The sequence below is a fragment of the Manis javanica genome, chromosome 3 (assembly GCF_040802235.1).
Source record: "Manis javanica isolate MJ-LG chromosome 3, MJ_LKY, whole genome shotgun sequence".
NCBI classification, from domain to species: domain Eukaryota; kingdom Metazoa; phylum Chordata; class Mammalia; order Pholidota; family Manidae; genus Manis; species Manis javanica.
The window spans coordinates 142,596,706-142,658,217 of record NC_133158.1 but is presented as its reverse complement, the minus strand read 5'-3'; the positions used below and the strand labels follow the sequence as shown (position 1 = coordinate 142,658,217).

The 61,512-nt window shown below is 39.8% G+C and overlaps 1 protein-coding gene across 1 annotated transcript; it reads left to right on the top strand.

Moving 5' to 3' along the window:
- Positions 1–7,529: 7,529 nt before the first annotated feature.
- On the top strand, positions 7,530–60,141 carry OTOL1 (otolin 1). The gene is made up of 5 exons (XM_017656957.3): positions 7,530–7,929; positions 50,358–50,726; positions 55,113–55,202; positions 58,264–58,335; positions 58,986–60,141. Exons 2-5 carry the CDS (start codon positions 50,366–50,368, stop codon positions 59,882–59,884), a joined length of 1,422 nt encoding a protein of 473 aa, XP_017512446.3. The 5' UTR covers positions 7,530–7,929; positions 50,358–50,365; the 3' UTR covers positions 59,885–60,141.
- The last annotated feature ends 1,371 nt before the right edge of the window (positions 60,142–61,512 follow it).

Below are 61,512 nucleotides of genomic sequence, written 5' to 3'. Positions count from 1 at the left end.
AAGGCTTGGAATGAAGAGGCTTGAAGAAGCATCTGCACCAGCCAGCTAGTAGCATCTCCCATGTTGTGATCCCATCTGAAAAGTGTCTGCACCTGCCTGCACTGCCAGTGAGTGAGTCTGGGTCACTGAATAGTGGTAAAGGGAAGGGAGGCCTGTCCGTCCCACCCCTCCCAGCCTCCAGAGGAGAGAGGAATGCAGCCTTTCTTGGGGATCATGTCAGAGTTCTGTGGGGGTGGGTGAGGGAACTGCAAGCACAGGAGAGGTCACCCCAAAGCCACAGCAAGCAGTGACAGACCTTCCCTTGGTGCAGGAGAAGTCTGGAGAGGACCATGGGAGATGTCACAGACAACAAGCTCTGGCGACCCTTGTGACGTCTAGAGGGGCAGAGGGGCAGCGCAAACTCCTGTAGGGCTTTAGTGAGGGAGGAAGAGGGGCCAGGCAATGCCAAAGAGAAACTATGGGTGTGTATAGCCATAAGCATCCTAAAATTTTCAGAAAGATGAAAATTTCATCTGCTACTAATGATCAAGATATGTTAGTATTTTATAAATGGAAACAAAGGATTCTTAAAGGAAATGATAGTGAGTGTTTTTAAATTTAAATTTCACATTAATCTTTTCTCACAAACCTAGGCTGTAGTCATAGGCCTTCTGTCAGTTCCTGGAACATTCCTGTCTTTTTTGGGCAGTTTGCTCTGCTTGGAAAACTCTTAATTTGGCTTTTTGCAGAACTGACTCCTTTTCATCCATTAGGATGATTTTAAATGGATTTTATACCTTCAGAGAGTATCTCCTTGACCATCTTATCTGATTAAGCCTTTGCCTTTTTATAGTTCCCTGTTTATCTGCTTTCCAGCATTTCTCAAAATCTGTAATTATTGTATCTATGTATTTCTTTCTTTGCTTCTGATTTGTCTGTCTCATTGGAATACAATCTCCATGAGAACAAGGATCTTGTCAGTCTTTACTACTCAGCACAGTGTTTGACATTTGGAAGTTACAGAAAGAAAAATTGTTAATTGATGAAATGTAAATCTGGTATGTTTACATGCTTATTTGTGTTCTAAATGTTGGCAGGAAATTCTTGAAAAGTTATTAACTCAGTGGTTTCAAGAAACCCACTTTTCAATACAAATTGTTTACAGAGATTCCAAAGTCATCCTTCTGGTGTACTTTCTTCCAAATGAATTAATCACCAAAAGAAATCCTATTTATGTCCAGACATTTTTATTGCCCTTCTTCTTCCTTGACTATTTGCTGAGGATTTTAAAAAAGATACTGCATAGAGTAGTAATTCAACTGAAAAGATGGTAGTCTAACATCTGCACCCCAGTAATTATTAGTGTTGATTTCTTAATTTGTCTGGGTGGGAGAATAGCTGCTCACTTGGTAAAGGAGCAACTTTCACAGCTAAAGGAAAGCCTTTCTTTGAATATAGGTAGCGATTCCCCAGAGTTGTTTCAAAAATCTAGTGGCTGAGTTTGCAGGGGGCATTTCTTCATGGGTTTCTTGTATTCTGCATGATTTGTATGAGCTCCTATTCCCAACTATTTTTTCCAAGGATGTTTGTATGGCAGATAGTCTTGGAAAATAGCAATAGTGTCTACCTTGGGGTAGAGGGCAGATTGGTTTGCTGTTCAGGATAATAAGGATAGTCTCTCCCTCTGGAACAAAGGTTGGGCAGGTTTCCTAGCAGTCTCCTTTAAAGTTTGGGATTTCCTAAGTTTGTGGCTCCCAAGCTGGGATACAAACCCATTGTGTGCATAGCACCCTCCCCTGGCCACTGGGTTTTTCCCTATAGAACTGGATGGGAGGAGTAAGGAGAGCTGAAGATGGCCACGCGGCCTGCAGTGCTGTGAGTGACAAAGTCCTTTATCTTTGATTCACAAGACTTATGTCTTATTGTCTGGAAGAATAATAAACCCCATACTCAGTCCTTCCCCCTGGGGAGAAGGCCTGTAGCTACATTTCCCAGACTCCCTTACCGCTGCGTTCCAGGTAGGCTATTCTAATAAAGACTCCTGTGTAATGAGAAGGTACAAGTAAACAGAAGCCCTTTGACTTCCGGCTCCAGCGGCCGTGGTGACATCAACTATGAGGGTGTGTAGGGCGTTAGGGGGAGCAGTGGTGGCAGTGAATGTGGTCCCACAGATCAGGGCAGCCAGCACGGACCCCTGCAGGTCTCTGAGTACCTCCTTTGCTGCTGGTGCTCTCCAGGCCTCCCAACAATGTGGTAGCCTGATTTTCTGCATTCATCTCTTTTCTGTTTTAAGTAACTAGAGTGCTTTCTACTTTTCTGACTAAACCCTTGACTGATAGCCCCCATTTAAGGCTCTCCTGGCAAGTTAGAGGACAGGAGACCCACCAAGGCCAGAAGGTTTCAACAAGCTTCTTTGGAACTACGATAGTGGTCTGAGCAGATTTTGACCAGACTTATCTCCCCAGTCTCAGAAGGAGCTTCAAGAACACAGAGAATGTTATGAACTTGTTCCAAAGAAACAGGGCCATGTAAATGTACTAAGTAAAGAAACAAAATGGAAGAGGCACTGGAACATGGCTGCAAACCTTTTAAGAAAAAGCAGCCTCATCTACTAATAAAATGTGGGCCAATGACCAGTACTTAGTTATCTTCCCCTTCTTGTAGGAGGAAGGAGTGGAGGGGATGGATGGGAGCACCCCAAGTGTGTGGGTGCCGGACGCGTCTGTGGCTCCGCGAGCTGTGGTAGAAACCTGAGGAGTCGGGAGAAGGAGTTCCTGCTCCTCAGCAGAAAATTCAATTCACTCTGTCCGCCAAGCAGGATGAGCAGGGGAGGCCCATATTTTATAATTGAGACAAGCACATGGGTAGGATGACGAAATATATATTTCATTTGCCTTACTTTTTATCACCAACATAAGAGGTGGTGTGCTTTTTTTGTGCCTGAGTTCTTGCCAGTGAGGTCCCAAATCCAGCAAAACCAGGGAACACTTTGTGTCTCTCCACTGTAAAATTCACTGGGAATTCTTAGAAAGAGTCTTGACTTGAAAAGATAAGGATTTTATGAACAGTTGGATTTGACCCCCGTAAAAAATCCTCAAATCCAACTAGAAAGCTAATAGCACTGGAAAAGGAAAGAAGGTACGTGCATCCAGAGGGGTCTGCATGAGGTCACATGCCCTGGGAATGGTCCAGTAGGGAGCAGCTTGGAGCAGGGGAAGATAACCGAAGCAGTGTGGCATTCAGATTATGTGATTACATAACTGTTGACATTTCTCCTGATATTTCATAGCCGTTCGCAGAGCTGCCACACTAGTTTCTTCAACAAAGCTAATAATGTTTCTCAGTACAGCCAGCTGCCGTGTTTTGTCTGTTACATGCCTGTTGATGCCATCAAAGAAAAAGTCCCATTTCTCTTTTGGAAACTGGAAAGGTTGTCAACAGTTTCATAATGGTGCAGTATTTCTTAGCCAAGCAAAACTTTCCCTGAAGGAAAAATTGTGATAGTGTGTGTACAGATGGGGTCTCTGGATGCTTGGCACTGTATTTGACTTCACTGCCTGGTGACGTGTCAGAATGACTCACTGCTTTTGACATAGGCATGTGTTGGCATCAAAACCTTGTCAAAAATCCTGAAAGAAGTTCTTACTGCTGCAAAAAATGTTAAATCATAAATAGCATCTTTTCAAAAGGTTTTGTCAAGAACATGAGAGCCAGATACAGAGTTCTTCTCTTAACACAACTTACTGGTTTCATAAGAGCAAATCTGAAAAAAAGTGGTTGGATGTCAGATGGAAGTTTCCCTTTCTTGAGAGAAAAAGAAAGTAAGAATAGTTTTGGCATGGGACTAGCTCATTCATGGCCTGATTACCTGGCAGACAGTTTTTGATCACATATTTGAATAAGAATCTTTTGATTCAAGGTTCTGCAATGACAGTATGGGTGCCATTGAAAAATTACAAGCTCTTCAACCAAGTTACTGCTAGAAGTGGTCAATTATGTGAATTTTTTGATGCTAGATGAAGATATACTTTAGTGGTACAGGAATGGAGATGCTAAAGAGGTAGCATTGTATATATATTCTTGACAGTATGGTAGAGTTTGTTTGAAAGTTATTTTGCTCAGATAACCTTAAAATAGAAGTTTGGATTTGGAATTCCTTCCTTGCTGACAAAGAAAGAACCAATATTCAGACTTTGCTAAAGGTATTGTAATCGTCAGTTTATGTGTCCACTTGATTGGACCATGATGTACCCAGATATTTAGTCAAATATCATTCTAGGTGTTTCTGTGAGGGTGTTTTTGGATGCAGTTAACATTTAAATTGATAGATTGAGTAAAGCAGATTGCCCTCCCTAGCATGGGCCTCATCCAATCAGCTGAAGGCCTGAAGAGAACAAAAAAGACTAACTTTCTCTCCAGTTAGACAGAATTTTTCCTACCTAACAGCCTTTGAACTGGAATACTGGTTTTTCCTGCCTTTGAGCCTGAAACATTGTTGCTTCCTGGGGCTCAAGCCTGCCAGCCTTCGGACTGGGACTGCACCACTGGGCCTCCTGGGACTTGCCAGCCTCCATGATCATGTGAATCTATTTCTTAACTATCTTCATCTATATCCTTTTGGTTCCATTTCTCTGGAGAGCCCTAAATAATACAGATACCATCATTGATGTGAGGACTAAAGTGAGGACTTGACTTATGGTCAATTCAGACTCCTGGAGAATCCCAGTGTTGCTCAACACAAGATTACATTGATTCCATTTACATTAGAGAAAATGCTGTAACATTTAGGACTGGGGCCAAAATCCTCTTAGAAATAACTGTGTTTGTTGCGAATCACACTCTGGTAAGTTTGTAATTATGATGGATTTTGTCACAGCTCAGTTTTGCCCAAATGCTGGAAATGATATCTTGCCCCTGGAATCTCCAGCTTCCTCTCTGGGAGATTTTTGCAAATCCTGGCATCTGAAAAATGAAGCTTCTATATGATACATTTTGGATGTGGGAGAGTCCTACTGGTGGATGACCCATGGTGACAAGCCCTCCCCCATCAGCAATGGGAAGAAAGCTGACGCTTAGGGTGGTTACTAAGCTGTCTGTAACTCTTATCAGAACAGCCATGGCTGGTGGGTGGGCATTAGCTCGGCTCCCATCAGGCTTCCTGCCAAAGATGCTTCAGAGATCTGATAGCCCTCCATGATCACTTTGCTCTTTCATTTGTTGCCTCCCCCGCCCCACTTTGTGATTCAGCCCTCTTACCTTCCCTCAGGTGGTTCTCTAGTACACACTCTCTTCCCTGTCACCTTCTTATCCAGGTAACCCTCATTTAGTTCCCATGGAGATTTGATGATAGAATTGTCTGCCTTTCTTTCAATTTTCTTTCTAATAAGTTATTATGATTAAATTGTATGCCCTGTTTCCCTCAAGGCTTTCCTGTTTCTCACTTAACAGCCCAGTGTAGACGTAAAACATACATCAAAAGGCTAACAAACACCAGACACCCAGCAGAAGCCAAAAGCGCTACATGATGTTTTTTGCTTTTTGTAAGCCAGCCTTTATAATTCTAATTATTTTCAAGGCAATATGACTGCCTCTTGGAGACTGAGAAGGGTCAATGCAAAGAAGTGGTACAAAAATAAGGTACAAAAATGATCACTGGGTAAGAGGGGAGCCCCCTCAGTGCCTGGACATCACTGGGTCCCAGAGCTTCAGAGAATGGCCATAAATGATTTGACTGATAGGAGAAAAATTTAGAGTCAGCAAAATGGTACAACATTACTTAATGTAACTCATGTGTCCCTTCATCCCCAGAGTCAATCAAATCTAATGTCACAAAAGCGTGTGTGTGGGAGAAGGCAGTATGATGGAATTAGTGTTGGGTGGGATAAGGCAGAATATAAGGGCATCAGAACTTGGAGGTGAGGCCAAGGCAGATGCTGGTTGGTGCAGGATTTAGCAGAAACCTTGAGGATAGAGCTTTGGATTTCATGAGCCATGAAGTTATTGAGTACAGGGAAATTTTACCTAAAGATCAAGGGGGCAGCAAGGCCTCCAGCTATACTAATTCACATCTTTGTAATTAATCACTTATTAGAAACCAGAAATGGAAATTAGTTAGATACTGCAGCTGACAAGTATGTTATGTCAAAGAGCACTGTAACTTTAACTTCTCATTCTTACCATATAACTTCAGAATTCTCATTTCTGTGCAGCCATCAAGTTAATTTTCATTTCATTTGAACAATTGTGATTTATTTCACATTTTCAGGATGTTGCCATTAATTTTTGCAAGAAAAAAAAACAATAAAGCATACCAGTCAGGGCTAATAAAGCAGAAAAGGATTTTTATTGAGAGACTATGGAATTGCTCCCAGAGTTTCCAGGAGGGCTAGAGAACAGGCCTTGTGAAGTCAGCTGGGACAGTGGCAGACCAGGAAGTGAGAGCCACGGCCAAGACTGTACCACGGAACCGAACTCAGGGAGACACACTGCTGCCTTCGCAGGGCCAGGTCCCTCGTTTTCACCACACTGCCAAAAGCACTGAATGTTGCCCCCAGCTGCCACTGCCCCTGCTGCCGTAACAGGTTCCTGCTTCTCTGTCCAAACTGAGAATGCCAGGCTTCTGCATTTAATTGGCCAAATTTGTGTCAGTAATCCATGCAGTGACTGTTGGGGGAACCAGAGAACAAGCATCTGGGTTTTGTGGCTCCCATGGTGGGAGTAAGTGTGAGCAGTGAATAGGGTTAATATGGGGATAATATGCCAGGAAATCAAAAGAAAAATAGAGATTACAGTCATATACAATACTGGAGAAATTATCTTTTATAAAAAGTATTTCTTTTTCTGTGTTGCCTATGTGAAAGCAATAAACATTCAAAGCAATAATAAATTTTTATATAAAAATGAATGCAGGTATTTTTAGGTAAAATTTGGGGGCAGATTCATAGGTTTCATCAACTTTTCAAAAAATCAAGTTCTCTTCATACTTTCCCCAATGTCAAATTTTCCTTCTCATGTCCATCATCTAAAGAATGAATTCATCACACTTGAAGCTCAAAATGTCACTTCAATATCTGAAAAAATACTTAAATTCTCTCATAATAAGAGAAATGCAGTGTAAATTACAGTAAAATACCATTTATTTCCAACTGCATTGGCAAAACCTAACTTACTCTGTTATTGAGGCTGTTGGCGCTTTCTTAACATTGCTAATGGGAATTCAAGATTGACCCCTGTGGAGGAAACTTTGGCAATATATAGCAAAATTACAAATGCATAGTCCTACTTCTAGGAATCTGTCTCAAGAATACACTGACAGAAGTGCAAAATAACATATGCACAGAGCTCTCATTGTGACATTATTTTTTATGCTAGATGTGTGGGCAGAATTTTAAGATAGACCCAAGATTCTCACTCCCTGCCACAATATATGCCTTGTATAACCCCTTTCTCTTGAGTGAAGCAGAGTCTGTGAATAGGATAGACTGCCACTCTCAAGTTTAGGCTACATTATATGGCAAAATAAAAGGAATTTTTTTCAGATGTAATTAAGGTCCATAATCAGTTAGGGACTTTGAGTTTATCAAAAGGAACATTATGTTGAGTGGGTCTAACCTAATCAAATGACTCCTTAAAAAAGAAATTCTTTGGATGGCTTTAGAGAACTAAGCTACTAAATGTGAGAAGATCTCTGGAGGAGATCCTATGGTAAGGACCCCAGGGAAGCTTCTAGGTTTTGACAGTAGCCCTGTCTTATAGCAAGCAAGAAAACAGGACTTCACTTTACAACCACAAGGAGCTGAATTCTGCCCTCAACCAGTGAATTTGGAAAAGGATTCCAAACTACACTTGAGATCACAGCCTTTGTCAGCACTTTGATTTCAGCTTTATGGGATGCTAAGCAGAGAAACCAGGTAACCTGTGTCCAGACTCCTGACCCACGGAAACCATGAGGTAATAAATTTTTGTTGTTTTATGTTAATAAATTTGTGGTATAATTTGTTATGTAGCAATAGAAAACTATGTGCTGAAAAATGACAAAACAAAATGTCTATCAATAGGGGACATTTTGAATAGACAATGGTACATTCTTACAATGGAATACTGTGTAGTTGTAAAAAAGAATAAAGAAGATGTAGCTGAGGAATGGTGTTTTCATGTGCAATTTTTTGTATTTTTAAAAAAAGTAACTATGAGTACTTATACACTGCAACATAATGATATAAGACATAAATATTTGGTCACTCAGATGACCAATATATATTTTTCAGATGTATTTGCCTTCATCCACAGTTTCTGTGAACACCTCAGAGCCATAAAGGTGAAACAGGTATATTTATTAATGAAGGTCACTTTTGGGCTCCACCCAAAAGTGGGGTCTGGTTGCCAGGAGGACCAGCCATGTGATTAGAGGACTGGGGCTTTCAGTCCTACCCCATGACCTCCAGGGAGGGGAGAGAGACTGTAGAATTAATGAATCAGCCAATGGCCAATAACTTAATCAATCATGACTATGTAATGAAGCCTCCATAAAAACCTGGTTGAAAGCTTTTCAGTTCCTTTTTTCCTTTTGGGGAGCTTCTATGGTTGGGGAACCAAAATACTTCCTTATAACACCAAGCCAGGCTCTGAGCTCCACGAGGACGGACGTTAGCCTGTGTATTTCTTCATCTGACTGTTTATTCATATCGTTTGTCACATCCTTTAATAAACTGATGAATGTAAGTTTCCTGAGTTCTGTGAGCTATTCTAGCAAGTTAATCAAATCTAACGGTGGTCAATGGAACTTCCAATCTGTAGCCAATCAGTAAGAAGCACAGGTAGGAGCCTGAGGCTTACAGCTGGCATCTGAAGTGAGTGGGGGTGTGGTATAAATGCATACCACTATAATTTAAAAGCAGTTCTATGAAACTATATATATAGTTGAATTATTGATCCTATAATACAGAGAAATGCAACATATTTAACAAAAACAGCACAAAGGAGGTAGGTAGGAGCAAAGCTATATTAGAATAAAAAAATGATACCAGAAGGTAATGATTCTGTGGGAACCAAGGGAGAAAATGAGAAATGGTAAATAAAGAGATTCATTTAATAAACTCTAGATATATACTTGCTCTCTCTTATTCTCTCAACTTCTTAAAAAGACAAAACTATATATAGTAATAGAACAGTGTATTGTTGGGTTTGTCACATATATAGATGTGATATGTGTAACAATTATGGCACCAAGAGGGGAAAGAGAAAATAGAGCTATATACAAGAGAATTGAAAACATAGGTCCACACAATAACTTGTACACAAATGTTCATAACAGCATTATTTCATGATATCAAAAAATTTGAATCACCTCAAATGTCCAACTGGTAAATGGACAAGCTAAATGTGGTATATCCATACAATGAAATATTTATTCAGCTATTAAAAGGAACAAAGTACTGACAAATGCTATAATAGGGATAAACCTTGAAAACATGCCAAGTGAAAGAAGGCAGACAGAAAAGATTGCATTTTGTATGATTCTGATTATATAAAATATCCTTTATAGGCAAATCTATAGAGACAGAAACTATATTAGTAGTTACCTAGTGTGGGGATGGGGGAGCGGATGGGGTGGGAAAAATAAGGAGTTAGTACTGATGAGTATGGGATTTCTTTTTAGGGGAATGAAAATGGTGTAAAATTCATTGTGGGTGATGGTTGTACACTTCTGTGAACATAATAAAAACAATTGAATTGCTTACCTTAAATGAATGAATTGTATAGTATGTGAATTATATCTTAATAAAAATGTTTAGAAAAAGCCTAATGAAATCATGTCAGCGGGACATAGGAGCCAGCTGGAAAGGAGCTCCCCAGTGCATGGGACAATTTGAGTATCAAAAATGCTGCATTAAAGTGAAACACAGCACATATGTAAAGACCACTGAGTTTGTAATGGCAACAAAACGAAGAACAAAATATCTCACCAATCACCACTGGAGGTTGCCAGAGTACCAATGATTTCTCTGAAAACCGAAAAAGTAAAAGAATCAAGCTCATCTTTCCTTGCCTGCATGAATTGTACATTTATGTAACCGAATGGTTGATGAAGGAAAATCCTTCTGTAATGAAGAAGTACAGCTAGTAGATGTAGAAAGAATCATAGAATTAGAAAAATCACTGTTTTGCAACTTCTAATGAAATAATGCTCAACAATCATATATTATAATACATACAGTATAAGTAATAAAACATGAGTAAAAGGTTAATGGGAGAATTTTATAATGGAGGGATCAGGCTGATATCTGAATCCTATGATTTCATCCTTTCAGCTTTATTGAGAAGTAACTCATATATAATACAACTTACACTTTAAAGCTTACAATTCAGTGTTTTTTTATGATAGTCACAGAGTAGTGCAACCATCATCATTATCTAATTCTAGAACATTTATTATCACTTCATAAAGAAACTCCATACCTATTAGCAGTAATTCCCCATTTTCCCTGGCACCAGTTATTAGCAACCACTAATCTATTTTCTCTCTATAGATTTGCTTATTCTGGACATTTCATTTAAACAGAATCATATAATATGGCTTCTTCACTTACAATGTTTTCATGGTTATCCATGTTGTAACTTGCATCAGTACTTTGTTCCTTTTAATTGTTGAATAATATTCCGTTATATGAGTATACCCCATTTTGTTCATTCATTAGTTGATGGACATTGGCTTGTTTCTATTTTTGGCTATTGTGAATTATTCTGCTAAAAGCATTTGTGTAAAAATCTTTGTGTGGACATATGTTTTCAGTTCTTTTGGTTATCTATGCAGGAATGAAATTGCTGGGTCATGTGGTAAATTATATTTAACTTTGTGAGGTGATTCCATCTTATCACTAAAAGTAAGACAATCGAATATTATGTACTTCATAATGTGATATAAATAATAACATAGCATACCTATAAAGTATTCTGGGCTAATCAGCTGAATCTGAATATAATCAAGTGTCTAGATGAGGAGTCGAAACTTTTTTTATGTAAAGGACCAGATAGAAATTTTTTAGAAGAGATTTGAGACTTTCTTTAGTGAAGTAGAGTAGATATACAGTATTATATTGGTTTCAAGTACATAGCACAGTGGTTAACCAGGTACCCACATTATTAAATCCTGACCCCAATCAGTACAGTTACTATCTGTCAACACAGATATTACAGAATCATTGCCTATATTCTACATGCTGTACTACCATACTTGTGACTGACGTATTATGCAGATAGTAAATATTTTAGGCTTTGTGATCCATACAGTGTCTGCTACAACTTCTAGTTATTTGCAACTAGAGTTCATGCTATTATAGCATGAAAGGAAATATAGACAATATGTAAATAAATATCATGGCTTTGTCCCAGTAAAACTTTATTTATGGAGCAGGTATCAGGTCACATTTGACCCTCAAGCCACACTATGCCAATCCTTATTTGAGATTTTTCAGAAAGCCTAGAAGATAGAGAAACACGTTAAATTAGCTGAACCCAGAAGTGACACAAATGACCTGTTTTTTTTTTTTTTAGTTAATGTCATGAAAAAGTCTCACATTCTACTTTTTCCATACATGCTTTCTTTTTGATCTCATCGTGAGTGAGTAATGAAAAGGAAGCCTGGGTGTACTGGAAAGAGTACACTGGCTTACAACATATTCTCCAGTGACTTTATTGTGCTTGCCTTTTTTCTAGTGGTGAAAGAACCCTCTGTTTGCAACAATTATAGTTCTTCATCCCTATAGCAACAGTAATCCCTCCAAGACATGAACATGTCAGACCAATCAGAAGTTCTCCCTCAGATTTTCTCTTTTTCAAAGTGAAGCTAGGAGAAAAAACCTCTCTTTTCTCCCTGGTTGTAAGAGTTTAAGGTTGCAAGCCCAAAATGACTCTGGTCTCAAGAGTTTTAGGTCTGGGCAGCCATGGATCTTTAGAGAATGAAGCCAACCTGAAATGAGAGAAGGAAAAAGGAAAAGTGTGTGTGTGTGTGTGTGTGTGAGAGAGAGAGAGAGAGAGAGACAGAGAGAGAGAGAGAGAGAGAGAGAGAGAGAGAGAGAGAGAGAGACATACGCATACAGAGAATGGGAAGAGAGGGGAAGGAGGAGAAGGAAAGGGAGAGATGTTATTTGCAACTAGAATTCTGTTTACTATGCTCATCTTAAAGAATTTTTGAGAGGGTTAGACATAATATGTGTAAGATTGCTGACATAATAGACTTTTAATAAATGGATCAATTTTTACCAAACCACAAATTGCTTATTATATCTCTTGCATTATTATTTAATTTGCTGTATTTCTATGCCTTATCTTACAACCAGACTGTCAATTCTATGAAGGCAGGAAATGTGTATATTATGCTTCCTTGGCTTCCAGAGAGTCTAGCATGAGCTAACTTAATTTCTGTGAAAAATATATGCTTCATTGATAAATAAGAATATGAATTTAAATAGATCATATCACTAGAATGACCTTAGTATTTTTTAATGAATGTAGACTTGTCTTCTATGAATGTATCCCAAGTTAGAAGTGGTATTTTAATGGAAGAACCTTCTCGGGAGTAGTAGTATTTTTTCAGTTAGTGGCAGAAATATGGTTAGTCAGTTAAATTCTAAGAAATGTTTTTCTTGGAAATTCATGGGTGAGATGTTAAAGCTCATGTAATTTAGGTTAGTTGAATATTTAAGGCACATTTTTAGCTTAATTGCTAGAAAGCAATATCACTACAAGTTGAAATAGTTTTAAAATAGAGGAAGACTTATAGTGGAAGAATAGAGGAAGAATTACAGTGAACATGTCTTTTAGAATAAGTGGCATTCTAAACAAATTCTGAAAAAAGTCATTAGAGGTATTCAGAGCAATTAGTTAGTGATTCTTAAAAGACCCATATAAGTTGAATTTATTTACTTACATAGGCTTTAAATATATATATATAATATATAATACTAAAAATTTCTGTCCAAGTTTTTAAATAAGTAAGTTAAACTCTTTAATTTTTTTCTAAAAACAAAATTGTTTAGGACCCTAAAAATATCTATTGCTGTTCTGAATACAAAATTTTACCTACCAAATATGATGTCAGGCCCTTCAAAAATTTTAAACAAATATGAATATACCCCAGTTGTAACATCACTGTAAGACATATTCTGTAGCTTCCTCTTATTAGCTAATGATAATTTTTGACAACTTCCTCATTCTCAGGAAATATTACAATTAAATAAAATTTTTGTCATCTCAATAATAATAAATACTTCCTTATTTATACTTACATGGGAAATTTCTCTTTTAAAAATGCTGCCCTAAGAAAATATTTTCTTCTTGTGGTTCAGCTAATACATGAGCAGAATTTGATTTATACAAGTTATTGGACAAAAATAAACTATGATGCTTTTGCTTGAGCTTAAATATTTAGTTTTATATACATAAATATTTAAAAATTATATTCTTAGCTACCATTCTGCCCATGATGGATTCACAGAGGCAAGATTTATCTTACAGCTAAATTACCAGGCAAACTATATGAAACGATGGCTTTCAGGTATTGGTATAGGATCATCATCCTTGAGAGAAGGAAGCAAACAAAGGGAGCCCTATGGCTGCTCAAGCTACAGGCTGAAGAGAGTTTCCCGGTGCAGGGAAGGTTTTGTTTGTTCAGCAAACAAAACCTGGCAATCTCCCTAATGGAGGAGACAGAGTGCCGAATTCATGGAGGCCAAGACACTTAAAATGGAAAGGACAGAGCACTGGAGAGGAGAGAGCTGCACAGTGAGAGAGTCTGGAGACCTGACTTTCAAATGTTTATCCAGAAAGAATCAGGCAGAATAGTCCATGGAGCTCACATAATGCCAGGAATAGTTTGTGTTCCTACTAGCCAAGGTAGAAAGGCCTCTTAGGTTCTATCTCCTTATCAAGAGGCAAAAAACTCCATGATATGCTCAGGTGTCAGGGAGGCAAAGGGGAACCCCTGGTAGGTGGTGTGAATGGTGGGACACAATAGTTATGCGTGAAGTCCTCTTTCACTTCCCCACCTCAGTGAGTATACCCAAGAGTAGCACCTGCCCTGTCCCCACCTGTGTGAGTGAAATTGGCAAAGATTAAAGAGGAAAAGTGGCCTGAGAACTCTCTCTGTGTGATTTGTTATGGAGGGAAGAAACCCATCTCTTTCTTGCAGTATTGCTAAAATCCCTTCAGCTTTTAGAGGCAACTCTGAGAGGTTTAAATAAATGGCACAGACCAGCCAGTCCAGGGACTACAGGTGATAAGGGCAACCTTCTTCTATGGAAAATATTCCACGTGTACTTGAAAAGAATGTGTATTCTGCTGTTTTTGGTTGGAATGTTGTATATATATCTGTTAAGTCCATCTGACCAGATGTGTTATTCAAAGCCACTATTTCTTCATTTATTTTCTGTCTGATACTCTCTTCAACAATGTACATGGGGTGTTAAAGGCCCCTCCTATTTCTCCTTTTATGTCTGTTAATGTTTGCTTTATGTATTTACATTTTGAGTACATAGATATTTACAATTGTTATATCCTTTTGTTGGATTGAAACTTTTATCTTTATGTAATGCCCTTCTTTGTTTCTTACTAGAGTCTTTGTTTTTAAGTCTATTTTGTCTAATGTAAGCATGGCTATCCCTGCTTTTTTTTCCCTCTTTTATTTGCATGGAATATCTTTGTCCATCCCTTCAGTTTCAGTCTGTGTGTGTCATTAGGTCTGAAGCAAGTCTCTGGTAGGCAGCATATAGATGGGTCTTGTTTTCTTATCCATGCAGTCACCCTATGTCTTTTGATTGGAACATTTATTCCATTTACATTTAATTATTGTAGGTATGTACTTCTTGCCATTTTATTAATTGTTTTCTGGTTGTTTTTGTTTATCAATAATTATTGATAGGTATGTACTTCTTCCCATTTTGTTGTTTTCTGTTTTTTTTTGCTGTTCCCCATTCCTTTCTTCTTTTTTGCTCTCTTCCTTTTTGGTTTGATGACTTCTCTAGTGTTATGCTTAGATTCTTCTTCATTCATTGTTTTGTATCTATTATAGGTTTTTGATTTGTCATTACCAGGAGGTTCATATATTACATTCTAAGCATATAGCAGTCTAAATTGGTTGATGGTCACTTAAGTTTGAACACAGTCTAAAAACAGTACATTTTTATTCTCCCTTCTATGTTTTATGTGTATGATGTCATATTTTTCATCTTTTTCTTTTTGTGTATACCTTAACTAATTTTTGTAGATATAATTGATTTTACTACTTCTGTCTTTTAACCTTCATCAGTTAGCTTTATAAGTGATTAATCTATTACCTTTGCAATATGTTTGCTCTTTTTTACCAGTGAAAATTTTGCTTCCATCATATTCTTACTTCTAGATATGGCCTTTTCTCTTCCACTTAAATAAGTCCTTTTACCATTTCTCATAAAGCCAGTTTAGTGGCGATGAACTTGATTAACTTGCACTTGTCTGGGAAATTCTTTACCTCTCCTTCAATTTTGAATGATAACCTTTCTGGATAGAATATTCTTGGTTGTAGGTTTTTTTTTTCCTTTAAGCACTTTGAATATATCATGCTACTCCCTCTATCTGTGAAGTTTTTTTCTGAAAAGTGAACTGATAGCCCTATAGGATTTCCTTTTTAAGGAAATATATGTTTTTCATTTGCTGCTTTTCAGATGTGCTCTTTATCTTTAATTTTTTCCAGTTTAATAAACCCATGGACCTCCTTGGGTTTATCTTGTTTGGGGCTCTCTATACTTCCTGGACATGGATGTCTGTTTTCTTCTTCAATTAGGGAAATTTTCCCCAAATATTTCTTCAAAGAATAAAATTTCTGCCCCCTCCTCTTCTCTTTTGGGGATCTCTATTAATGGGAATATTATTACACTTAAAGTTGTCAGAGATCCCTTAACCTTGACTCATTAAAAAAATTTTTTTTCTTTTTGCTGTTTAGCTTGGTTGCTTTCTACTATCGTGTCTTCCAGATGGCTGATCCATTCTTCTGCATCCTATCATCTGCTGTTGATTCCTTCTAGTGTATTTTTCATTTCAGTTATTGAATTCTTCAGCTCTGCTTGGTTCTTTTTTATATTTTCTATCTCTTTGTTCAAGTTCTCACTGAGTTCATCCACTCTTCTCTCCAGTTGGGTGAGCATCTTTATGACCTTGTGTGGAAGATTACCTTGTTTGTCGACTCTCTGTGTCAGTTTCTATTATTAGGTAGGTCAGCTATGTCTCTTTGTTTTGACAGTAGTGACATCATGTAGAAAGTGTCCTGTGTCCTCTGGTCACCAGAATCAACTGCTCCAGAGCTTTCCCATATATAAGCTGCACACATTCTCCTGTTCTTTGTGCTACCACTGCTTTGGGCACACTGCTGGACAGAGTGGACTCCAGCCCTGGCTATCTGCAGTGACTGACCACAGTTGCTGTGAGCACCTGGTATGTAGCCTGGTCTTTGGTGCAACTTGCTGAAAGGCTCAATTGTATGTACTGCAGGTGTGCTGGTGAGTGGGGCTGCTTACCCCTCTTGGGGACAAGAGTCACTCTGGAGGGGTGCTGGTCCTCATGAGAGCTGCCTGCTGGATGGGCGGGGGGTGGAGGTGGCAAAGCCCCTTTGGAAGTGTACCTGCCAGGGAGGGAGAGTTGGGAGTGGTGAGTCTGCAGGAGTACCAGTGCAGGTCAAGCAGTGCTAGCAAGATGAAGAAGTTCAGAATGAGCTCTTAGAAGCATCCAGCCAGCTAGGCTGAAGGGGGGCAAGAAAAGTGGTGCCTGCCAGCACTTCCACTTTTGGAGAAAGCTCCTGCAAATCCTTACCGCCTCCCCCCCACCCCCCAGTAACGGTCTTAAAATTAGTAAATCTCCTTTACACATAACCCAGGTGCTTTCCAAATTGCTGCTTCTATGCAGGGTCTAAACCAATTGATGTGGCATGCAGGCCATTTAAAAGCAGAGCCTTGGTTTCCTATATCTCTCAGGTTGCCCCACAGTTAAGCCCCACTGTGTTCCGGGCTCAGGTCCCCAGGGCCAGGGATGCCCAGTGTGGGGCTTGATCCCTTTGCTCCTTTGCACATGGTGTTCTTCCTGCTTGCAGGTTGCCACATGTGTGTGGAGGATGTTTGGATCCCTTCTCTGTCTCTACCCCTCTTACTCTTCTCAGTGTGGACATCACTTTGTTTTTTTAGCTCTGGAACTTCTGAGAATCTTCAGGTATTTTCAGAGTTGCAATACATATAGCTGTTGCCTCATGTCCATGGAAGGAGGTGAGTTTAGGAACCTCCTGCTCCACAGTCTTCCTCTACTTTCCTTTTAAGCATTCTTATAATGCACATACACACAAAATAAATAAAAAGGGCAGGTGGAAACTTTTGTAGGTGATGGGATTTTTAAATAATTTATAGATGGATATGTTTATAGCATAGATGTGGTGATGTTTTCTTGGATGTATACTTATCTTCAATTTCATCAAGTTGTATACATTAAATATGTTCAGACATTTTTCCAAACACTACTCTATTTAGTTTTTCACTGAAGTTTTCAATTATTATTTGCCCCCAAGCTTTATTGAGGTATAACTGACAAAGTTTTAAGACACTTAAAATGAAATATGTGTAGGTTTTTGTATGTGAAACATACCTCAAAAAATGCTTAAAAGAAAGGACAGTATTGTATTGGCATAATGATAGACATATAGGTCAGTGGAACAGAATGGAAAGTCCACAGATAGATCCACCCATGCATATATAATTGGATTTTTTCTCTTTAGCCTTTTACTCTGCTTTTTATTCTTCTTCATAGAATTCATTCTTGATAATAAAATTGTCAAGTATTTATTTGATAATTGTCTCTTCCAAGTAAAATTTTTTACTATGGTAAAAAAAATCCCATAAAATGAGCTCTCTCTCCTTCACAAATTTTTAACACTACAGCACAGTATTGTTAACTGTACTCACAATGTTGTACAGCAGATTTCTAGAAGTTTTTCATTTTGCATGACTGGAACTCTATACCCTTTGAATAACAACTCCCTATTTCCCTCTCCCCACAGCTGCTGGTAACCATTATTGTACTTTCTGTTTCTATGAGTTTGACTACTTTAGATATCTCATATAAGTGGAAGCATACAGCATTTGTCCTTTTGTGACTGGCCTATTTCATTTAGCATAGTAAAATTATGTCCTCAAGCTTCATCCTTGTTGTACAATATAGCAGGATTTCCTTATTACCGTATTTTCTTTATTCATTTCTGTCAGTGTACATTTAGATTGCTTCCACCTCTTGGCTACTGTGAATAATGCTGGCCTGAACATGGGTATGCAAATATCTTTTTGAGATCCTGACTTCAATTATTGTGGATTAATACCCAGAACTGGGATTGCTGGACCATATGGTAGTTCTATTTTACCATTTGTTTAGGGACCTGCATGGTGTTTTCCATAGCAGTTGTTCCATTTTACATCCCCACCAACAGTGCATAAGTATTCCAGTTTCTCTACACCCTATGCATCACTTGTTATTTTCTGATATATTTTTTAATAATCACCATCCTAACAGGTACTAGGTAATTTCTTACTGTGGTTTTGATTTGCATTTCTCTGATAAGCATTTTTTCATATACTTCTTGGCCATTTGTATGTCTTTGGAGGAATGTCTCTGCCATTTTTTAATTGGGTTATTTATTTTTTGCTTTTGAGTTTTAGGAGTTCCTTATATATTTTGGATGTGAACCCCTTATCGCTTACATGGTTTGCAATTTTCCATTCCACAGGTTGCCTTTTCACTCTGTTGGAAAGAAGATTTACAAAGGGGCATATGGAAACTTTTGGGGGGTAGATGTTTATTATCTTGAGTGTGGTGATGATTTTATGCATATATCCATGTATTAGAACTCAAAATTGCACACTTTAAATATGTGCAGTTTGCTGCATGTCAATTATATTCCAGTGAGTTGTTTGAAAAAAGAAAATAAATAAACGAAAGTAAGAGCAACAAAACTAAACCAAACTCAGAAACTAACTTTCTCTTATCTACCATATTTGTGTGTGTGTGGGGGGGTTGATATATTACATAAACTATTTATATGTTGTATATGATTTGATGAAATAGTTGATTTCTTCATCTTGAAAAGTTTGTTACATGAATGTATGTTAAAAATATTTAAAGTCATCAGTGGTTTTTATTCATTATATAACATACCATATTTAAATATACACATGCCAAATTCTAGGTAAGGAAATTTGATCAATTTAAATTAGAAAGCCATCCAATGAAACAATCTCTGGTCTAACATTTTTAAATGTGCTTAAGTATTGTCTGAATTCACAACTGAGAATTTTGTATTTTTGAGTTCCAGTCTAACCAGTTTCTCCCTTAATCCCTTCATGAAAAAAAGAGACTGAAGGCCCGAGGGAAGCTGACTATGCGTGGAGAGAAGCCAGTCTGTTTAGTGTGGAGGAAACCAGGGCTTCAGTACTCTTACTCTTCAGTTAAATCCTTACCTTGGAGGTAAAACCACTGTAGATGTTGGGCAAAAACAGCAACAGAAATGGACACAATACCTACTACTGGCAAATACTAAAAAGATAGATCAACTATGGTAATGGAAAAAAAAATTCCTTTACATTCATTATTTCTTTAATGGACACCAGTCATGGCCCCTGGAACAAAGTAAGCTTTCAATAAAACCTTGCTGAATGAAGGAATTAAAATTCCTACTGGTGCCAAGCAGATTGTGGGCATTGTATGTTTAGAGATAATTTTCCATAATCTCTCACATCTGCATATCTTGTGAGCAGAGGAACAGGGTACCTTGTTATGAATGTCTTTTCAAGCATGTTTGTGGAATGAATAGCCTTGGAAGATAAAGGTAGTGTCTCCCTCCAGAGCAATGGGCAGGCTTGCCTGCTATCTAGGACAGTAAACATGTCTCTTTTTGTTTGAACAAAAATCAGACAAATTTACTTCCTGTTATAAAAGAGTTGGGATTCTTTTACTGAGGGTTTGTCTCCTGAAATGTACTATCCCTTCATGTGCAGGTATTATTTTATCTTCTTGATGTCACACTGTAGGAAGGGAGGCTGGGGAGCTGGCACAAGTGATGGTTCTCTGGCTATTGCTATTTCTGTGAGCAATAAATTGTTCTTTGTCTTTGTCCCAGAAGTCTCATGTCTTCTACCAGCCCCCATCCGATCATGGGAGGCTAAGTAGTAGCTTAATATTATCAAGTAGATTAAAATTTCAGACCCTTTACAGTTTTTGTCATGCTATATATGCTTTTTTGGATGTCCATAATTGCAGGAAAGCTTAAAAAATCAGAATAAGTAACCAACTATATTGGATTAGGAAAACAAATTAATAAGTAATATCTAATCAAAAATAGGACTTCCTCACTTTGCAGAGCAAAGCTACTATTAAGAGGTAAAATAGCCACCATCTTTTATTGGGCAAAAATAAGTGAAAGAGTCTTCTTGGTTATAAGGTAGCAGATCAAAACAATTACAGGGACTGGAAGAAAATACAGAAATTGGAGCCTGGTGGAATCCTAACACAAAGAAAGTTGAAAATTAAGCAGTTGGCACAGGCAGCTCCCAAAGAAATACTATGCCGGCATTTGGTTTTTCTGCAGTCTTGAGAAGGAATCAAAATATTTTTGAGTGGTTGTTTCTGGGAAGGTGAATGGTGTGGGAGAGAGATCCACTTTGTATATTTTGAATTGTATATCATCTGCAGGTAGTTCTTGAAAGGAAAGGAGCGACACACAGCAGCAATTCACCGGAGAGTTCCGCTTTATTAGGGAAAGGTGCTGGGTTATATAGGAAGGGGCATGAATTGATTGAGGTGTCACTTCTACGGGGCTGGTGGCTGTTGGCTAGGTGCTGGGATTGGGAGGGGAGCGAGAGGTGATTGGGCTTCAGGTGGCACCAGCGGGAACCGAGGACCCCGAAAAGAAGCCGGAAGTTTGCCATCTTACTGGTGGGGACCCTTCATTCCCCCCTTTCTCCTCTATGGGCTTGTGGACGTTGCTTTCTCTCTGACTGCTTCTTGCTGAACAGGGGCGTAGAAGGGAGTGAGGGCTTGAGGATTGGGAGGAAAGGGTTGATAGGACTCCCCACAGTAAGGATGAGTAGATGTGGACTTCTTCAGGTTGGAAATCAATGAAGGTTCCCTGTAACCATAGGTTGAGGACCTGTTGATTCCAATGGTGCCAAGAGGATATGGGTGTCAGGAGCCAGGCGTCTACGGCCATTGTTTCCAGGAACAGTTTCCAGTGGAGAGAGAGGTCCATCTCAGCATGTGGTGAGGAGGTCACGTGAGGGTGAGGGATCTTCTGTGGCCAGAAGCTGATAGTTCCTGAGTAAAAGCTGGTTGAAAGCTTGATTAGAGATTTTTCCGACTTGGGATTTGATGAACTTTATTATACAGGGTAAGAAGAGACAGATGAGAAGAATGACTATTATGGGGCCTGCAATGGGCCAGACCCAGGTAAGGAGGGGGTTTGTTAGTATTGAAGAGAATGGGTTGGAATTGGAAGCAGAGTGGAGACTGGAGGCAAGGTCGGTGAGTTTGGTGATGTCAGTTTCTACAATGCCGGATTCATTGATGTAATAGCAGCACTCTTCCCAGAGGAAAACGCAGGTGCTGCACTTCTCGGCTGTAAGCAGATCTAGGGCCCGCCGGTTTTGAAGGGTGACTTTAGCTAGCAAAGTGACCTGTCTTTGGAGAGAGGCTAGGGAATAGGCAGTGGATGTCAGGGCTCCCTCAAGTTTGGCGTTGAGATCTCTAACTGCCCATAGAGAGTGACCCAAGGCTTCTCTTGAAAACCCTGCCCCAATGGCTGAGGTGATCAAAGAGCTACTGACCATGATGGGAAGGAAAGCAGCTCTTTTTGTGCATGAGGGCAAGGGAGGTTGGAGCTCAAGAAATTCTGCCATGTTGTCAAGTGTAAGCTGTGGGATTAGGGTGATGAGAATGCAGGGTGTATCAGAGTTGAGAGGCAGTGAGTTGAAAAGACTGCCATTACACCAAAAGAAGTGTCCCGGTTGTGTGAAAGTCTTAGAGCCGGAGGTAGGGGTGTAGATAGAGAGGCAGTGAAGTACACTGGAGGGGGGTGGAGTTGGGCCTACACAGTGGTGGATGGTGAGATTATCTGCGTATTCTGGTTCCCATAGGGGTATGCCTGCCAGGGGGCAGAGGGGTTGTCTTTCTACATGGAAAGAGTAGTTGGAAATATTGAGGGGCATGGCGGCCAGCAGTGGGCGCTGTAGTGATGCGCATAAGAAACAATTGGCGGTGTTGAGGGTGTGGTTGAGAAAGATGGTGGTGTCTTGAATGAGCTGTAACCAAGAGTAGGAGGAATAAGAAGATGAAGAGGTGCCATCAAGAGTTTGGATAATGACTTTCTTGGAATGTCTGATATCTGATGCAACTTGAGAGATCTGGGAGTGAGAGGGAACATACTCTCGAGAGATATGAAGGGTATCGTGGGGGGTCGAGGACCCCCTGTAGTAAACTGAGGCTGTTACTCCAGCAGCCCATCGAGAGTCCCAGGGATCTGGGATTGATAAGGAGAATGAGCCGTTGGGATATTTTATGAAACGGTTGGAGGAGTAATACTGTGGGTACTGGAAGTCACCCATGTAGTGAATGGCACAAGACCAGTAGGGACATCCCCTGTAGGTGTCTTGCCATCGCCTGCAATAGGCTTGTCTTTGGTTATAGAGGAAGCAGAGGTAGGGAGAATAAAGGTAGCTGTAAATGAATACTTCGGTGGAGGGAGGAAAGTGGAGGTACAAAGGCTCAGAGCAGCCTTTCAGAGGGCAGTCTGATGTGGCAATGAGGGCAGTAACTTTTGTTTGATGCTGTGTGTAAGTCTGTCTGACTTTGAATCGCCATACAAAGGAGGGTGGGGCGGCGGGGAAGACAATAGGAATGAGGGAAAAAAGCGAGAGAGCAGTAAAGGAGGAAAAAGTCATGATTCGGGTATGGATGGCAAAGGGGGTGCACGGGAGATGCGGAGCTTCAAGGGATCAGAGGGATGAGGCGTGGTAGAGTAGACAGCATCTTAGGCTGTATCCGAAGGACTCTGGATTGTGACTGATGGGTCTTGGGTGTCCAGAGAAGGTGGGTCTTGGGTATTTGGTTTCAACTTGGAGATATGAATCCAAGGGGTGACAGCGTTATCAGGCAGTGAGAGCTTGGCGGCCGAGGGGGTGCAGAGAATAATTGGGTGTGGACCTTCCCATTTCAGGGTGAGAGAGGGCCGATCCTCTGGTGGCTTGTAAAACACTAGTTGGCCGGGCTGTAAGACAGGAGGATTTTGGGAGGCGGATGGATCAGGAAGGAGCCAATCCTGATATTTCCACAATTCAGTGCGGAGGAGAGAGAGTAGTGGAAGGGCTATATTTGGAGGAATTGGTCCTTTGTGGGAAGGGAGCCCCGGGGGTAGAATCGGGCGGCCGTACATGATCTCAAAGGGTGACAAGAAGGAAGGTTTCTTTGGGAGGGCTCGAATACGGAGTAGAGCTAAGGGAAGTAAGTGAACCTAGTCAAGGTGTAGTTCTAGAGATAGTTTGGTCAGGATGTCTTTTAGAGTCCTATTGGCTCTTTCTACTTTTCCTGAAGCTTGTGGTCGATAAGGACAATGTAAATGCCAGGGGAGCGAGAGTGACTTGGAGAGGTTCTGGATAATTTGGGCAGTGAACTCAGGGCCGTTATCTGATTGGAGGGAAGTGGGCATCCTGAACCTAGGAAAGATCTGGGTGAGGAGGATAGAGGCAACTGCGGACGCTCGTTTGTTAGTGGTGGGGAAAGCTTCGACCCATCCTGAAAATGTATCTACTAACATGAGTAGGTATCTGGTGCATCGTACAGGGGGCATGTTAGTGAAGTCTATTTGCTAATCTGCAGCTGGGACATTACCCCTTGCTTGATGAGCCGGGAAGGGTCGGGCTTTGAGGGGGGTATTAGGGTTAGTGCGTTGGCAGATGGTGCACTTGCAGGTGATTTGGTTAAGTAGCGTTTTGTCTTCAGGAGAGAGAGGAAAAAAAGATTGTAAAAAATGGATCAAGGATTGGGGGCTGGGATGGAACAGGTCATGTAAGAGGCGGAAGAGAGACTCTTTGTCCTGGGAGCAGAGGGTGTCTTGTGATAATGCTAAAACCGCAAGGGCAGACGGATTGTTGTCTGGTGTGTTTTCTGATAGGGCAACTGACCGGGCTACTCTGTCGGCTTTGTTGTTACCTCTTGCAATGGGGGAGTCATCTTTTTGATGTGATTTGCAGTGCACTAGTCGGTGTGATGCCTAGTCGGTGTGGGAGTTGTGAAGCCTCTAGAAGTTTAGTAATTAAGGCTGAATTAGTTATGGAATTCCCTTTTGTGGTGAGGAGGCCTCGTTCTTTCCATACTGCCGCGTGAGACAAGAGAATGTGGAATACGTACTTGGAGTCAGTGTACAATGTGAGAGATGTGTCCCAGGCCAGAGTGCAAGCTCTGGTGGCTGCAATGAGTTCAGCCTGCTGATTGGTTGTACCAGGGGGTAGGGCTCGTGCCTCAACAACATCTTCGAGGGACACTACTGCATATCCTGAGTAGTGGGTGCCCTCATGTTTAAAGGAGGACCCATCAGTAAACCAGATGAGGTCAGAGTGTGAGAGGGCTCCTTCGGAGATCGTGGAGTGGCATGGAAGGAAGTTGTGAAGGGCTTCTAGGCAATCATGTGAGGGAGTATGAGGAGAGTAGGGTAGAGGAAGAAGAGTGGCCAGATTCAGGGGCTGGCAGGGGAGGAAAGAAATGTCTGGATTTTGGAGGAAAGAGGACAGTGAGGTCAGGAGTGTGGAGGGAGGGAGAGTCTGTAAACTTTTGTAGGTTAAGAGATCTTTTAGGTGATGTGGGGACAGAATGGTAAGGGGCGCCCTGAATGTCAGTTTATGAGCTTCCTTCTGCAAGAGCTGTCCAGCGGCTAATGCCCATAGGCAGGGGGCCCATCCCCGAACTGTGGGGTCTAACTGCTTAGAGAGATAAGCTACTGGGGCAAAGGATGGGCCATAATATTGGCCTAGGACTCCTAGAGCTTGACTGGACCTCTCATGAATGTATAATGAGAAGGGTTTTGACAAATCAGGGAGATGGAGAGCTGGAGCTTCTACAAGGGCTTGGCGGAGCTTAATGAAGGAGTGTCGGGGTGAGGAGGATAATGGTTCTTCAGGGGGGCCCTTGCTGAGGTTGTATAGGGGTCTTGCCAACAGGGAGAAGTTAGGGATCCACGCTCTAAAATACCCAGCCAGGCCTAGAAAGGAAAGGATTTCTGTCTTGGTTTTGGGAACGGGCAGGTCAGAGAGGAGTCGTTTTCTGTCTAAGGTAATGGACTTTCTTTGTTGAGACAGAAGGAATCCAAGGTAAGTGACAGAAGGGGAAGAGATTTGAGCTTTGACGGGGGATACCCGGTAACCTCTGGAAGCTAGAAGGTTAAGTAGAGACGCAGTGTCAAGTTGAGACTGTTCCCACGAGGGACTGCAGAGTAGAAGATCATCTACATATTGTAATAAAGTGGACTCGGGGTGATCATGATGAAACTGTTTGAGGTCTTGGGCTAGGACTTGTCCAAAAATATGGGGAGTATCTCGGAAGCCTTGTGGCAAAACTGTCCAAGTAAGTTGTACAGAATGTCTGGTGTATGGGTCCGTCTAGGTGAAGGCAAAAAAATCTTGGGAGGAGGGGTCTAGAGGGATAGAAAAAAATGCGTCCTTGAGATCTAGGACTGAGAAGTGGGATGCTGAGACAGGGATCTGCAATAAAAGGGTGTATGGATTTGGAACTAAGGTATGGATAGGGACAATGGCCATGTTGATGAGGCGAAGGTCTTGGACAAGGCGGAAAGATCCGTTGGTATTTTAAACAGCTAATATGGGGGTATTAAATGGGGAGTGAGTGGGTCTGAGGTAATTTTTGTTTAAGAGATCTTGAATGATGGGTTGGAGGCCTATGAGGGCTGAAGTGGTTAGGGGGTATTGGGCCTGACAGATATACTGAGAGGGGTCCCATAATTTGATAGAGGCAGGGGGACATAGGGCCATGGAGGGGCTTGTAATATCCCAAACTTTGGGATTTACAGGGTGTATGAGGGCAGAACCGGAGCTTTCATTGGGTAGAGGGGGGTTGTCAGCTATGAGGGCCATCAGAAAGGGAGTACTGGCAGCTGTGGGAGTGGATATAGTTATGGAAACGTGGAGGAGGGAAAGGATGTCTCGTCTTAGTAAAGGGATGGGACACTAGGGCATAACCAGGAAGGAGTGGGAGAAAGGTATGGGATTGTCTAGGATTGTGCATAAAAGGGGGGGGGTTTGAATGGGAAAATCTGTTTACCTCCTACCCCGACTATAGGAGTAATGGCTGGCGTGGTCGGGCCCCGGTATTCTCGCAAGACTGAGAAGGTGGCTCCTGTATCTAGGAGGAAGGAGATGGGGTGACCGTCTACTGTTAAAGTAACCCTGGGCTCCTGTTTGGTGATGGAAATGGTCGGGCGAGAAGCCCCCGGGCCCCATCAATCTTCTTCTGCCAGCCCCACTACCGCGGGCTTAGGATGCAGGTTGTTCGTCCAGCCTCCCCTTCGGGTGGTTGGGCAATCAGACTCCCAGTGGCCCTTTTTGTGGCATCTGGGGCATGGAGTGGTAGGAGATCTGGGGGAGGGGCACGCCCTTGACCAATGTCCCTCTTTTCTGTACTTGAAACAAGCTCCTGGGGTGGGGGGGCTTGTTTGTAGAGGGGCGCCCAGGTTGTGGTTTTATCAGCTGGGCCAACATCTGGAAATTGGCCTGATCAGCCTTTTGTTTACGGCATTCTTTCTCCTCCTCCCGCTTATGGAAGACTTTAAAGGCCACTGTTATGATCTCAGTCTGTGGGGTAGTGGGGCCCTGTTCTAACTTTTTGAGTTTAGCTTTAATGTTGGGGTAACTTTGAGCTAGGAAGTATGTCATAAGGACATGTCTTCCTTTAGGTGTTTCTGGGTGCAGGCTGGTATACTGTAATAGGGCTTGAGTGAGTCTGTCTAAGAACTCAGAGGGGGTTTTGTCTCTCTTTTGAATTATGTCTTGGAGCTTTTGAAAATTGACTACTTTACGAGCTGCCTTTTTCAGACCTATTAAGCAGGAGGCAAAAATATCTCGAGAGCAGAGACCCATGGCGGTATTATAATTTCAGTGTGGGTCTTGTTCAGGGACAGCAGTGGGGCCAGGGGGATAGGTGGGGTCAGTCATGTGGGTTTTGGTAGCGTGCGTTTGGGCGAAGTCTCAAACTTGTCTACGCTCTTCAGGGAGGAGAGTATTGGCCAGGAGCATGAAAATGTCATGATGTGTGAGGCTGTAAGACTGGAGGGTCTATTGAAACTCCCTGATGTATGTCGTGGGATCAGTGGAAAAGGAACTTAGGCATTTCTCTAGTTGGGCTAAATCTTCTAAGGAGAAAGGGATGTGAACGCGCACCATGCCTTCGGATCCTGCTACTTCCCGGAGGGGGACGATAATTTTGGGAGGATCTTGGGACCGAGTCTGAGGGGGACTGAAGGGTTCTGGCTCAGTCTGTGGGGGAGTGACGTGGTCTAGCCGTGCTTAGTCGAGCAGGTCCTGAAGTGCAGCAGAGGGGCAAAGAAAATAAGGAAAGATAGAATCAGACCCACGTGTCGCCAGCTAGCAGCCCAGCTGCTTGCCTCTGCCGCTCTAGTTGGGCTTAAACTTATGACTCTGAGGTTAAGAGTCCCATGCTCTACTAACTGAGCTACAGCAGGGCTCCAGTTAATTGCTTATGGAATGCATAAACAGAATGTTCTTTGTTCTCCATTCCTGCCACATCGGCAAGTGGGGGAAGGGCATATCTTGAAGCAGGGACGGTGTTTTTACACATCTTCAAGGTCTCCCTATTTTCAGAGTGAGGAGTCTTGGCAAGATATGTTTTTGTGGACAGATAACTTCTAAGGACTGCACATGTTTTTGTGGACAGATAACTTCTAAGGACTGCACCGGTTGTTCTCTAGCTTGTGCTTTCCCATGCTGCGTTCAGACATGGGGGAAGGTGCTTTCCCATTCTCCCTACAAACATGTGAGAAGACAAAGGCAGTCCCTAACAGGGGAGAAACAGGTGATGAGGGCAAAGACGGAGGAGGCCCCTGGGACCTAGTTAAAGGGGGGGCTGAAAGGCTCAGGCTTAATCTGCGGGGGATGAAGGCGGAGGAGTTGAGATGGGGGAGGAGATGGTGGGGGAGGAAGGGAAAAGGGCTGTTGTAGGAGAAGGGGAAGGGAGTGAACAGGAGGCTTCTGCGGGGGCAGTGGCTTGCATGCTAGGAGAACTTGGGAGGGGGCGGGGAGAGGAGGAGGCGGAAAGCTTCGATATAGGGAATCTCCATACATTTTTTCAGGCGCTGGCAGTAGTTAAAAAGATCGTGAGTGATGTTAGGATCAAGAGTTCCCCCTGCGGGCCATTTGTTGTTATTGTCTAGGGGGTATGTTGGCCAATCTTGGAAGCAATATTTATGGAGAAGTTTTGGTTTTATATCAGGTGTCAGGGAGAGGGTAGCCAGATGCTTAAGCAGGCATTCAAGAGGTGAACTTTCAGGGAGGGATGAGGAAGCTCCCATGGCTAAAGGACAGAGAAGGAGACAGACAGGGGAAGACGAACGGAGATCCTCAGACTGGAAGCAGACCGCAAGGAGACAAAGGGCGTCCCCAATGATCCTTGGTGGTCTGCGGAAACTCGTATACGAGTCGGAATTTCTTAGGAAGTGTGGGTCATCACCCAGACTTCCCTAAGAAGGCAGAGTGCCGGAGTCACGAGGTACCTAGCGCTAGGCATTTTCGGCAGACAGAACAGATTTCGGCGGATGTAACAGAAGGAGGAGGGGGCGGGGAAAGGGAGCATTCTCATCTGCAAAGGAGTCACCTCGTTTATGGCTGTTAGAGGGGGGGGCCTGAGAGTCTGCCGCAGCCATGAAGGCCTGAGGCAGGGATTTATGGCTGTCAGAGGAGGGGCCTGAGGGTCCACCGCAGCCGTGAAGGCCTGAGGCGGGGATTTATGGCTGTCGGAGGAGGGGCCTGAGGGTCCACCACAGCCGTGAAGGCCTGAGGCGGGGAGAGTTCCCTCCTCATCCCTGAGCATCAGGGCCTTCCCGGACAATCACGGTCAATGGCACTGTGATAGCTTGGAGAAGAGTGGCCCACCCCGGGAAAATTTTGCTTAAAAAGTTTCAGCACTGATGGAAGGGACGGTGAATGCATTTATGACTTTCGGAGGAGGGGCCTGAGGGTCTGCCGCAGCCGTAAAGGCTTGAGGCGGGGATTTATGGCTGTTGGAGGAGGGGCTTGACGGTCCGCCGCAGCCGTGAAGGCCTGAGGCGGGGAGAGTTCCCTCCTCATCCCCGAGCGTTAGGGCCTTGCCGGATGATCATGGTCAATGGCACTGCGATAGCTTGGGGAAGAGTGGCCCACTCTGGGGGGAAAACTTACCTAAAGGCCAGAGAGGAGTGGTGAGTGTGATGAGCCAGCGCCAGAAAAAGAGGACGAGGGCAAGCTGCTGCTGGTGTCGGGGGGAAGACGGGGCCCAGTTGGGGTGTCCCGTCTCCCAGGTTTCGGCACCAATGAAAGGAAAGGAGCAACACACAGCAGCAATTCACCAGAGAGTTCCGCTTTATTAGGGAAAGTTGCTGGGTTATATAGGAAGGGGCATGAATTGATTGAGGTGTCACTTCTACGGGGCTGGTGGCTGTTGGCTAGGTGCTGGGATTGGGAGGGGAGCGAGAGGTGATTGGGCTTCAGGTGGCGCCGGCGGGAACTGAGGACCCCAAAAAGAAGCCGGAAGTTTGCCATCTTACTGGTGGGGACCCTTCAGTTCTTATTAAAAAGTACATGTATAACATTTTAAAATGGTTTTTAGGTAAGAAAGCATGAACTGTTTTTAGATTAAGTAAAAGTACTTACGCAGCAGGGACTTTAGCTTTTAAGAGATTGAAGAAAGTTTTCAGGATGGCTGGCAGTTTGTTTTTATGGAGGTAAAAATGTTTTTGCTTTTGGAACTGACTTTTTATTAAGGAAATTATTCAGAATAGGCTCTTTCATCTCAAGTCTGTAGGATAGGATATATCCACCCTTTGCTTTCGAGTACAGGTATGAGGTTACCTCAAATCTGAGAATGCACACATTGTGTTCTACTTAGTAGTGTCAATTAGATGTATGTACTTTACTTCTAAAAGAGAAAACAGAAATAGTTTTCTTAAAAGATATTCAATCAGGACCACTAGTGTCCTCTACTTGAGTTTGTTAAGGATTGAATACCTAAGATTTTGAGATGGTCTCTTTAGGAGCATAGAGCTTGTTTTTTAGTCATGTTTCTGGGAGGTCATGAGGGAATAGTCCTACCAGGCTTAGAGCAATTGTAAGAGAGGCTGGTTCTGGGTAGAAAGTGTGAATCATGCTTGAATTTTTCTGGCTCAGGACAACTATAATAGCAACAGCAAATGGGCATTTGTCTGGGTGGCTCTGACTGCCACTGGCAGAAACTGCAAGGGCCCTTGGGCTGTCTGGAGAGGCTCAGATAGTTATGACTGGGGATTAACTCTTTAGGTTAGTAAACAATGCTGGAGGTCCTTGGAAATATCTCCAGAGAAGAATCCTGGGGTAAAGATGGGGCCTCTTGCAACTATACGATGGGGCTTGGAGTTGTCCTAGTAGTGAAAAGACCCATTTTTGTCACTCTAAAATTTGAAATGGAACATTTTGATTATTTGACATTTACTTAAGCATGCTTAAATTTGTTCAAAGATGCTCCCCCTTTAGTAATTTATCATTTAAGACATTGATAAAAGTAGAGACTCCACCTTGGGTCTAAGTGGGATTCAAATGTGACTAGAGTGAAACTGTGGGTAGGGCCAACCACACACCTGTTTGTAGGAGGCTTGAGAATCTTATTCAGGGAAGACTGAACCAGTTTTGTGGAAAACACCCAATGAAAAAAACCAGTCATCTGTCAGGAGGACATACACTGAATAGAGTGTAGTCCCTATTACATGTTTGAGTCCTATGTGATTCGAAAAGTCTGTGAGAAACAGAAGAAGAGCTGTTTCAGGGAAAGTTTCATAGAACATTGAGGCTGCACCTTGGACTAGTTTGGAATCCTGTTAACAAAGGCAAACAGTAAGGAGAGACTATTCCTCTCCTACTTTGCCATAGCTCCCTGCATAACTTAAGTCTTTGAGAAAGTCAGATAGTTCTACTATAAGCTTCACCAACATGTTGAATTGCATGCAGTGGCTCCTTCCTCAAGTTGCTCACTTCCAAATTGAACCCCCTTTGAGTATGCCTTATTGGTAGAGTCTAGGTCACATGCCTGAGTCCTGGCTACAGGAAGGTTGAGTTTCCTGGGTTCTACCTTGAAGATGCAAGACTCTTAAGCTTAAAAATGTGCCAAACAAAAAATGCTTTTCAGTTAGAAAACCTACAAATGCCCACTACAACATGTACCTCCAAAATTAAGCCATGAGAACTGGAGATTCTTATTTTAATATGCAATAGAAGTAGTTTGGAAATGTTTTAGTGATATCCATATATTACTTTAGATGCAGATAATTACCTGGACCAAGGGCTTTAAATTCAAAGTGGGATCCAGACATTTCTGGGGTTGTGTGGAAAATGTTGGGTTAGCATTTAAGGAACAGGAAGCTAATAAGCATAAGATCTAAGAACTCTCCTGGGAGAGAATAAATTTTTGTGATGTAAGTTGTTACTTAAAAGGAGGGATTCTAGTGCAACCTATCCATGTTGTTTAGATTTATCCCCTAGGTTGGTCCTCTTTAATCTCATGTTTGAGTTCTATGGGAGCAGGAGAAAGAAACAGAAAATATTTTTCATTTAAATCTTTCTAAAATATCAAGAGAAGGAACAACTAGCAATGGTTGTACACAGTAGGGAGACACCAGCTTCACAATGCACTGTCACCCTCATTGCTGGAGGAGGAGCTCAGGTGGAGTCCAGCTAGACTTGGGGAGGAGGTGGGGCATGTGGACAAGACATCCATGGGGAATCCTGGATATTCATAAGGAAGGTCTTAGCAAATGTAAAAGTGAGCAAAATTTCAGCAATTATTTTTTAGGTGACCTGGAACCAAGGAGAAAAGTTAGGTTATACACTTATTTCTTTTAATCCATCAGTATATTATTGGGACTGTTTTGTGGCTAATTAGGACTATTTCTATATGCATGGAGTCACTGCTCCGACAATGCAAATAACAAGAAAGGCCTTCATTTTAATTGGCACCTTACCATGTATTTAAAACAAACACTTAGATATTAATGTATATTAATGATGGGTGCATATTAAGAAAAATTAATTGATTATATAGAGGGAAGGTATAAGTCTGTCAGATCTTAAGAAAATATGTTATAAAAGAAACTATTTTTAGTATTTAAATTGAATTGCCTATACATTGCAATATTTCAAAGGTCCCTGGTGAGAAATTTGCTTATATTCTTGAATTCTACTTTATTGAAAAAAATTCCAATGTTACAAAACTTGAGTATTTTCAGGAAGCAAAAAGCATTTTCAAATATAAGTTGTTCAAGGAACATTAGGTCTCTTATTGCTTGAATCGATGGGAAAGAAGCTAAATGGTTTTAAGAAAAGATTTGAAGCAACCAAAAAGATAATCTTTCTTTTTTTCTGGTAGTCAATTTGAATGATGAACAAGTATAGTGAAATGTCTAGCTGTTAAAATATGACTTTATTTACACATTAAATTACAAAATAGAAGGAAGCTCTCTGCCATTTAAATTTCTCACTAGAAGTTTTATCATTTTACTAAAGCTGAAAATAAATGAAGAGTTTTACAATAAGGTTTTCAAACAGAGGGAATGTGAAGCAAATCTTCGACAGCAATTAAAATCTTAGAAAGTATAAAATTAATTTCAAGCTGTTTGGAAATTTCAGAGCTCCATGCTACTGATGAAACTTTAATTTTTAAAAAGGTCAGGTTAAGGGAAAATTGTATTATTAAAAACAAGACTCTAAAATATGAAGACTTTCTGCTGTCCACTTAGTAAGGGAACCTTTCTGCTTTAGCTCCTTTTGTGTTTGATCAAAGTAGTCAGGGTCAAGTGTACAGATCTGTTACATGAGATACACATCTGGGAAGTAAAGGTCAGTGAGAGATAAGACGAACCAAAGCAGAAAGGCTTCCTGGACTGAAGCCCAACAGGGCTGATTTACTTGAAAAGAAAGAAAGCTGACAAGCTCCTTCAGTTCAGAGTTGGGAATACAATCTGTTTGGTGATGTAGCTGTTTTATAAAGGAGCTTTATTCTGCATCTTCATTGTTTCCCTCCTAATAAATTGAATATAAATGTTACCCTAAAGGGAAACATGAGGCATTTATGAAGTCATTTGGTTTTTTATATAGATACTCACAGATATAATATGTGCATTAAAAAAATATATTTTATGAAATATGTATGTCAGATATATATAATATATAAGTATATTTATATATTTGATTTTCTACTACACATAATTTGAATTTCACTCTAACACTTTTTTCTTCAAAATTTAATACATGGAAAGACTCCTTTAAGTGATTGTTACAGCCATGAAGGAAAAGTAAGTATTTAGAGACTGTGTTAGTGCAAAAATGCTAATTTTCAGGTTAAGATGCTCAGTCAGAGAGGTAGTGTAGTTATTCTGAAAGAAGTCAGAAGTCAAAGGCACAGCTCAAGTTTGCATTTCATCGCAGACTCCCTCACGGATAGCTGGCTGGCTGGTGAATCAGGGCAGCTGCCTTAGGCGCATGCTCTCTGCGACCCTGAATGGCTACAAAGTCGGTGGTATTCAAGGAGGTACCTCTTGGTTAAAAATCACTTACCTCACTACACATACCCTATCACCAACTTAAGTGAAAAAGAGTGTTTTACCACCTTTATGCTTCCATGTACTTTGTACCATGATTTCTTCAAGTGAGGCTTTCTTCTATTTTTTTCAAAACTTCGATATTTTTTCAAAATAAAAACCTTCATTTTAAGTCAGTTTTGAACTTTTATGTTGAGTTGGATATAAATAGTCTCTTTCTCTGGCATCTGTCCCCATTCACCCTTCTGATATGTAACGAATGTTTCCCTCTGGTAGTTTGTATTAAATCTCCCCACACTTGCTATGTTTGCTGTGGGTATGCTATGCTTTCCAGATCTACTGATGTTGGGCCTCACTGTGTGTCTTACTTTGGCTAGTGGAATATGGGAAGAAATGATTATTCTGATTCCAATCTGAGGAAACATTGTATATTTCTCTTACCCTCTTGGATTCTGCCATCTGCTACAAGATGGTTATACACTGGTTAGGTACTGATCTCATTACAAGAGACATGTACAGCAGCAATAAGCCTGACCTACAGCTTGAAGCAAAGCCACCTAGCCAATTTGTAAACCTGCGAATGAAATAAATGAATGCTTTTTGTTATAAGCCATTGAGATTTTAACAATATTGCAGCAGGATCTGACCAGTACACTTCCAACTTTTTATTTTTCAAACTTTGAAACCTACAGAAAAATAAAAGAAGTGGTACCCGTATGTTCTTCACTTAAATTCAACAATTGTTAACATTACATCATTTTTGTTTTAGCTCTCTTTTTATGTAAGTTCTTGGGGGTCATTGAAAATACAGTGTAGGAGGCATCATGATACTTCACTAAAGCTAAATTCCTTAGCCTATAGCTCCAAGAAACAAGGACATTCTTCCATCCAACCAAATGTGAAGTAGGTTATAAATGATAAAACAATTCTGTTAATTTTTATTAAAATAAATCCATAAAAATGACACAAAAAAAGTAATCTAATACTATGTCTTAGTTAGCATGGGGTGCCATAACAAAATGCCATAGACTGGGTAGCTTAAACAACAGATGTTTGTTTTCTCACAGTTCTGGAGGCTGGAAGTCTGAGATCAGGGTGCCAGAGCATGGCAGGGTTCTGGTGAGAGCTCATTTCCTGGTCAGCAGATGGCTGCCCTCTTGCTGTGTCATCCCACGGCAGATAGAGAGTGAGCTCTCTGCTTCCTCTGTTATATGGGCATTAGTCTCCTCATGAGAGCTTCACCCCCATGACCTTATCTAAATCTAATTATACCTCCTAAAGGTCCCAACTCAAAATATCAATCCCATTAGGGGTGAGGGCTTCAGCTTGTGATTTTTTTTGGCAAGGGGAAGGGCACAATTCAGTCCATAGTAGTTACATAAAAGGTGATAATAGTGTAGAGATACAGTGCATAAAAAGCAATCACAGCCAGTCCATAGTGAGTTGGAACTGTCCAGCAACCTTTTGGAAAACATTATATAAAATTTTTAAAATGTAGGTGAAGATAATGATTTATAAGTGCAGCTATATGTATTTTATCAGCATTACTGAGGGCTTAGGCAATGAGGTGTTTTAAGCTATCTTAGTGGTATGTAAACCCATCCAGTGTGGGCATGCCAGAGAGTGTAAGGAATTAGAGGCTGGCATGAATTCCTAATGTGACTCAGCATAATGCGTGAAGCCTGCTGAATACTTTAAAATGAATTGATGAAGATTTCCATGGGCCACACTACTTTCAACTTCATGCTCAAGGTTGTTTCTTGTACTTCAACAATAAAGTCTTGCATAAATGCCCAAAAAGGAGGAAGAATAAAAATCACAGACTCACATGGATTAGAGAGGGAAGATGGTATAAAGCAGACTTATGCACAAGGCTTTGGCACCAGACAAACCTAGGTTTTAATGCTGGTTCTGCTTCTCCCTGACTAGTTATCTTGGGTGAATTTCTTGACTTTTCTGTGCTGTTTTCTCATAGGTAAAATGAGGATAATAGTACTTATCTCACAAGAGTTCATTTACCAGTAAATTATTAAATACAATGGTTAATGTTTTAATATTCACAGCTTTACCTGTAACCCAACCACAGTGGACATGGGTCTTTGCTCATCTCGCTTTTCTCTCTCACGCATTCCAAGGAGAAGGCCGTTCAGGCACACTTGGTGGAAATAGGAAAAATAAGAAGTAAACCACTGTCAGAGCAGCAGGCCGGCCATGCTCCTGCAGGGGGAGCACGCATTAGGCGGCCGGAACTCACCAGGGCACACCTGCAGGAAGCAAGGGTGGAAGCAGCTGGGAGAACAATCGCAAGGGAGGGATGTGGGGGTGAAAGACCACTGGGCTTGGGCGCGAAGCCCTGTGTCCATGGGCCCTCGTCTATTTCAGTAGACGCAAGTCTGGACTGGAATCTGGATTTAACTGCAACCCAGCTCTGGTCCTAGACTACAGGAGTTAAGTTTCAACAGGGAACATGTTCAAAACTCTTAATGCAGTGCCTTACATGTGGAAATGGTTGGTAGATGGACATTTTAGTACATTTTTAAAGATAGCACCTTAGAGCTACCTAGTCTGGTAGTTCTTTAACTCTACTGTGAAAGCCACCCAAAAGATTTGTGTAAAATATAGCTCCTCACCCCCACATCCATCGATTCTGACTGAGATGGTCTGATTTAAGGTCTGAGGTGGGACCAAGAACACTGCCTTCTTCTTTCTTCTTATGTATTCCTTTATTTTAAATAAACACTCCTATGATTTAGGTGCTCTATAGACTATAGCTTGAGCCTAGACTCAGATGTTATCATTTGGTACTTCCCCTTCCTGGAGATATTTTAGAGAAATTCTCTTTTATGTGTCCATAATGAATGTATAAGGATACTTACTGCAACATTTTGTAGAGGTCAAAAATTGGGAAAACTCTGAATAGTCCCCAACGGATGAATAGTGAACAAAAGTATAGTGTATTCATATAATGGAATGTTATACAACAATTAAAGAGATTAAGGGAGAGCTGTATGTTCTGATGTGGAAAAATCTCTAAGATATATTGCTTAGTGAAAGCAAGTTACAGAGCAAGGTGTACAATGTGGAACCATTAAATATAAAGATGAACAATACTATTTTTTATGGATAGATACATGCATGTAGACATATAATATAAATGCTTTAAAGGCTTGGAAGGATTTATATGTGAGGTATTGTTCCCTGTAATGTTATATGCATTTACAGGAAAAATATAATTATATATTACTTGTGTAATTAAAAATCGATGAAAAAAGACTTCACTCAACTCCTTCATTTTATAGCTGAAGAAACTGATATTTGCTTGCCAAGGGTTTCAGTGTGGTAAACTCAGAGACAGGCTTCAGTGCACTTGGTTGCTTGTTCCAGGGTAGCAGCTTTCTTCATCATGCCCCATTGAACTTATCAGGCATTTTAGCTGAAGATGCTGTAGCCACAGGCATAGATATCCTCAGCATCAGGAGGCAGTGGTTGTAAAGAAAGGCCAGCTAGGGCTGGGCTGAGATACTCTTAAGTAGGGGCTTGATTAAACTTGCATTATCAGTGTTCAGCAGTGATCAGAACCCCAGAAACATTAAAACTACAAATTTAATTGTGTGGTGTGTAATCAGAATGAGAGCATTTACATTAATCAAATATTTCATGGCTTCTGGTTAAGTGAATCAGCTGCATCCAGCTCATAATAGGGATCAACTTAAAATGGGACTATAATAGCTAAGTCCCATTGGCTGAGGCTCCTTGGGACAGTCTGGACAGATTCTAATTCTGTGCCTCACAAACTCCTTTTTCTATGTTTTGATGGTTGAGCAGTTGAATTCTATAGGTCCTGTCTTAGATATGTTAATATATTCAATCATCACAATTTGCTGGTCTGGGATTTAATTTGGTTTTCTTTTTGTCTCTATTCTGACCCATTTTCTGTTGCTCTTACAATCTAATAATGCTTATTACCATCTCCATATCTGCACGTGGGATGCTCTTAGTATCCTCTGATTTCCTCCTCTTTGGTATTTTCTTTGTCATTCAGATTACAGCAGTTTAAATGTCAGCTTGTTAGAAAGGCCTTCTGAACACCCAATTTAAATATGCTACTCAATCATTCTCCATTGTTTCACTGTAGTTTAGTTTGTGCATAATGCTTATTAGTTTATTAGTATTTGATATTTATTGTTTACATCTTTGAGCTTTAATTTTTGGTTGTCTCTCCCATTAGGATATAAACTCTATGGAAGTTGGGTCTGTCAATCTTTCTCTTGCTCTATGCCCAGCATCCGCAACAGGATCTGCCACTTGGCAGTTTGTCATGAATGCTTGCTTGCTTGCTGAATGATCTACCAAAAGGCCGATAGTGCTTTTGTAATTTCTAAGTTCTTGGGAACATCTTATTGTAGTCCCAAATAAGATGACAAAGATATCCTCTTAGATATGAACCTGGCCAAGAATCTACAAATCATGGTCAATTCTCAGTGGGTGGCAGGCTCATGCAGTAATGGGGAGGGTGTGGGGAATGAGTTTGTACAGAAGTGCCACCCAAGTGGTGGTTCCCCTGCAGTGAGGGCTCACCAACAAAGGGAGCCTCTGAATATCCAAGTTCTGCCCAACTGAGGGATCCAGTGGAGATCCCTCAGAAAACTATAGTATTTACTAAACAGGAGAGTTGTTTGACATTATGGTGCCATGACCTTAAAATAATAGGATTAAAGATAATCCTGTAAACCAAGGGGAATGGCAGACAAGGCCAGGCCAGTGAAGAGTTAAGCCTTCAGCATTCCCAAGGCATTTGTCTTTTGTCAGATTTCAGAACCTTTCTTCAGAGTCAGAAAAAGTCACCACTCCCTCATCAAAGGCACTCACCTCTCATTGGGTAGGGGCGAATCTTGAAGGAAATAAAACAGACCCCTGTCTAATAGTAAATGAGATTGAATGTTCCAGGGTGCCATTCAGGAGAGGATTACTAATAAGGAAATATCCGTAAGGTAGGTGATAATTACAAACATTATTTTATCTTCCATCAGGCCTTTTCCAATAAGACCCCAGGCTTTAAAAAGTCCTGTTGATATAATTTACCTTACGTAAATAAGAATATGAATAGAAATGATAAAAACATGCAATTGATAGAAGGCAGTCTTTCCTCTACAATATTAAATCTATTTTTTAATTGATTTTTGAAATGTGGAAGGTTGTATGGAGTATAGAATCATTCTTAATTTTGAAGTCAAGTTTGTGAATATTTGTGAGATAAAGAGAATGAATACATTCTGTTATGGGAGGTAATAACATATTGACATTACTGGGGTAGAATTATATATTTTTGGTTCCATGAAAAAATCCCCTTTCAGAGATGGTGTGAAATGAGGACCTTAAAAATCAGGTTTTATTTAGATTATAATAGTGTCATATATTTTCAGTTAAGATGATGTAGATGTTGCATCAAAAATGTTTTCTATCATAGCAATTACCTGGTAAGGAGAAAGATATTTTCTTGTAAAAATATGTTATACTTGTGGTATTTTACAGAACAATTATGAATAATAATAAAAATTTAACATGCATTTAGCTTCCTATGATAGAATTAATGGAACATTATATTTCTAGATCTGTTGGTCGTTTTATTTTCTCTCCCTTCTGTAAAGGATTTATAATTCATAAATAAAAATTAACCACTGGCTTAAACTTGATGAGGGTTTTTAGGACAGAAACTAATTATTATATATTATGTTCTTTCTACCAGTGTTTAGGGCAAATCATTACCGCCATCTACTTGGATGCTAAATACTATTCGCATTTTTGAAATTTCATGGAGAACTCTGTCATTCATTGTTTTTTGAAGAAGTCAATTTTTCTAATAACATATCTGCACTAAAAGAAGAAAAAGGAAATGTTATGCTTCTGTGAGAATGAAGTCAGTCAAGTCATTAAACAGGAGAAATCTCATCTAAAGACCTTTCTAAGAAACAATTTTCCTTCTAAAATTCACATCTTATCCATTCCTCTTCTATTCTTCCTTAAGACCACTGGCAGAAATCCAAAATGAAACATACTTTTTAATATTTAAAAAACAACTAACTAGAGATATACATATTATTTAATTAGGACAAAGGTAGGAAAGAACATATTCAGTTCAAACATGACATCTTTTATCCCATTTCCTTTATTGTTGAATCAAGAGTAGACACTTGGCTGCTTTTTTCCAATTTCTAGGATTTAAGAGATATTAAGTAAGAGTCCATATTAGAAAAGAAACTTTATTTTCATTTATGTAATACCTACTGTAGTAATATGACATTTACTATAATTTAGTCTTGCTGGGTTGCTTATGAGATTTGAAATCTAAGGGCTTTGCATAATCTCCTTCCAAGTGTTTTAATTGACATTCTGCTATAATGAACCCCACAGACCATTACCTGGCTAATTGTTTGAGTTACAGTGCTTATACAATGCCATTCTTTGTCCTTGGTCTTTTGGGGTATTAAATAGCAAGGGTGTCCTGAAAGAGGAAGTGACTGCTGGCTTTCACACAAAGCATTAACCTCTTGGTAGCTTTTCACTGACAAACTCCTTTCTGTTCTTTGGGCTGATTCGAAACCCAATGTTTATCAGTGATATCTGTAATTCTGAGATTCTCAACTCTTCCTAGGAGAGTCTGACTTCTGAAGGGCCTTCTACAGCCATTGCCACAAACAGCTTGCCATGACCTGACTTGACAGTCTTGGAACAGGCCCCAGAGCAGGAGACAAAATTTAATTTAACATTATTTAATTCTTGAGTGCTATGATTAACCAGGATTTGTTGGGGGAAAAGTCTTAGTGCTTTGGAATTAGACAGAGGTTTATTGTGGGCTCTTCTTGTCCAAGCTCATTGTTTTTAATAAAATGGAAAATAGGATTCTGTAGTTACTAAATTTTTCCACCTTCTTTTTGATGGCATAGTTGTAAATGAACTCAAAATCCGAGATCTAGAAGGCGGTCTGCGTTTGTGAAAGAATTGGGGCAGGAGAAAATAGGCTATCAGAAACACTCCCTAACGTACACTTGTGGCTGTGTAGCACTGAGAGCTCAACACCAGGCACCTTGAAAAGGAAAAAGGATTGTTTGAAGGATGTAGCTCTCAAGGAAGGAGAAAGAAATAGTGGCAGCAACTGTGCCTCCCCGTTTTCCTTTCCTAACATCCTTACGTGACGTGCTCTTGTGGGAGCTGCTTCCTAAGGTAGCCTGAAATGGATACGATGTGAATGATCCCCCTTGGCTGCTGCTTGGAACTCTCAATTCCACTTTTATTTCATGGTTTACATGGAAAGGTCACAGGAGGCTGCCAATATCTTTGGAACAAGCCCTGAAATCATCCCATTTCTTGGCTGGAGCTCAGTCCTCTTACAATACTTCCTCTTTTTTTTCCATACCTCAATACAGAGGAAATTATAATATATGAAGGGAAAGCCCATTGGACCAATCTGGTTCATCTCACTCAAGCTGTTATATCAGAAGTGGGGGCTCAGATCTCACTTTATTCCTAAAATCCACCCAGAGAAACAAGGAATCAGTTACTTTCGTCTTAGGGAAACAGGTTTAACAAGCACCATTTCTACACAAATGTTTCTTTGTCTACGTTGTGCTGCCTAATGCAAAATATTTCTGAGTCATTGTGTATGTAAACTAAAAACTTGACCAGTAACTGAACCTCACCCTGTATTTCTAAAGGAAAATAATTATTAATCATATTCTTCATGAATTTTCCCACACATAGACTCCTACTTTGTTTTGTTCTTATCTTTATTTTCTCAAAATGATATATATTGATGATATATATTAAAACCGTAAGAAAGATTCTAAGAAATCTCCTAGAGCCGAAATACAAAGTTAAATTCTAATTTAACTAAGTTGAAGATGCACTTTTTTGGGTAGAAATTAAATAAGTAATGATTATTTTCCAAAGTGGGTTATTCTTTTAATTTGTGAAATAATGTTTAAAACTGTAAAAACTGTTGTAAGCTCCCTCATCTCTTTTTTTAAAATTTTTTTATTAAGGTATGATTCATATACACTCTTATGAAGGTTTCACATGAAAAAACAATGTGGTTACTACATTTACCCATATTATCAAGTCCCCACCCATACCCCAATGCAGTCACTGTCCATCAGTGCAGCAAGTTGCCAGAGATCCACTGTGTCCCTTCTCTGTGATACACTGTTCTCCCCATGATCCCCCACACCATGTGTACTAAACATAATATCCCTCAGTCCCCTTCTCCCTCCCTCCCTACCCACCCTCCCACACCCCTCCGCTTTGGTAACCACTAGTTCATTCTTGGAGTCTGAGTCTGCTGCCATTTTTTTCCTTCAGTTTTGCTTCATTGTTATACTCCACAAATGAGGGAAATCATTTGGCATTTGTCTTTCTCCGCCTGGCTTATTTCACTGAGCATAATGTCCTCCAGCTCCATCCATGTTGTTGCAAATGGTAGGATTTGTTTCTTTCTTACGGCTGAATAGTATTCCATTGTATATATGTACCACATCTTCTTTATCCATTCATCTACAGATGGACACTTAGGTTGCTTCCATATCTTGGCTATTATAAAAAGTGCTGCAATAAACATGGGGGTGCATATGTCTTTTTGAATCTGAGGAGTTGTATTCTTTGGATATATTCCAGGGAGTGGGATTCCAGGGTCAAATGGTATTCCTATTTTTAGTTTTTTGAGGAACCTCCGTACTGCTTTCCACAATGGTTGAACTATTTTACATTCCCACCAGCAGTGTAGGAGGGTTCCCCTTTCTCTGCATCCTTGCCAGCATTTGTTGTTCTTAGTCTTTTCGATGCTGGCCATCCTAAATGGTTGTTAGGTGATATCTCATTGTGGTTTTAATTTGCATTTCCCTGATGATTAGTGATGTGGAGCATCTTTTCAGGTGTCTGTTGCCCATCTGAATTTCTTCTTTGGAGAACTGTCTCTTCATATCTTCTGCCCATTTGTTAATCGGATTATTTGCTTTTTGGGTGTTGAGGTGTGTAAGTTCTTTATATATTTTGGATGTTAACCCCTTGTCAGATATGTCATTTACAAATATATTCTCCCATACTTTAGGATGCCTTTTTGTTTTGTTGATGGTGTCCTTTGCCATACAAAAACTTTTTAGTTTGATGTAGTCCCATGAGTTTGTTTTTGCTTTTGTTTCCCTTGCTCGAGGAGATGCGTTCAGGAAGAAGATGCTCATGCTTATATTCAGTAGATGTTTGCCTGTGTTGTCTTCTAAGAGTTTTATGGTTTCATGAACTTACATTGAAGTCTTTAATCCATTTCGAGTTTACTTTTGTGTTTGGGGTTAGACAGTGATCCTGTTTCATTCTCTTGCATGTAGCTGTCCAGTTTTGCCAACACCAGCTGTTGAAGAGGCTGTCATTTCCCCATTGTATGTCCATGGCTCCTTTATCATATATTAATTGACCATATATGGTTTACCCTCATCTCTTATTGCCTGGACTATAACAGCTCTGACTTGCTTTTACTGTTTATTGTTTTGTCCCACCTGCAACCATTTTCTACGCAACAGCCAGGGTCTGTCCCCTGCTTTCATGGTCAGCGGCTTACAGCTTGTGGAGTAAATCTCAAACCCTTCTGAGGGGCTACAGGGCCCTCAAGAGTGTTTCCTGGGTGGCCAGGCCAGTCTCTTTCCCTCTCACTCCATCCACTGAGGTCCTCCTGGCCTTCCTTCCTTCCTTGTGCAAAGGTACATCCAGTTCCTGCTTCCTGGGAGGCTTTTCTCCTTCTCAAGACTGGCTGCTTCGGACTCACCACTGCTCTTTCCTCAGGCCTTCTTATCAGTTCAAGTGCTACTTCCTCAGGTTTTCTCTAGCCACTTGCCTGAAACAACCTTTCCTTATCAGTCTTTATCAAATACCCCTATTTATTCCCTCCATAGCACTTACTGCAGTCTGAAATACTGATTTTTTTTTTACTATCTGATAATTGTTACTACTGGAATATAAGCCCTATGACAGCAGATATTTTATTCTATAATTTCTGCATTAATACTATATGTGACACAGAATAGGTTTTTAAAAATATTTGTTGACTGAGTAGAAGAAAGAATGAATGATGTGAAATTGGCTATAAGAAGGAGCACAACATGGAATATTGGTCATAATAAAATATTGTGAGAAATTAAAAGTTACTATTCACATAAAAAAGGAATACTATCTATATAAAAGTTCATCTTGTAATTTTATATAGCTATACAAGGATCACAGGGAAAAAATGTTCTACATAAGGTCAAAAAGGTAATCACTGTTGAAGCCCAACAACATGTCCACACACACACACATGTTCCTAAAATTATTTCAAAAGTCTTTACATTTATATTAGACTCAGCATTCAAAAATGCAACTGGAATACAACACTGGTGTGGATTATAAACTCGTGGGCTCTGAACTTTGTGGGATGAGCTTTTGATAAACTTTTTTGGAATATAATTGAATCAAATTAGTTTCTAATAGATCAAGATGTGGATGGATGAGGAGTGATTGGGTTAAGGAAAAAGATAATATGGATTAGATATAAGACAGGATGAGGCAGACAGGCTGGGAGTTTGTAAGAGAAGTGGAGGTAAAAGTATATGGAGAAGAAGAATATAACAGGATATAACAAGAGTATAGCTGGGACCATGGTAGGTGTGTCAGGCAGAAAGGGATTTAATACAGGTAATTAAGTGCTTCTGCAGTCACTGAAGGGAGAAGGAGCATGGGCAGGGAGCGCTGCCAGTAGCTGTCAGGTTTGCCTCTAGCTTTCAGATAATCAGGACTAGGAACTGCAGGATACTGCTGCCAGTGGTCATAGGCACGTAAAGAACCAAGGCAGGAAATCGTGTTGGTGTGCCAGAGGACACTGCAGAACTTTGAATCTGCCAAAGCCCATGTGTTCATTAGCTGCTGCCAGCAGAATAATAGCTTCTGCTTTGTTCCTGTCTTCCACATCCCAGGTAAATGTCCATCACTGGTGGAAACTAAATCGGAACTCTGATGGCAAGAGATTCTGAGAAGAGTAGTTTTCAGGCTCTGAGCCCCTGAGATATAGGGGAGAGCAAAAGAGGGGGTGGACATGTTGCCAGATGTCAATGGGCATAATACTAGAGCAGGAAATACTCAACATTGCTTTAAAATGCTATTCCTGGCTGGTTAATTTCATCAGATCTAATCTTCATGAAATTAATGGCCAACAGTTATTAAGGGCACTATATCAAGAACTTTCATGCATTATCTCATTAAGCTTCACAACCATACAATATGAAGCTACTCCATTATTACCTCCATTTTAGAAATAAGGAACAAGACTGAGAAGTACAGTAACCTAGTAAGTAAAGATCTGACCCTTATACTCAAGACTGACTATTTACAAAGCCAATGGCTTTTAGTCCTTGTACTACACTACCTGCTAGTCAGTTGTTAAGTTTCTCTATAATCCATGGCTCTGGCCTCACATAAAACTTCCCAGTCATCTTATAAATGTATGATATTAAGTTGATGTAAATAACTCACTTTTATTGGGAAAAGAACTAACGAATCTTCAAAGAACGTCTGCCCAAGCATGGACAGTATCTTAATGAGAGAGAAGAGTGCATCTTTAGAAGAAATGTAGTATCTCCTATATATAGAATGAAATTTTATGGTATGAGCTAATTTTCATATATTGATGCGGTCTTTACATTTATAAAACCACATCATAGACTCAAGATCAGGAGGGACATTCAAGGTTGAAGCTCTTTTAGCATCTCTACAAGGGATGGCCCAGGTTCTGCTTAACAACTTGCAGTGGGTGTGATTTCCAGGACTATGGGGGATGATTGATGAGGGTGAGGAGCACCAGGTTAGTCAGTTTTGTCTCTACGGTAGCAAATAAGTGGTAAAAGGCTGGTGGCTGGAATGTTTGCTATCAGTTAGTTTTGGCTGCCTAACCCTGCCAATACTCTGTGGCTTACGAATTATAGCTTGAATGTCTGTGATGGATTCAAGACGGCCAGAGGATACTGGCACTCCTATCATTGACGAGTGGAGCCTGTGCCCCTTCCCTCTGAGTCTGGCTGGTCTCTGTGACTGCTGCGACTAATCAAACTCAATGAAAGTGCTGCTATGCCAGTTCTCAGATACAGCCTAAGTAGCCTGGCAGCTTCTGTGTTCTTGGAACACTGTCTTTGGGATTCCTGAGGTGTGATTGGAGAAATTTGACTATCTTGAGACTGGCATGCTTAGAGAAACTATGTGGTTGATGAGACCAGCTTCTTTCCATTTCTGTCAAGGCACCAGGCTTGTAGTGAAGCCCCTCCAGACGAGCCTATGTGCCAGCTGATTACTGCTGAATGGCCTTGGTTGATGCCTCATGGAACGAAAGAGTCACCTAACTGATCCAGGCCCAAATTCCTAACACATGAAATTGTGAGCTATGATGAAATGGTAAGGGTTGAGGTACTTTGTCGCACAGCAATGGATAGTTTAGAACATGTCTTTGGGATTGGTTGGTCTCACCTGGGCTCATGCTCATGTCTGTGCATCAGCGGGCACTGTCATTGAGACTGCATGCTGGCAAGGGCATCTTACCTCGGGCAGCCCTGCTTCATGTGTCCTCCTTCTGTGACCTGCAAGCCCGGCTGTACATATCCTTCTCATGGCAGTGGCCAAAGTGCAAGAGAACAAGTGCAGATACAAAAGGGCTTTTAACACACAGCTTGGAAATGGCATCCTGAAACTTCCACCTCATTCTATTGGCCACAGTTACATTACTGAACTCAAAGTCAAAGGATTGGAATATAGACCTCATTTCTTTTGTGGGAGATGGTGTAAAATCCATATGTCAAAGAGCGTGACTACAGGGAGGGGTGGACAATTGGAGACAATAATGCAATCTACTTCATTTATCTTCATTTCACTTCAGCAAATATTTATGGGATACATAATTGTTACAAACATTATACCAGGCACTGGGAGCACAAAACAAAAGAGAGCTAACTTTCTGCTCCTGAAACAGCCCAGGCAACCTTCAGGATGAGTAAAAGGGCTTACTGTGTTTAGGTTGACTATGTATCTCAACCTCCTTTTAGATCCTTCTTACTTCTAACCCCTCCAGTAAGATTTATACCTTCATTAAACTTCAGAGTTAGCATTTGAGTTATGTTTTATTGCTTCAATGACTTAAAATGTGGTCAGAAGCTCTTACTTGCTTGACTCATTGTTGAAGTTTTGTTTGGTTAGGTTTTTATGTTTTTATACAAACATGAAAAATCTAATTAAAAAAGAAATCATATACATGTACTGTCAGTCAGATTTCTGTCAGTTCTTGCTACACTGTTTTTCAAAGGGCTTCATGTTTTCCTCATCTCCAAATTCTTGGGGAGCCTCAACATAGTCTTAAAGTACTGACTACATTATTCTTTAACATCTGTATTTAAATTGGGAAGCAGGAAGCCACAATGCAGGGAAAATATACCTGAGGACAATTCATACCCCCAAACATGGAGCACCTTCCTTGTATTGGTTCTCTGTTCATTCTTTTCTGTAGCCCTTTGTTCCCTTGTTGGATGTGCTGTGTTCCCATCTGTAACTTTGTTTGCTCCACCCTAATGTGTTCCACAATCAGAGACAAACTTCTTGTCTCATGTCTCCCATTAACTTCCTGTTTCTTGTCTATGAGAAATCACTTTCTTCCACTCAAGAGCCTAGAACAGAACTCCATGAAGGGTTCAACTCAGTTCCTTCTGCAGCATTTCTGACCACTGTTCAATCCCCAGGCAGCATGGCACAGTGGGAAGTGCAAGTGGTGACTTTCGAGGCAAATGGACCTAGATTTGAATCTTAACTCCACTGCTTACTAACACTGTGATCTTGGGCAAGCTACTGAACCTCTCTGTGCCTCAGTTTTATAATCCATTATAGGGGCATAGTAAATCTTATCTTGCATGGTTCATGTGTGATGTAATTGCAAGAACAATAATAAAGTGTCTGGACAATGCCTGTCATGTTCTCAATGTCAGTTCTCCCCTTGCTGTCCCAACAGCTCTTTCTCTCTCTCTCTTTTTAATTGAAATATAGTTGATATATCATTGATAGTGGTTTCAAATGTATAACATAGTGTTTTGACAATTATATACATTATAAAAATGCTACTATGATAAGTGTAGTTATCATTTATCACCATACAAAGTTGCTACATATTACTGACTCTATCTCCTACCCTGTATCTTTCATTCCTGTGACTTACTCTTTTATGACTGGAAGTTTATACCTCTTTATCTCCTTCTACTGTTTTGCTCATTCCCCTCCCCCCTCCCCTATGGCAACTACCAGTTTGTTCTCTGTGTTTATGAGTCTATTTCTGTTTTGTTTATTCATTTGTTTTATTTTTTAGGTTCCACATATAAGTGAAATTATATGATATTTGTCTTTCTCTGACTTATTTCACTTAGCATAATACCTTTTAGGTCCATCCATGTTGTTGTAAGATTTCATTCTTTTTTAAGGCTGAGTAGTATTCCACTATACATATATACAAAATATATATTTCATTCTTTTTAAGGATGAGTAGTATTTCATTATACATATATATATAAGAAATATATAAAAAACATATATAAAATATATAATAGATATAAAAAATAAAATATATAAAAAATATATTAAAAAAATATACAAAAAAACAGAATTTTCTATTGTCTAGTTTTGCTGTGGCTGGATTTAGCTGACTGATGAATGGTAACCATATTTTATGAGTTCATTCTCTCGGGTGGGAGAAGTGGGGACATGGGGTCTGTATTTGTAGATATGCAGTGTGATCATCTGCCCTTCACATTTTCTTCTTTGCTTTTGTTGTGTCTCATCTTTCCTACTAGCTTGTAAACAACTTGAGGACAGAGAACATGGCTTATGTTCAGTGTCACCACATATAATTTCCCCATGCTTGTGACACTGTCACTATTCAGTAAATATTGGTTGAATGGATGAATATGGTAGCAAAGGCAACTTAGAGAAAAGTTAACATTTTTGGATTTTTATCTGATTTGGAAATGCAGCATCCTATCTTTGTCCCTTCTCATTTGCTCTAATTTATATCTGTCTCCTCCATAGTTCTTCCATTGATCCTACCCTTGGATTTATTGTTCTTTAAGCTCCTCCTTATAATAATGCCTTATATAATATTATATAATGCCTTATGTAATTATACAATAACACTTTACATAATGCCTTATAATATACTAATGCTTTATATAATGCCTTATAATCTCACCTTTATACAAATATCACATGGTTTGTGGGAGAGGCTTGAAACTGAACAGACCTGGATTTAAGTGCTGAATTCATAACTTTGTGGTTGCGTGATCTTGAGCAAGGCAATAACCTCTTGACGCCTGTTTCTTCATCTGTTATGGTGAATGATAATATGTCATCTACTTGGCTGTTTTGAGAACTGAAAGGGCTAAATGAGTGTACAGCACCCACATACAGTAGGGGCTCCACATAAGTAGGTGTCATTACTATCTTTATTTCCATTCATTTTACTCTCTCACTGTTTATCCTATTTTCTCCTTCCTTTCACAATAAAAAAGGTACATTTCTAACCCTGGCTATCTGTTAATAGCCAGTGGACTGCTGGGAGTAGCTGGAAAATGAAACACTATGAACTATCAAGATTTCATTTCATTGGGAACTATGTATCTTATCACTCTGAGCATTGATAAAAGCCTTAATAAGAATAACCACTATCTGCCCCATTGAAATAATACAAGGATAAATGTGAGTTTTCAGAAAAACTCAAATTATAAAGCAAAGAATTGGAGAGTTAAATGACATGTGAAGAATCTAAGGACATAGCATATATTTAAATACATGATTTTTTAATTCTGTCTCTCCATTTATTATAGTAGATTCTAAAAGATTGCTTTCACAACAGGACCATTATCCCTAGTAGATTTAAAGACTCTTTGACCAGTATTTTTTCTTGAAATAATTGAGTTTGCTGGAATAAACCGTTCAGCTCAATATTTTTCATCCTCTAATACAAATGTATTTGATTCCTATAAATCTGAGTGAGGTCAGTCAGGAAATTATACATATTTGTTTTCCACAGGGTGTATGAGCTATTAAGTCATGTTGCATTTATTATAGATCATGTTTGCTCTTTGGCAAGATAACTTGAATGACTGAGAACAAAATTTTAGAACATGTAACACTAGAAAAACAACCAGAAAGGAGAATTGAAGCAAATGTTCCTTATAATAAGTTTTTTGAGTAAATAAAATATTTTGTTGTGATTCAAGCACACATTTATATAATAACACATAAAATTTTAAATATTTTACATACTGTTCATTCTTATGATTCATATATATGTATGTATTTCTCTCACTTAAGTAAATATTTATACCAATTAGTGTTTTCATCTGGATCTCATGTAATATGTGTATGTATTTCCATTGTATCTTTCTTCCAGCCTCAAATATGTGGATGTTTTCTTGGCTTTGTGCCATTTTAATTATTTTGGCTATTGTTGGCATGGACACAACAGCAAAGACCACACCATCTGCTAAATTTACGAAGAAATCTGAGAGAGAAGAGGTGCTGAAGGGTCTAAAGCCACCCAGTGGCCTACCTCCGGAAAAAGGAACTCTCTCCCCAGAAGCAGCTGAGGCAGCAGGACCCGCCTCCGAGCCCTCCTCCGTGGATTCTGTCTTTGACGCTGCCACTCACTTCCCCTTTGAAAACCTCACTCTGGACACGCATGATTTCTTTTTGAATTGCTGTGATTGTTGTTCTTTTGTACCAGGGCAAAAAGGAGAACCCGGAGAGACTGGAATGCCAGGTATTTGAGAATACACAAAGCCATTATCTCACCAGTACCTCCTTAGATGTGAGTGTGGGTCAGAGATGAGATTGCACCAAGGGTTTCCCGATTGTCATGCAAATGGTGACAGATGCAGATGGGTGCTGTGTTGCCTCATGTGGCAGCCACTCACCACACTAGCAATTTATTCCTAGATCTTCATCCAAAAAAAACGAATGTTCATAGAAGTCTGATTCAGAATAGACACAACTAGAAACAATCCAAATGTCTGCCAATTGGTAAATAGATAAACAAATGTAGTTTATCTATACAGTGCAATACTGTTCAGCAATAAAACAAGAATGAACTGATACATGCTACAACATGGATGAACTAAAAAAATTACTCTAAGAAGCCAGACACAAAAATCATATGATTCTGCTTATATGAAATTTCCAGAAAGGGCATGTCTATAGAGGAATAACATAGATGAGTGGTTGTTGGGGCTTGGGGTGGGAGTGGGGGTTGACTGTGAAAAGGCAGGTGTGAATTATTTTGGTATCATAGTTGTATAACTCTATGAATTTACTAAAATATCATTGGCTTTTACACTTAAAAAAAAATTCAGTTCCTCAGTCACACTAGCCACATTTCAAGGGCTCAATAGCCACCTATGGCCAATGGCTACCATATTGGGCAGCACAAATAAAGAGCATTTCTGTCATTGTAGAAAGCTCTATTGGATAGTGCTGGTTAGAGAGAGACTCGATCTACCAACCTTATAGTGCTGGTGTGTAGTTCTTCAAGTTACACGTTTACTAACAGTACAATGTTTTCATTAATGACTGATGTAAAAAGGGTAAGTGAATAAAGTAGTTCTCCCCTGCCCACGGTTCACTTTCTGTGATTTCAATTACCTGTGGTCAAGCACAATCCAGAAGCAGATGATCCTCCTTCTGATATGGTATAACACCAGAAGGTCAATAGTAGCATAATGGTATGTCAGAATGCCTACGGTATTCATCTCATTTTATCTCATTGTTTGGCATTTTATCATCTCACATCATCACAGGAAGGGTGACTACAATACAATAATATTTTGAGAGAGAGAGACCACATTCATATAACTATTACAACTAAATACTAAAATTGTTCTATTTTATTATTAGTTATTATTAATCTCTTACTATGCCTATTTTATAAATTAAACTTTATCATAGGAATGTATGTATAAGAAAAAAAATATATAGGGTTCAGTTCTTTCCATAGTCGTGGAAGGTATATGCCCATTCATAAGGGGGTCTACTGTATTCTGTTGTCTGGTAAGAATGTATGCTGACTGATGGATTTTTGGAGTGCTATTAGTGTTAAAATTAGAGATGGAATGCCTGTGGGGTGGAGAACAAAGCCCAGCATTCAGTTTGTTCCTCATGGAAATTCTGAGGCAATATGTGTCCTTGCCCAGCAATTTTCTTCATTGATTGTCATGTTACATATTTCAAAATTTCAGATGTCTTTAATTTATACATTATGAATATATTCTTGTTTTATTGTAATATATTTGAGTTTTTACATACCACATACTAGAAAATTCAAGATAAAAGTGAGATCAGAATGTCAATTTCAGATTCCGTATTCCCTGAAAAAAATTACATGTAAATATTTGTTGTGTCTTGCCTAAAGAATTTAAGGTCATAAAGTCAGGATTCACACATCCTCATTAAGCCTTTCACTCATTTCATCCCATTGTAGGAAAGGAAACTGGTCATAAATAATGTGACCAATATTTATGCATAGCTGGAATTAAGAGCAAAGGAGCTGAGAAGTGGTCTGGGACCAAGATTTCAGGGTTGCTAAAACACTATTGAAAATGTGATAAAACTAAGAAAATTATATTTACCAGAATTTCCTTCAGTATCATATCTGGCCGGCAAGCCTGCTGGGTGTTAAAAATCCCCAGAAGCATGGTCAAGTAAACATAGCTTGGTTGCTCAACTGTCTGCAAAGGTCTGGGTCTGTCACATTAGGACTTTTGTTTTACTCAGTGGTGGATTTAGCTGGTTTGTTCTCAGAGCTCAGTTTCTCTTCGAAATACACAGGACAAATATTTTGAACTTATGCCAATTATTAGACTGCCTGGGCCCTCATATGTCTTAGTCTGACTGGTTCCACCATAGAGCATAATGCTTACAAGCTGGGAATATCATCTATCATGGCCTTACTTTGGGAAAACTTCACTACCTAAGTCCCAATTACTGAAATGGTAAACAGGGATAAGAATAATACCAACCTCATGGGGTCCTTAAGAGAACAGAAAGGGCTAATATATATAAGGATTCAGTATGGTACCTGGAATAGATAAATTCTCAATAAGCAGTTTATTTTTCCAGTTAGCTGTAGTAGAAGTCTTTTCCTATCTGGTGAAATACTCTGATAGGATCCTGTTTTTGAGATTCAAAGAGAGAGATTTGTTCTAGATTTACCAGCATTTTGAAAACAGTGCTTTTTTAAAATTAGAAATCTAGTATAACAACAACATTAAACAAACTTAAATCTGAAAATAGAACTACTCAAACAAACTTTTCAAAGTTTTCTTCATTATCTTTCAGTTCTTGACTACATGAACACACACATACACACAAAAACACATTGCATCTATCATATCTGCATTATCTACTTCAAAGTAGATAATACATATTGACTCATACATAAAGTCATGAGCCTAATTTTAGAGTTTCTAACTGAATATGTTTTGATGTATGCAGATATATCTAGTAGCTAACAAAGATAAAATTCTGTATGCAATTTTATCTCCAGTTTCTCCCATTATTCCAGTTATGATAATAGCTACCTACTATGTGCCAAAACCTGTTAAACACTGTATTATTTCTAATCTTTATACAAAATGTTAAAATACTACAGTTCAATAGATGATTTAATCTCATTTCAGACAGTTGAAGGTAATTCTAGAGGTTGTACCCTGTGAGTGTAAAAGTCAAACTTGGTTTGCGCACCTTCCCACATGGCCAACTTCACAGTATTTACACTGATCCCACCTGGATGGGCGGCTCACCTAGGCGAAGGTATAGCCTCCCTTCCCTTGGGCTGTGGGTATGCATCCACTCTGTGCTACCTGTGCCAGCCTGGGCACTGCTTTTAACATTCCCCAAATAGTATAACCACAGTGCACATTTGGAGGTCATGAGGAAGTGGAGAGACAGTACAGGGAACCGTAACTGGCCATCCTGCTTGCTTACACCTCCTCTGCACATTCTTTCTCCATTCCTTTTCTCTCTGCTCTCCTTTCTTTTCTAGATAGAGGAGCTTAACCACCAGCTTGGTTATTTGAGCTTACCTTTGGCCTTATCCTCTACTGTAAGCAATTAAAGTTTTCCTTCCAAACAAATAGTATTCTTTCAAAGAGGAATTCTGGGTACAATTTTCTCCATCCCATCAGCCTTATTATAATACTGAAGATGAAATATTACCAGTCCACTGAGTGTACTTATCTAGATGGTTAACTTTCAAAGAACCTGGCTACAAATGATTTCAATCAGGGGTTGTGAAATGATTCCTATGGCCTGAACAGGGATGGCTTGCAGGAAGGATAGTTATCCTAGGTTTAGTGTCCCCCTGTGGCCCAGGTAAGTGGAAGGGACCTGGACTGCCTGGATGAGCAAAGATACGAGTGAGGTCTGAGCATCTGACCCTTGCTTGCCTCTCAGCCTCCTTTGTCTCAATCACTCACTCCATAATGCTCCTCCTTCAGTTTCTTAAAAATGCCATAGTCTTTTCCTCTCTTGTTTTTTCTGAAATACTCACCTACATATTTTCTGTCTTGGAAAATCCTAATTTGTTCATTGGGACTTACTTAGCTTAATGCCATATTCTTAGGGATGTCTCCCCTAGTCCTGTAAATCAGGGTCTTTTACCACAGTATTCAGTCGTACCTTCTTATTTTTCTTTACATCATTGACTACAGTTACAGGCAATTTCTGTCTCTTTATGTGGTGACTTGCTCCATGGTTATCTTTCATGGACTCTCGGTCGTGAGTGAATGAGAAAACCAAAAGTGCTGCATACGGTGGTTTTCCTTCCACTGTGAGAGTGTGGTCCGCGTGAGGTTAAGAGTCAGATAATCATTTTGTTCTTGCTCTTTGATTTAGCATTGCTTCTCTGAATCATTTGATTGTCGCCATGAATCCAGTGACAGCTACTAATGGGCTCAATTTATCTATTCAGGTAGTACAATATTGCAAGTCTGACAAAAATATTGTCCTTAGAACTCTGTAATATTTTATTCTCACCCAGATTTTATTATTAGGATACCGACAGTCAATTGTCTCAATAAAATGACTGTCCTTTAAAAATATTAATGAATTTCAAAAGTGAGTTCTTCTCATGATTTTAAAATCTCATTTCCAGGTCTTAAGGGAGAAGCTGGTGATATGGGGATCCCAGGGCCACCAGGAGTCACTGGACCCCAAGGTCCAAAAGGCCAGAAAGGGGACAAGGGTAGGTAATTATATTCATTTCATGACAAAACACAAGAGATATTCTACATTCTGCATCATTTTTCAGGAGAGCAACTTGCTAAGTAAATACCAGATTTTTGCATGTGGATCAACTTTTAAAAATGTAAAAAGTTGGTAAAGCATATTTATATATACATAACTTTTAGAGATACACACACACACACACACACACTTGGTAAAGCATATTGTGAGTTACACTTGGTATAAAAACTTTAACTTTATAAATAGCCAGTTGAGAAAATTTAAATCTGTGTAATATACAATAATCCTAATTTGTTCATTAGGTTTCAGCTTAATGCCTTTTCCGTAGGTATGTCGTCCCTAATATTCAATAGGATGCTCCTGTTTTCCTTACATCACTGACTATAGTTGTAGGCAATTTCTATTTATTTGTGTGGTTTATTTGCTCAGTGTTTGTCTTTCATGGACTCTCAGCTCCATGAGGCAAGGGACTGCTGGAATGTTGTCCCTTCATCTCTCTCTCCCTCTCTCTCCCTCACACACACATACACACACACACACACACACACACACACACATGCACACACACACACTCTCATTCATCTTTCTTTCATTGGCCATTGGGCTGATCTAGTGACAGAGAGCCACAGGGCACTGTCTCTTCCCTAATACTCCCATGTGAGCTCTTTCTTATGATGTAAACTAATTTCACACTAGATAGAATAAATAGAGCAGGCAATCCCATAGAAATTCCATTTAGATGGATAGCCTACCTGCTAAGGAGAAGCATATCCTTTCATTCACCCTCAACACAGGGGCAGTGTCAATGGTGGGAAGAGAACTGAATTAAAACAGAAGAAATCAAGCTTATAACAGTGACCATGGACCACTCACTTTACCTCATCTGGAAAGTGAGGGGAATAGACTAGGTTTTTCTTTATACCCTATTTACTATTTAAAAAAATTTGTAGTTTTGTATGCTTTCATAGACCTTTTCCAGCTCAGAAATTCTATAATCTCATAGATGTATCAGCAAAGAGGGCATTCTACCCTGGGTAATTGGACAATCCCTGGTTCTTAAGTGCTTAAGGTCAGGCATTGAGAGAAGGTTACAGATTTACTGGGACATTTAGAAATTTCTCAGTGAATACTGCAGCCTGTACAGACACCATCTATCCATCAAGTTAAATGATTTAGCCTCAGTGTCACATGTCAGAAGACCTAATATCATCTATACATCACCCTCCACATGGCTCAGGAACTGTCTAGCTCATTTCTGGCAGAACATTCGGTGGAGTAATTACTCAAAAAAGATGCTCAGGTAAGAGAGAGCTACTTCACACTTGTCAGTTATGTGATTTTCATTCTTAGAAACATTTAATCCTTTTGTGACTGAATTATGTGAGCAGAAAACCCTGTGAAATAAAGATGAGTGATGAACTCCCCTAGTAATTCATACATTTTGGAAGCTATACTTCTGGAAGTAGAAGAAAAACAGGGAAGTATCATGAGATGAGGTTCTTAAGAATATGCTTTGATGAAGGATCAAAAGTAGAAATTCATTCAGCCAGTCTTTGTAAAGTGGTAACTCTACTTTCTTTTTACTTCAGACTCAGCTTGAACTCTTGGTTGAGACTGAAAGTTAAAAAATAAATGAGTTGAATGACTGCATCTAGTTAACTACAACCTGATTGAATAAATTCAATATAAGCAGTTAAACCTCTAAAATGAACTTGAGAATCAGAATAACTGTTCAATGAAGGTTGGTATATAAGTATTGACAAAGACAGAATAGAATTGGTCCTTCACTTCCATTCAGACTTTGCTTCTCTCCAAAGGCACACAGACATTTTTCTGATAGCCTATGGGTGCATTTTCAAGTTTTAAATTTTATGTGGAATGATAATGGAGAAGCAAACTACTTAGAAAATTCTGTTGAACAGCTTATGGTGGGATTTCTCTAGTTGGTCTTATGAAATTGGGGGGAGTCTCTTCTCATAATTTTTGATTTGTTAGGATTTCCTTTTCAAAAATGAAATAAACACGTTAATTATGTTATAAATAATATGGTTGGCCAATTGATGGAGCCAGTGTTACATGCAGTCATGTTAGTACAAATCTCTAAACTTTCCATATCTCAGTTTATTCTGTAATAAAAGTGGTGACAAAAATATGTTCTTTCTTGAAGAGAGAAGCTATCAACTTTAGTAAATGAAAAATGTTCCAGTTAATGTAATGTGCTCTGCTATATGAACCTCCCTGTTATCGGAGAGGCTATATTAATAGTAAATAAAAATGCATATTAAATAAAAAAGGCTGGATTAAATTTTAAAAATCATGTTAAGAGCTTGGAACGTTACCTGGTACAAAGTAAAGAGCTATTATTATTACTATTGTCATTTGCAATTAAAATAAATCTAGTGTGGCTGCACTGTAACAGGATAGACCTTTACCCAGGCCCAATATAAAAATCTGTTTTTTGGTAATATGGCAAATATCTAAAAGCTGAGATCTTTAGATTCTTTTCAAACACAAATTCTCACAGTTCTAAAATTTGTCTGATGAGTATTGAAAAATTTTCCAAACAAAATGAAAACTGGCCTTTCCTTGATGTTCTATTTTTTTTTTCCTGGATAGGTTTTTGTTACGATTAGTTGTAGCCAACTGCAGAATGTTGTGCTCTGTATTTCAGCTTACATGTTGCAGGACACAATTTCTCAGGCGTTGTGGGGTATTTAAAGAAGAGGGCATTTTAACTGTCATTCAATATTCATAATAGGAAAAATACGCATACATGCATAACACAAGGCAGAATGTCATGAGTTTTGTGAGTGATTTGAAGAGGTATGGGAATGCCAAGGAGAAGCTGGATTCTGTTTGAAGAGATTGGCACTGCCCCAAAATCTCCTTCAAGTGATTTACCATCAATTGGAACAAAGTATTTCTAATGATGTTCAGTAAGTTCTTTTTCTGCTTTAACTTTACACATTTTGGTAAAGGAAGCACTGGAATGTGACATGGATGTTAGTTATATCATAACCAATACAGTTAGCAGAAGGTTATTCTTGGTATTATTTTAGGACTTAAGGGAGACCGTGGGGACCAAGGAACAAGCGGAGTTTCAGGATACCCAGGAAAGCCCGGAGAGCCAGGTAGAGTATAGGCTCTCTCCTTTGTATACTATCACCTGTGCAGCACAGCTCCTGATTTCCTTCCTGTGTGCATTTAAAATTATCATGGAAGTAAGATGGAAATATAAATTGCTATCACTATTTTAGTGATTCTGTTTACTGACTGGCCCGAGTGTAACAATCGTTGTTCTAGGGATTTGGAGACTCAGTAATAGTGTGTGAGCTCTGCTCCTCTCTCTAGCTGTCCTTGGGAAAAAGATCCCTTATCTTTCTGGGTTTCAGTTTATTTGCTTCTAAGATTTTGAGTTTGGATGGACTATACAGAGACTTAGGAGAATATGTGGGTTGGGCCAAAATGCAATGGAATACAATGTGCAACTATGGTTCTAATATTCTTTATTGTCTTAAAAGATAAAAAAAAAATAGGGCCAGATACTTGAGATCTAAATAGAGCCATTGCTTCTGGGTAACATTAACTCTTCACCTCATGAGAGAGCAGCACAAAATGAATGGCTCAGTATGAGTCTCCTGGGTACAGCCATTCCTGAGGCAAGAACCAGGTTTCCAGGCCCAGTTAGTAGGTTTTGTTTCTGTTTTGTGAGTTCTGTGATAATAGCATACTGTTCATAGCCTATGTGATCCTTAAACATGATTTTAATTCTCCATTTCAGGTGGACTTGGTCCTAAGGGTGACAGAGGAAACACTGGCGTGGCGGGAGTGAAAGGACAGAAGGGCTCCAAGGGGGACATGTGTGCAAACGGTACCCAAGGAGACAAAGGAGACCGAGGGGCTGCAGGCTCCCCTGGCCTGACCGGAGAGACTGGGGCCAAGGGAGAGAAGGGGGACGTGGGGGAGAAGGGCTGCTGCGGGGACTCTGGGGAGAAGAGGGGGAAAGGGGAGAAAGGTGAGGAGGGCATGAAAGGAGAGAAAGGCAGCAAGGGGGATTTGGGAACGGAGGGGAACAGAGGCCCAGAGGGCCTGCCTGGGGCCCAAGGCCATCCCGGGGCTAAGGGAGAGAAGGGAGGGTTAGGCCCTCCGGGTCCTGAGGGACCTGTGGGGCTGAAGGGTGAGCCGGGGAGCAAAGGGGTCCGAGGATCTATTGGGAAGAAGGGCTCTCGGGGCTTCAAAGGCTCCAATGGGGAGGCGGCCAGAACGGCACAGTCAGCTTTCAGCGCGGCTTTATCGAAGCCTTTCCCTCCTCCCAACCTCCCGATCAAATTTGACAAGGTTCTCTACAACGATCAAGGGAGTTACAGCCCCGTCACCGGGAAATTTAACTGCAGCATTCCTGGGGCCTATGTTTTTTCTTACCACATCACTGTGAGGGGCCGGCCTGCTCGGATTGGTCTGGTGGCCTGGAACAAGAAGCAGTTCAAGTCCAGAGAAACACTCTCTGGTCATGAAATCGACCAGGCCTCTCTCCTCATCATCCTCAAGTTAAGTGCAGGGGACCAAGTCTGGCTGGAAGTTTCAAAAGATTGGAACGGAGTGTATGTCAGCCCGGAGGATGACAGCGTTTTCACTGGGTTTCTTTTGTACCCAGAGGAAAATCCTGGAATTTCACCATAAGCCTGTGTCTTGAATACTGTTATTTGGGCTCAGTGGAATCAGTCAGGTAGCACGGGGTAGTGCTCTTTTAAAAAAATAACCTTCATCATTTTTTCATGATTATAAAAGTAATACAGAAAAAATAAGAAAAAATTAAATAACCTACAATTGCTATTCCTATTTTAAGACATCAGCTTTTTAAATAAAGATATTTATATGTATTTAGAGCAGATGTCTACTAACTTTATAGGTAGCTTTTTTCTTTTAGCATTATAACATTTCTCATGCCATTTAAATAATACTTGTGTATAAATATATGAATGAGATTTGTAGTTAATAAATATATTCTTACTAAATATCTTTTGCATCTCACATAAATGTGTGTAACTCTTTTCTGTGTGAATGTGAGGCTAACAGCTGACAGACGATGGGCAGGTATTTCTCCATAGTTTCTAATTCTGTCGGGAGACCTGCCCATCAACAAAATGGAACTATTCTCATGTTAGTTCAATTTCGGGAAAATGCACAAAGAAGGGTAAAGATTAGCTAAAATATCTTTAAAATTTGTGAGTGTGTAAAGGTTTACATATAAAAAATCCATATTATATGGACTTGTATGCTGAATAAAAGACAAAAATAAAGTTGAAAAAGGTATTGCTTAGTAATAGCAAAGATCCATCCATTCATCATGTCATTTTGCTTTGGAGAACTGAATGTCCCCCAGTGATTCAAGGGGAAAATTTAATCATTTTTTATCTAAAATTTCAGCTCTTCATGGAAGAGCATTTAATTTGGATAAATTCTTTGGCCTTATTACCATCATCTCTGTAATAATTAATTCTGATTATTCAATGATAATACTGCTGTAACCGGTGGGTATTTGGGAATTCACTTGCAATATATTTAATAACTGTGAATATATAATAATTCAGCAGCTTCATTTTTTAAGAAGCAAATTTATTGACTCCAAATTGAATTTGGTTTAATGAAGGAATATAGTTATGCAGATTTTCAAATCCTAGGGAGTGGGTGATGGGCATCTTTCCAGTCTTGCTCTGAGCGACAAACTGAAAAACATCACTCACTTTTGAGATTCCTATATGTGTATATATATATATGTGTGCGTACATATGTGTATGTATATCATATGTTCATATATGTATGTATTCACATACATTAAAATAGTGTTTCTCAGACTCTGTTCAGAGGAAAACCCTTCTGGAAGGTATTATTATGAGCTAAACAAATGTTGGAAATGGTATTTTCTTTATTTCCCTCTTGAAGATTCATAAAGTATGTTAGTGTAGTCTCTGCCGTCCTGCAGAAAAGAAATGTTTTAAATTTTGTTTCATCCAATGATCCCACATTTATTTTGAAGATAGAACTCACCAAATAACATGCTGTGGGACAGCATTCTTTGTAAGATGCCGCTTTTAGAAATGTTGCTTTAGTTTCTCATCTGAAGATTACCCAGCAGGCTTCTGTAAAGTTTACTCTTGACATTCCCCCTTCTTTCAGCAGTTCTTCTCAATTTAGATTGCAATATTGCTTTAATTGTGGCTTTGCTTGTGCTTGTCAGAGGGAGAGCACGATAATTCACAAGTGATTAAAAGAGTGATGCTTGCACTTGGAATTTTCATTCATTTCCA

Excerpts from the sequence above, each read along its gene's own strand:
- OTOL1 (XM_017656957.3), top strand. The coding sequence starts at position 50,366 with ATGTGGATGTTTTCTTGGCTTTGTGCCATTTTAATTATTTTGGCTATT. Across the intron at positions 50,727-55,112 it reads CGGAGAGACTGGAATGCCAG|GTCTTAAGGGAGAAGCTGGT; the intron begins GTATTTGAGAAT and ends TCTCATTTCCAG. Across the intron at positions 55,203-58,263 it reads AGGCCAGAAAGGGGACAAGG|GACTTAAGGGAGACCGTGGG; the intron begins GTAGGTAATTAT and ends GTATTATTTTAG.